This window comes from Monodelphis domestica, chromosome 3 (genome assembly GCF_027887165.1).
Source record: "Monodelphis domestica isolate mMonDom1 chromosome 3, mMonDom1.pri, whole genome shotgun sequence".
In the NCBI taxonomy this organism is placed as follows: Eukaryota; Metazoa; Chordata; class Mammalia; order Didelphimorphia; family Didelphidae; genus Monodelphis; species Monodelphis domestica.
The window spans coordinates 1,933,722-2,000,390 of record NC_077229.1 but is presented as its reverse complement, the minus strand read 5'-3'; the positions used below and the strand labels follow the sequence as shown (position 1 = coordinate 2,000,390).

Genomic DNA, 66,669 nt, shown 5'->3' with positions numbered 1-66,669 from the left:
GACTGGAAAGGAAGGAGGAAAGGCTAGGTTGTGAAGGGCTTTGGATGGCCAATCAAGTGTCTTGCATTTATGCTGGAGACAATAGGGAACCATGGGAGTTAATGGCGTAGGAAGCCTTAGTACCAAATTGGATATGGGGGGTGGGAGTAATAGTAATGGTCCAACATGACTCATTGCTCTAGGGCCTGATGTACATTCCAAAACAAATCTACAACCTTGGCTTATCCCAAAGGTGGCCAGTTAAATCTTGTTTATCTCTGAGGCAGTGAGGAAAGTCAGGCTATTGGCGTATTGGAAAGGCATCAATTGTTAAAGAACATTTAGCATTTCCTCTTCTCTCTTTGGATGGCAGTCCATTCCAATTCTCACTCAAATCAGAGACACGAGGGAGCAGGGCTATGTATGTAATCTGCCCATATGCAGTGAAATCCTCAGGGGATCCCAAATGTCAAAAACATTCATGATCTGTACTTCTGTCATGGCACTGGAAGCCAAGGCTTTATACTATTTAACATGGAAGAAACAGATGCCAAGATTCTTTCAACTTCTGCTTAGGGAGAGATTTCCAAAGGCAAAGGGTCACCTCCTCTTGGGAGTTTCTCCTTGCTTACTAGATAAATTGTCTCCAGCAGGCTTGTGCTTCTTGTTTTCTCCCACACTTCTGGACTCTGGGCACATGATAAAAACCACTTGCTTTGCTCAGCTTGCTCTCTTTCTTCTGGTTTGGTTTCTTAAAGAGAGAATGTCAGGTCTGATGTGAGTCCACGACTCCAGAATGTGTGTTTGTTCACTGGGCACTGGACAAACGTTTCGCTTGTAGACTAGCAATAATTAAAGTTTAGAGATGGTCTGAAAATGGGAGTGCTGTTCAGTCGTACCCTCTGGGCCTTTTTCTGCCGCTCAACCATCATCAATAGAGAACCAGGGTCAGGTGGGGACACCCAGGACTGAGGGCTCCGTTGTATTCTTCCACATTGCATAAATGGCCAAGGCAGAGACTTCATCACCAAAAACAAAGATGGAGGCTCTTGGTGTTTGGCTAGGCTGGTCCTTGGAAAGCAAGCTTAGTCTGTTACTAGGGCCATCCTTAAAGCCTTGCCAGCAAACGTATGAGCATTTCACTCATTTAATTTAATTTTAATGAATTTCTATTTGGTATGTTTTATTATTGTTTTATTAATTAAAATATTGTTGATTTAACAATTATTCAAATATTCCCTTATTGTTTTACTAAATTGCTATTAATACTCTGAAGAGATATTACTTTTTCCTTGTAAAACATCCTTAGCATAGTTTCCAAGTGGTGTAATCACTGAGTCAAAGGATGTGAGCAGTCTGTCCTTTTACCGAAGGCATGTCGCCATATTGCTTTCAAGAAGACGTTAGGCTCACCAGTTGGCAGTGAATTCTCTGGCCATGGCCGCCTGTGCAACAAAGGTGAATCCAAAAATGGCTCTCAGTCTTCCGGCCACCTGGGTGGGAGAATTCAGCGTTCTACCTTACCATCTGTCCCTTTAGCCTTCACTTTAGAGGGCTGGGTTCAGGGAAAGAAGAAAATATAGATGTTACTGTTCATCTTTTTATGTGGAAGGAATGCCCATCATGCCTCTCCTTTCTTCCCTGGGGGGTGAGGAGGGGGGGAAGATCCTAAAAATCCTCCCTGGAGGTAATAAAGCCCCCCCTTTCAGTCCTGCCCATACATTAGCTTCCTGTCTTTGAACTGAGAAGAACTCCAACTTCTGGGTCTTCGGAGACTTCAGCTCTCTTGCAAGGCATCCAGGGAGCATGTCTAGGAGAGAGTCATCCTCTGGGGACAAGGGATGGACTGTACATCCCCACTGATGTGGGAGAAACACACCAAGTGTGTAGCGGGGTCTCATCTCAAGAAGGGGAGACTCAAACTCAATTCAGTCCGAAAGTAAAAAAGGAATTTTATTTGAAGAAGAGATTTATGGTGGTATAATGGTGTAACTGCTGGAATAGTCTGGGGGTTCATCAAGTAGCCATAGGGCTAGTAGAGTAGCCTCTTTGGAGCTGAGAGTAGGAGTAGCAGCTCTGCCATGGAGTAGGGCTGTAGATCTGCGTTGGCCTATTTATTGGGGTCTGGTAGCTTAGCGTCTCCCCTTTCAGACTCCCCACCTGACCCTGGTTCTCTATTGATGATGGTTGAGCAGCAGAAAAGGGCCCAGAGGGTACGACTGAACAGCACTCCCATTTTCAGACCATCTCTAAACTTTAATTATTGCTAGTCTACAAGCGAAACGTTTGTCCAGTGCCCAGTGAACAAACACACATATTCTGGAGTCGTGGTCTCACATCAGACCTGTTTGGAGGTTTGTTGTCCTAGGAAATGAGGCGCATGTGCAAGATTAGGGGGTTCTCCCAGAATGCCAGAGTCCCCAGGGTGCAGGTTCCATGTCCATCCATTGTCCACCTTGTCATCATTTGTCAAGGCAGGAGAAGTCTTGCTGCCCTTCTTGAGGGGGAACATGGAGGGGGAGGGGATGCAGTGCATGGGAGGACCGCTCTGGCCAATTAATAAAGCAGTAAAGGCACAAAGCTGATGCCTAGCATAGAATGTTCCCGAGCTGGTACACAATTTGTGCTTAACTAATGCGGAACCTACAGGTTTTGCTGTTGATGTTTAACCCATGCTAACTGGTGAGAAATACCAGATTTCAGAGGATGAGGGTCCTAGTCCTCCTCCCCTCCTCACGGCCCACTCTCAGCCCACATCACTACCTCACCACATGCCAGGATATCAACTTCCCTTTTCCCTTGACTCTGATTCTCTTAATGGGTCCTTTGGTTGAGCCATCTAGATGAGCAAGGGTTAGTATATCCAGTGATCAGGAAGACCTGAGTTCAAATTTAGCCCTAGATATTTACTAGCTTTGTGACCCTGGGCAGATCATTTAGCCCTGTTTGCCTCAATTTCCTCATCTGTAAATAGAGCTGGAGAAGGAAATGGCAAACCATTCCAGAGGTTCTGCCAAGAAAACCCACTGGGCCACAAAGAGTTGGACGTGACTGAACAACAAAAGATGAACATCGCCTCCCTGCCTGTAGTACCCGAGACCTCTATAGAACCTGGAGTTGAAAGAGGAGGTTGAGAGTCCATGAAGAAGTCCATCTCAAGGTCCATGAAGAACCTCAGTAGCCCTGGGGATGTTTTCATAAAGGAGGAACTGAAGTGGCGACCCCCAAGTGAGGACAAGGCGATTCCTCCTCTTGAAGGGAGGTGGATGAAAGGGATTCGATGGAAAGGCCAAGTAGATTGTGGCTGATGATGGAGAGAAATTCCAGCATCCCTGGTCAGTGGTCCGGCAAGGCTGACCTTGGACTGCCCAGGTGCCTCCCAACAATGCCGTCACAGGCGAGCCGTAGATGTCCCGAGACCCTTCCACAAGCCGAACTGTTGCCTTACAACATTTCTGCTCAATTCAGATTTACCATTTAAACTAGCTGCCCAAACACCTGCCCACATGCTGCATCATTAGAGCCAGTGATGCCCTGAAGTGGTTCATTGAGGCAGAAGCCATCCCGTGTCCCTATACTAGAATGATAATGCAGCCAAGCATTGCCAAAGACCCTTCGCCAAAGGGCTCCAGGAGAAGCAGCTGGCCTCCCCCTCCATGACAGTATTCAAGAAACAGCATGAGAAGGAGGCAGAGATTCCCTCCAACAGCTCCCTCCTCCTTTCACATCTGATCCCAGCAACATGCGAAAGATCCCGCCCTGCTTGGGGGAGGCCACCTCAGAGAAGGGTACCTCCGTCTCCACAGAGGAGGCCAGACCAGGATCAGGGCAGATGCTCGGCTAGAGAAAGCCTCCAGATTTTCACCACAGGGCAGAGGCCATCTCTACCTGCTGAGGATCAGAAAGGCCTATCTTGGGAAGGAGCCTCAAGGCCTCCACCCCATTCCCAGCACAGGAGGGCAGCATATCCTTCCTACCTTAGCCCAGGGAGTCTCCAGAACCTCGCCGCACTGGGCCTGCTGGTCCTTCTGCCCCTGAGCAAGGGGGCACCCGAGCTGGCTTGCCTTGCATTTCTCCATGGCCCCTATGCCTTCAGGGGAAGCAGCCTACAGGGGCCTCTGAAGGACTGGCTGTATCTTCCTAGGTCAGTCTCTTCCCCCAGTCTTCCATGTACAAGGCAGCAGCTGCAGCTACCTTCCAGCTCAGTGCTTCAGCCCCATCTCCATCCCACTCAGCCCTGATCTGGGCAGTACCCCAGGCTGACCCTTAGGGAAACCAGGCTTGCCTCAGACCTTGACATCTGCCTGCCCTCAGCTCTCCCCCTGGCTATTTTGTCTCCCAAACCACCCAGAGGAGACCTCTGCCAGGGAGCCACCAGTGCCCAGGGGACAAGGCAAGACAAGTGCACCTTGGATTGTGCTAATGGCTCCCAGCTGGGCCCCGGGCCTAAGCCTAGCAGGGCGCCGCTGTGTCCCCTCTGGGGGCTTCGGGCTCCCACAGCACTTATCACACATGTGGTCCCTTGGTGGGCCCTCTGGCCAAAGCATCCCTGCTGGGAAGGGAAGGCTGGGAAAGGCGGTCAGCATTCCAGTAGGGGGACAGTTCCATGGCGGAGAAGACCTCAAGGTGGCCACATTTAAGAACAATTCTCCCCTTGGGACAGAAAATGGGGATGGCCATGTTCACCAAGAGGCACTCCCCAACCCTCATAGAAAATAAATGGGACAGAGAGATGACAAGCTGTTTGCTGCTAGAAGAGAGGGAGAGGAGAGCAGGGAAGGAGAGCACCAAGGCCTGCAGACCCTTCTTCCCATCATTTCCTCCGCGGATCTTTCTCTGGTGAGCGACACGTGTCTTGTTTCAGCACATCCTGAACGTGGATCTGCCTTTCCCGATTCTATACGTACGACCTAGAGCAGACGACCTGCCCTCTGGGGCAGAAGCGTAGAACGCAACGTGTCAGAAAAGAGAAATTCAAAACTGTCTGGACGTGTCCTCTACAAAAACAAAATTCTCTTCTGGTAAAAGGAAATGGCAGGAGATGGAGTCTGGGATATGGGGGGCAGCAAGGAGAGCTGGAGTGTAGTCTGAGAGGGAACAATGAACCCAGAAGGAGAGAGAAGCTGGAGCCAGATGGCGAAGCCGTCAGAATCAAGCAGAGAAGTCACAGGGAGCCCCAGAAGCTTTCTGAGCAGAAGAGTGATAGGGCCAGACTGTGGGTTGAGGTGGGACTAGTGAGGGCAGAGATTAAAGCAAGGAGCCCAAGCAGGAGGCTGTAGAAATAGCCCAGGTGAGAGGAACACCAAGTGCGCCCTCTGGGCTGGTGAGTGGGATGACTGGAAAGAGAGGGGCAGAATCCCTCCATGGAGGGTTGGAGAGTTGGCCAGGATGTGTCCTGACTGTGGCCACAATCTTTAATGTGTTCTAAACAGAAGGCCTTGTTTGTCATCACGCCCAGGTAACCACAAACGCATTTATTAAAGTGCCTACTGTGTGCCAGCCCCCACACTCTTCTTTCTGGCTATTGGCTCAAGCCACCATTCTAATGTGGGTCTTCCCTAGTACCCATGTCACTTAACCAAGTGCCACTTTTACAAGTAGGCTTTACGTGGAAGATAATCGCAAGAAGAGAAGCTATAGACATTCTTCAGGTGCCACAACGGCCATGGGGCAGTGTGCTCAGACCCAAGGCCGTTGGCATTGGTCCCACCAGGATCACATCCAGATGATGTGCCATTGCTGGATGAATCTTTGTCTCTGCTAATGCTGGGCTGGGACCCAGAAGCCACTCTGCGACCTCAATGGACTGATGGCAAACATCAGCATGAACTCCATTCTCTTCTTTAAAAAAAACAAACCCGTGCCTTCTGTCTTAGAAGTAATACTGTGGATTGGCTCTAAGGCAGAAGAGTGCTAAGGGCTGGGCCATGGGCGTTAAGTGACTTGCCCAGGGTCACCCAGCTGGGAAGTGTCTGAGGTCACATTTGAACTGTAAAATTTGAAATTAAATCTCAAATAACAAAATATCATATTTTAGGAGGTTTAGTAATGATCATTAGAAATCAAGGAATAAAGAGGATGCAAAATAAAGACCACATGCCCATGGCTGATCAGCCTGTTGAAAATCCCACTCACCACCATCAAGTCAAGAAGCCAAAGAGCATGGGACCCTCCAAGTCCCCACCTAATATCCCCTGTCTACAGGAAGTGTGTAATGACAGGAAGTCAGTGGGCTTCTGGGAAATGTTTAGAGTAAACTTTTTAAAACTTTTTTAGAATAACAGATTTTCAATTAAACAGAACCCAGGACCTCCTGCCTCCGGGTCTAGCTGTCTCCATAGCCTCTACTCTTACAAGTCCCGGTGGGTCACTCTATTTACCTTTTGAGAGACACAAGATCATACAGTCTCCTGAACAGATATAATAGCAAGCCCTGAGATCTGTGTTCACAGGCCATGTGTCCCTTTCAGGCAGGGAGGGCCCCAGGCCTCTTCCCTTTCAGCTTCCTAGCTCTTCTCCAGCCAGAACATTACCAGGCAAGAAGACAGACCCAACTTGGGAAGGCCACCGAGTTCCAGCCATGTGTCCAATCAGTGTTCAGATCCCAACAGAATCGGCACCAAGTAAGTACTGCTCATGCCTCTAAGGGCTGGTCTCACTGGCTTCCCCTCACTATGCCACCAATGCCCTCTCAGCTTTGTGCCAATCCCCCATTGCACTTGCACTTTTCTTCTTAGCCCAGTAGTGCCTCAATGGGACAGTCTGCTCACTGCCATCTCTAGCCAACCGTCATTCACCCTCTGCTTCAGTGTTTCTACATAAGCGAATTAACTCACTCCCTAACAGGGAGGCAGTCTAGTAAGCAGAAATGACCATTGAGGTAAATCTGATAGGCAGATTTGAGGCCTCTGTTACTAATTGGTTGCATGACCATAGATGGGTTACTTAACATTTCGACAAGCCTAAGGAAAAAAAAAGCCAAAAGGAGAAATATTAAATTTAAGAAACGGATAAAGAAATGATCACAGAGCAAGTGGGATTCTGGAATTGGAGGAAGGAAGATCAGAATTAAAAACTGGCCTCAGACACAAGTTAGCTTTGTGACCCTGGGGAAGTCATTTCACTTTTGCCTCAGATTCTTCATCTGTAAAAAAGAGATAACTAGGGAAGTTGTGAGGATTAAATGAGAAAATGTTAATAAAATCCTCTGTAAACTTTTCAGCTACAAACTCATTATCTGATATCATCACATGATGAAGTAGCCTTTACTCTTTCCCAAGGCTAACCCTTCTAGTTGTTCAAGTGGTCCATTCGAGGCTCCCGTTTCTTCCAGCTGATTGCCCCCTCTGACATCTCTAGGCTTTCGTTTGTTTTCAATCTCTCCCTTTCTCCTGGCTCATTCCCTTCTGCCTTCCAACAGGCTCAACTCTCTCTCACCCTGAAAAACCCCCATTTGATTCTTCCATCCCCACTATTGTCCAATCTAGCTTCTGCCCTTTGAAGCTCAACTCCCTGAAAAAGTCACTGCCCACACTTTCTCTCCTCCCATTCTCTTCTTAACCCCTTAAATCTGGCTTCTGATCTCATCACTCCACTAGACCTGCTCTCCCCAGGTACCAATGATTTACTTACCAAAAGTTTATTTACCAAATCCAGTGGCCTTTTCTCAGTCCTCATTCTCCTTGACCATCCTGCAGCCTTTGCCACTCTCTCCTCCCTGATTCTCTTCTAAGTTTTCAGGGCACCCCCTCTTTCCTAGATCTTCTCCTACTTCTTTGACACCTTCTTTGTCTCCTTTGCTGTATCATTCTCCATAGCATACCCAAAAGTGTCCTTCAGGGCTTTCTTATGGGCTCTTTTCTCTTCTCCCTCTGTTGATCATCTCATCGGTTCCCATGGACTTAATTACCATTTTTATGCTGATGATTTCTCAAATCTCCCTTTCCTGCCCCACTCTCTCTGCTGACCTCCAATCTCGCATTTCCAACAGCCTTTCAGACATCTCAAACTCTATGTCCAGTTGAACAACCCTCAGTGTCCAAAATCACTCTTTATAGAAATGGAGTTATTATTTGTCTTATTAACCTGGGAAAGTTGCCCATCATTTTTATTTAAGAAGGAAGCAACTAATCACATAGAGCATTCAACATGGTGTGACAAGGAAATCACTTTTAAAAGACTGATATATATTAATGTAAGGTCGCCAAGGAATTCAGCTATGTAATTCCTAAATGAAAACTCAAGTCAGCCGTCAACCTTTTATAGAGTTTAATTACAGACAGGAGGAAGAAAGGAATTAGAGAGAGAGAGAGAGAGGGAGAGAGAAAGGGGAGAGAAGGGAATAGGGCTTAAATACCCCCTCTGTTTAGGCTGGGCCAAAAGGCCCAAGCCCTTAGATAGCTGGGGCAAAGAAAAGAGATCAGTCCCTATTACTCACGTGACCAAAATGGAGAAACAGTCTCAGAGGCCCCCACCTTCAGCTTCCTTCAGAGCAAGCTTCTCAGAGCACCTCTCCAAACACCCAGAGCCAAAACTCTCCAACCACCCCCCAGTCCTCAGACCCCTCTCTCTTTAAGGAAACCATCCAAGTTCCCTCCCCTCAGTTCTCACATCTACCAATCACTGTCCATCATTTTCCCTGTGCCAATGGTGGCTCTAGCTTAACCCAGGACCGCCCAGAGGTCTGGGCTTTGCACATGTCTGTTGGAGGTCATATTCTCAAATAATTAAATTTTGATCTATGCTGCAGCCCTTCCTAAATCCTGTTAGGACTGAGTGGGGTAGAAATTGTATTTTCCAAGACCTGATTCTGTCATTCCAAGTATCTCTATTGTATCAATTCTAAAATCAATCATGACTCAAAGAAATTCCTGTTCTGTGCTTAAGCATAGGTCAAAGTCCTTTCCATTGTTCAGCAAAAGGTTTCTGTCCTAAAGTAATCTTAAGAAGGGAGAAGGAACCTCCCATGCCAATGGGGTTCACATTCCAATAGACTATCAGTAAGAAATTTTCCAAGTATGAAATTTCCCAATGGTGAAATTTCCAACATTTATAAGTCTAAGAAATTTTAAGGTTTACAATGGAAAATAGGAAATATGTATATTTTTCATTTCTTTTAACTTGGGAGACAAGGCCTGAAAGCAAAAAGCCATCTTTCCATAGAAACTTTTTTCCAGGTGTGAATCTTAAAAACTACTCAGACTGTACCTTGGAAGATTTGGTTTAGCTATTTGGTTTAGCTATTCCCTCATGGTAACAATGGAGATACTTGGTCTAACAAGAATCAGGAATGTCTTGGGAACTTTTAAAATTACTCCACCCTAATTAGACATACTTTAGGGGAAGATAAAAGTTGTAAACTCCTGTTTGAACAATGAAGGTACATAACATACCTTATAGTGAAGCTAGAATGTTAAGCTAGGTCTGTTTTTAGATCTAATACAAAAAGGTGTTAAGTACCTGTAAAAGTTAAATTAATCACAAAGAGGTCAAGTAACTCACAAAAGGCAAGCTTAACAAAGAGGTGTGCAGTCCTGGGAAAAAGCATCTACTGTGATTGGTAGATGTGAAAATTTAGGGGAGGTGACATAAGAGAAAATTCTCTTTAAAAGGAGGCTTAGGAACAGTTCAGGGGGGGAGTTCGGATGGGAGTTAGATTCTGAACTCAGTTCAGGAAATAGTTTTCAGTGGAGGACTGGAACCCAGCTTGGAGACGGTCTCATGGTGAGTTATAAGACTGACTCCCCTTTTCCCTTAGGCTCAGGGAGACCACTTTGGCCTAGGCCTTTAACTACTTCTTGGCTCAGCCTGAGCCAGAGCAGTTTAAATTAATTCTCTCTCTCCCTTTCTCTCTCTCTCTCTCCTTAATTCCTTTTCTTTTTATTAATTAAAATCTCCATAAAGCCTCAGCTGACTTGGGTATTTCCATATTTGGGAATTTCCCATGGTGACCACTTATTTAGATTTTAAGACAAAACACTAAAAATTATCCTTCCAGTTTTGGCATTTAGACAGGACAGACTCATGGGGGATGGCCCTTGTGTCACTAAGGTGGGAAAAGCTTGGAAATATGACTCTAAGTTAGAGAACAGAGAAGAGAAAAGGATCTTTCTAAGTAAGTGAAGACCACCTGTAGGAGAATTCCCCATAAAGCCTGAAGGCCATGAATCCAGTAAATATGGCCACGGCTTCCATCTAGGCCTAATCTATTCTAGCACAGAAAAGTCTTCCTACATGTACTAAACCCAGAAAGAGCATCAGATATGATTCGGTCCTTTGTAAATATAGTCTCATCTGCTCAAAGAAGATCTTTTCAAGTTAGGATGGCTTTCAGTTTTAACTAAAAACAGCATCAGAGAATCAGTGATAGAGAATGTAATGGATGGCTGAAAGTCCTTGGCCCCAACTCACCCTTCCCTCCTGGCCCAGACTCACCCTGAAGATAGGACCCGGGAGTACAATGAACAAGAGGAAGCTTTTTCTTGGAGCCCGTGTCTTATTTGGGATGAGCACATCCATTCCAGAGGGAAATAGCATGAAAGTAATAAATGGAGGAATTACTTTTGTGGGAACTTGTGGCAACATCAAACAAGCCATGCTGAGGAGAAGACGTATCGGGAGTCGTTTTGGGAAAGGATGCACTTATTTGGCATCGGAGACTTCATAATGGGGAGAAACTTCATGAATGTCACAGTTTATACTGTTATGAGGAAAAGTTAAGTTAAGGAGGAAAGTGTGTGTTTGAGGAGGGCAGAGGCATGGGACAGCAGAGTAAGGAATTCTGGAATTCAGCAACGGGAAGTTAAGCTGTTGCGAAGGGACAGTTGGGCCTTGTGCTGGCTCTATCTCTCTGGTTTACCTGAAGGGGACTGGTTGCCTTCCCTTGCTGGCTGTTTTCTATCTGGTCTTCTTCATCCTTCCTGCTTCCCTACTGGCTGGATTTGGTATCTACAGAGCTTTCTGGTGATCCTGAGCCATCTGCAGTGATTGTGAGGCCAAGCCTGAATCCTTTAGGATCCAGGACCTCTTCCTGGGCCCTGTCGTGCCTAACTGCCAAACCCACTACCTCTAATATCACCAAAAGTGGGGTTGGTTTTGGTTAGTGAAGGCCTATTTATATTAGGGTCTGGGTCTTTAGACAGCTAGGTATTTCAGTGTAGTTTGAATCTAAGAGGACTCTTGGTTCCAGGACATTAAGATCTGGAGGGGTTTTAGGTAGTTGTCCTTAGTTTAGATTTATCCAAATCCTCTTTTGACCTTCCCTTGGCTAATAAATCCATCATCTATTCTTATATGGGCTGTGTTTGTTACTTCAGTACAGGTTTTGCCTGGATTGGGCCTGTCAGCCCACAGCTGGCCTTCCCAAAGTTATTCTTTTTTATTTTATTTTTTATTTTTGCAAAGTTATTCCTCTGATACTGGCCTACATTTAAACATCTAATAACATCCCCAAACCACCCTACAATTACAATACCAGATTATAGCAAAATTTTAGGGATGCCATGGACACAGCTAGGCACACCAGAGAGTTCACCCTCTGGGTAAACCTTGTGAACATAACTCATACACACACATGTGGCTACTCTGGTCAAGTCACAAGTTGTGAAGATAGGATTAACTCTCTCCTTGCATACTTTTAAATTGATCAACCAAAACTGAAAACACCCCTACTTAACACTAAGTAAGGGGGTTCACAAGCCACTTAGAGAGCTCCACACTTTTAACTCAATCAGTCAGGAACTTGTGAATTCTTTGATAAGAATTTACACTCTCATAGGATGGGAGACACAGACACTGGACCACAGACACTGCCCAGAGGGCAGTGCTAAGCAAACTAAAAGATTGCAATTGGTTCCTATAAAGTGGAGGAAGGGACAGAAAGTGACATGGAAAAAGAACTATAAAAAAAGGCCTGAACTTCCTGTCCAGGGTGTTCAGCCGGAATCAGGGGCTTAGAGGATCTCTGGTTTGGACTGCGGCTTGGAGCTATGACTTGGGACTCTGGCTATTGAACTGCTTCTGGTAAGACTGCTCCTGGATCTTCTTCTTTGGAGCCCAATTTGGGTGAGTGAGTGGCTGACTCCCTTTCCTGGCTTCTGGAGAGATTAGTTCCAGAGAGGCCTTCCCTTCTTGGAGGAGGATGTGTGGGTTGAACCCTTGTTTAATTCACCCCTGAGTCCTCTGGCTGAGGGATTAATGAGTCCTGCCTGGATTGAGCTGGGGATCAGAGCAACATTTAAGGTAATAGGTTAGACATTTTCTCTACCCTCTTTTACATTTCTCTACTTTCACTCTTTCTACCTTTTTATATATAAAAGCTACTAAAAGTCATTTTGATTTGAGCTATAATATTTTTTAAGTCAGCAACCACAGTATTATCTTAGAATTCTCATATATTTAGTCAAACCATAAATTTAATTTCTTACAAAATGCCAAGGAGGGTCATTTAGAACCTGGTTAATGAGAGAAGGATTTCCACACCAGTTCAGGAAACACATAAAACATCATGTTAATGTCAAACATCTGAGAGGAATTTGATGTTTTCCATGAATACAACTCACTCAATAACAGGAAATCCATCCTGAAGAGCAACCATAGAAATGTAAGGATTTGGAAGGATCTCCTGACAGGGAAGGGGAAGGGAATATGCAATTATATGATGATTACTATGTGCCAGGCAGTATGTTCAGCACTTTTACAAATATTAGCTCATCTGATCCTTACAACAACCCTGCAAGGTAGGTGCTATTATTCTGTTCGTTTTATAGTTGAGAAAACTGAGACAAATAAAAGTGAAATCACTTGACCAGGGTGACCCTACTAATTAGCATCTGAGGCCAAACTTGAACACAGCCTTCCTAACTCCAGGACCAGTTCTCTTTCTACTGTGCCCCTAGCAGCCTCTGAGAGAAGAGAGATACAGAGGGTGTTTGGTTTTTAAAATTTGCTTCTTGTATACTTTACCACCACCATCACCAAAAAACATTTAATTAAACAAAATGCATAAAAGTTATATCCAAAGCTACAACCTCCTCATTATTTACTATAATAATTAAAAATGTGGTTGTGGTCACTATTTATAAAATTAACTGTTAGGTCACGAGGATGTTAGTACCTTTATTACAGCAGGGTAGAGATGGTAAAGAGGGAAATGTAGGAAGGAGGTAGAAAATATTGCCTAATTAAATTAACTAAGTCCAGATCCAAGTGCCTCACCAAAGAGAGCATCCCATCAAAGACAGAAAAAGAGCCAAAAGGCCAGTGTCTCCACCTAGGGTCTCCCCAACCCAAGCAAGTTACTGAAGCCAAACTCCTCTAGCCACCAATGCAGAAGAGCCATGCAGAAGAATCCCTCTTTCAGCAAGAGCCACCAAGGAAGCAGAATGAATTAGAATGTCCTCAACTGACTTTTTTAATAAGCAGTTTTCTCCATGTCACTTCCTGTCTCTCTGGTTTCTCTTTCCTTTCACTGTGGGCTGGTTTGTCACATCTCGGGAACCAATCAAAGTTTCTTAATTTGCCTGGCACTGCCCAGGACTTGTTTAAGTTAAAATTTTTAAAATTCCCTTTCATAATCCCCCCCTGTGATTCTATTGGGAAAGGAGCATGTCGAAATCTCCCAGATTTACATGCCTGTCTCCCCAATGAATCATTTCACATAGCCAGCTTATACCTCTAAAGATTCTCTAGCTAGAGGTGGATACAATATTGCACCTTCTAAGGGAAAATTACAATAGTAGGAGATAAGAGGGAAATAAAAGAGAAAGGAAAAACAATAGTACATTGACAAAAAGCCAGTTGGGTTCAGTCCCCTTTGGCATAAGAGTTTACATTCAAAATAAATGTTTTCAAACCCCTTCAGTTTGATTCACTGCATCCGAAAGTTCATTCTGGATCTTTTGATGCAATGTATGGTTGCTGCAGGCTTCTTTATGGTGCCTTTTTTAAAAGAGTTCACTTTCTTGATTCGGGGAGCTAGCAAGCTTCTTTTCCTGTAATTTCTCTCAAAAATTGTTTTAAATCTTAGATTTTATGAAAATTATACATTACCAATTGTTTAGGAATATGTAAATTCTTTATGTGTGCTGACATAGACATGCTCTGCTTTAGAGTTTCCTTTAAAGGATTTGTTTTACTTGAATATTTTTCTCTTGTTTCGTGACTGGTATTTTTCTTTTAATAACAAAATTTTCACATTAATTTTCCAAAGTTATATGATTCATGTTGTCTCCTTCCTTTCTTCCCTCCCCTTCCTGAAGTTAACAAGCAATTCAGTCTGGGATGTACATGTAGGTATTATCATCTCAAACATTTCCATATTATTCATTTTTGTAAGTGAACAATCTCATAAGACCAAAACCCCAAATCACATGCCCAGATAAACAAGTGATAAAATCATATGTATTCATCTGGATGTCTACTCCCACAGTTCTTTGTCTGGTGGTGGAAGAGTTTTCTTTCTCATAAGTTCCTCAGAATGATTCTGGAGCATTGTATTGCTGTTAGTAGTCTAGGCTATTACATTTGATCATTCCACAATATTGCAATTACTGTGTCCAGTGTTCTCCTGGTTCTGCTGATTTCACTTTGCATCAGTTCACATGGCTCTTCCAAGCTCTTTCTGAAATCATCCTGTTCACCATTCCTTAGAATACCATAGAATTCCATCACCATCATGCCTGGTATTTTTTTTTTTTGAGAAAAAATTTAATTAATTAATTTAGAATATTTTTCCATGGCTACATGATTCATGTTCTTTCCCTCCCCTCCTCCCACCCCACTCCCATAGCCAATGAGCAATTCCACTGAGTTTTACATGTGTCATTGATCAAGACCTATTTCCATATTATTAATATTTGCTCTAGTGTGATCGTTTAGAGTCTACATCTCTAATCATACCCCCATTGATCCATGTAATCAAGAAGTTGTTTTTCTTCTGTGTTTCCACTCCTACAGTTCTTTCACTGGATGTGAATAGCATTCTTTCTCATAAGTCCCTCAGAATTGTCCTGGATCATTGCATTGCTACTAGTAGAGAAGTCCATTACATTTGATTGTGCCACAGTGTATCAGTTTCTGTGTACAATGTTCTCCTGGTTCTGCTCCCTTCACTCTGCATCACTTCATGGAGGTCATTCCAGTTCACATGGAATCCCTCCAGTTCATCATTCCTTTCAGCACCACTCCATCACCAACAGATACTATGTGTTCAGCCATTCCCCAATTGAAGGGCATCCCATCATTTTCCAATTTTTTTGCCACTACAAAGAGCGTGGCTATAAATATTTTTGTGCAAGACTTTTTCCTTATTATCTCTTTGGGGCTGGGTCAAAGGGCAAACAGTCTTTTAGTGCCCTTTAGGCATAGTTTCAAACTGCCCTCTAGAATGGTTGGATCAGTTCACAACTCCACCAGCAATGCATTAATGTCCCAATTTTGCCACATCCCCTCCAACAATTATTACTTTCCTTTGCTTAGCCAATCTGCTAGGTGTGAGGTGATACCTCAGAGTTTCCTTATTTTCTTTATATTCCAATATTTTGTTATTTTAATAACATCATACAACCCCTTACATTCCAGTATCATATTTTATTTGGCCATTTCTTCCATTCCTTGCATTTGTGTTCTTTCTAATTATTTTGTCATAACAAAGCTTCCATGAATGTCTTCCTACACATACTCAATACCATGCCCTTCTGGCCTAATCCTAAACAAGGAATCTCTAGGCCAATGAGCATGAACAGTGTCTGTTTAAAACTCTCCCAAAATCTCTATTCAAATTTGTAGCTATTATTGTATTTCTTTGTTGTTTTGAAGTAGAAGTTTTTACTTCACTGAATTTGAGCCAAGTTCCTTTCTGGCCCCGTAATAGCAATCATCAATAGTTGGGTTCGTTCTCCTTTGCTTACTTATTTTTATTTATTCTTTAAACAAATTAGTGGCCAGGCCAATAATTTAATTATTGGCTTTTTGTTGGATTCTAAGGTTTCCTCTTATTAACTGAGCATATGTTACCTGAGCTTTCAGAATTTTTTGTGTGTTTGTTTTTACCTGGTCCTATTTAGTTCTTTAAGTCTTTATAGGCCAGGGTCTAATGTAATGTCAGGTCTTGCACTCAATCCCCAATTCTTGACTGACCTCAGATGTTCTGACAAGAGCCAATGGGTAGTTCTGCCACTGACTCTGCAAGCAGCCAGTCTGCCTTCTCCTGTGTCTGCAACCAGGGACTCCATTCTCCTGGTAGTGACCATAGCTGATGGACTCCAGTCCCTTAGCAGCCACACTCAGTAGTATGTATTCCCTCCTCACACCTCTCCCACTACCACAGCCTGGGACAGAGCATCAGTCCAGAGAATCCTGGATTGAACAAGGTTTGGAATAAGTATAGTTGGCATTGGTGATTCCCCAAATAGAGGTTCAGGGAAAAACTCACTAATTATAAGGATTTGAAAGAAATGAAAGCATGGCTATCATGAAGAAATCCCACAGGGTAGGAGGTCCAGAATGAGTCAGAGAGTCATGGGCTCAATTAGGTTTGGTTTGCTTGTTGATATGGTCAATTATGTGGATGGTTTTCCTAATATTGAACCATCCTTGCATTCCTGGTATAAATCCCACCTGATCATAATGAATAACCCTCATGATGACTTGCTGGAGGCTTTTTGCAAGTGTCCTATATAAGATTTTTGCATCTATGTTCATTAAGGAGATTGGTCTGTAGTTTTCTTTCTCTGTTTTTGACCTGGCTGACTTTGGGATCAGTACCATATTTGTGTCATAAAAGGAACTTGGTAGAACTCCCTCTTTGCTTATTATGTCAAATACTTTGTAGAGTATTGGGATTAGCTGTTCTTTGAATGTTTGATAGAATTCATTTGTGAATCCATCAGGCCCTGGGGATTTTTTCTTAGGGAGTTCTTTGATGGCTTGTTCAATTTCTTTCTCTGATATGGGATTATTTAAGAATACTATTTCTTCTTCTGTTAATCTAGGCAATTTATATTTTTGTAAATATTCATCCATATCACCTAGATTGGCATATTTTTGTCATATAACTGGGCAAAATAGTTTTTAGTGATTGCCTTAATTTCTTCTTCATTGAAGGTGAGGTCTCCCTTTTATGTGTGATACTATTAATTTGGTTTTTTTCTTTCCTTTTTTTATTAGATTGATCAGTACTTTGTCTATTTTGTTTGTTTTTTCAAAATACCAGCTTCTAGTCTTATTTATTATTTAATTTATTAAATAATTTATTGTTAATAGTTCTTTCACTTTAGATTTTATTAATTTCTCCCTTAATTTTTAGAATCTCTAATTTAGTTTTCTTCTAGGGATTTTTAATTTGTTCTCTTTCAAGTTTTTTGATTTGTATGTCCAATTCATTGACCTCTGCCCTCCCTAATTTGTTAATATATGAACTCAAGGATATACATTTCCCCGAGTACTGTTTTGACTACGTCCCATAGATTTTGAAAGGATGTCTCATCATTGTCATTTTCTTTGATGAAATTATCAATTTTTTTTATGATTTGTTCTCTAACTAACCAATTTTGGAGAATCATATTTAATTTCCAATTAGTTTTTGGCTTGGCTCTCCATGTATCCTTACTGATTATTATTTTTATTGCATTATGATCTGAAAAGGTTGCATTCATTATTTCTGCTTTTTTGCATTTGTTTGCCATGTTTTTATGACCTAGTACATGGTCAATCTTTGTGAATATACCATGTGCTGCTGAAAAGAAGGTGTATTCCTTTTTGTCCCTATTTATTTTTCTCCATATATCTAACTCTAATTTTTCCAAGATTTCATTCACATCTTTTACCTCTTTCTTATTTATTTTTTCATTTGATTTATCTAAATTTGATAGTGGTAGGTTTAGGTCTCCCACTAGTATAGTTTTACAATCTGTTTCCTCTGACTCTTCCACTAGTTTCTACTTTAGAAATTTGGATGCTATACCATTTGGTGCATACATGTTGATTACTGATATTTCCTCATTATCTATATTCCCTTTTAACAGGATGTATTTACCTTCCCTATCCCTTTTTAATCAGATATATTTGTACTTTGGCTTTGTCAGATATCATGATTGCAACTCCTGCCTTCTTTCTATCAGTTGAGGCCCAATAGGTTTTGCTCCAACCTTTAATTCTAACTTTGTGAGTATATACTCACCTCAGGTGTGTTTCTTGTAGACAACATATGGTAGGATTTTGTATTCTAATCCATTCTTCTATTCATTTTTGTTTTGTGGGTGAGTTCATCCCATTCATTTTCAAATTTATGGTTTTCACTTGTGTATTCCCTAGCATTTTGATATCCTCTCCTAGTTCTGTCCTTTCTTCTTTTGCTATATCCTTTTAAACCAGTGGTTTACTTTTAATCAATCCCCCTAATCCCCTCCCTTAATATGCTTCCCTTTCTGGCCTCTCCCTTTTTGTTCCCTTCTTGTTTTTTTTTAGGTTCTGTTAAATTCTCTCCCCCTTCTCTTTCCCTCCCTTTTTTACTCCCTCCCTCCTACTCCCCTTAGTTTTCCCTTCTCACTTACCCTGTAGGATAAGATAGAATTCAAGACTCTAATAGATCTGGATGCTCTTCCCTCTCAGAATTGATTTCACTGAGAGTAAGGTTTAAGTATTGCCTATTAGCACTCTCTTCCTCTCCTTCTTATAAGAGCATTCTTCCCCTCCCCTTCCTACGTGTGCCTTTGTGTGATAAAGATTATCCTATTTGTTTTATTTCTTCACGTATCTCTTGGTGCCATCTTCGATTCCCCCCTCCCTTTTTCTTTCTTTTTTTCTTTTGCATATCATCTTATAGCCCTTAATTCCCCAATCTCTTCCTGTGAATGATTCTTCTAATTACTATAACAATGAATACAATTTTTGAGAGTTCCAGATAACATTTTCCCCATGTATTCATATATATATATATATATATATATATATATATATATATATATAATTTTATCTAATTGTAGCCCTTAAAGAAGAGAGTTTGAATAAAAAAAAAATTTCCTCCATTCCCTCTCTTTCTTATTTACCTTCTCATGTTTCTCTTGATCTTTGTGTTTGGATATCAAACTTTCCACTTAGTTCTGGTCTTTTCTTTACAAATACTTGGAAGTCTTCTATTTTGTTGAATGCCCATTCTTTCCCCTGAAAGTATATAGTCAGTTTTGATGGATAGGTGATTTTTGGTTGAAGACCCAATTCTCTTGCCTTTCTGAATATCATGTTCCAGGCCTTGAGGTCCTTTAGTGTGGAAGCTGCCAGGTCTTTGTGATCCTGATTGCTGCTCCTTGGTATATGAATCTTTTTGGCTTCTTGTAGAATTTTATCCTTGCCTTGAAAGCTCTGGGATTTGGCAATTACATTCCTGGGAGTTGTCTTTTGGGGATTTAGTGTAGAGGGTGTTCTATGAACTCTTTCAATGTTTATTTTGCCCCCTTTTTCAAAAACATCAGGGAAGTTTCTTGGATGATTTCTTTTAGTATGATGTCAATATTTTTGTTTATTTCTGGCTTTTCAGGTAGACCAATGATTCTCAAATTGTCTCATTGTGATCTGTTTTCCTGATCTGTCATCTTATCGGTGAGATATTTTATGTTTTCTTCTATTTTGTCAGTCTTTTGACTTTGCTTTATTAATTCTTGCTGTTTTGCAAGATCATTGGTTTCCAGTTGCCCAAATCTGGTCCGTAAGGCCTGGTTTTCTATTTTAATCTTTTGGTTTTCTGATTTAATCTTTTGATTTTCTGCTATAATCTTTTGAATTTCCTTTTTGGTTTGGTCTATCCTGCTTTTTGTGGCTTCTAGCTGTTTCTCCAATTGGGAGTTCTTGTCCTATAAACTGTTATTTTCTCTTTGAACTATTTCCCACTTTTCTTGCCAGAAGGCTTCCATCTTTTTGATAAGCTCCAATTTAAATTCTTCAAGAGCTTGTGGACAATTTCCATTTTTTGGAAGCTTTTGACTTTGTTTGAATTTCCTCCTCTATTTCCTCTGTAGCCAGGGTTTTTCCTCTATAAAAATTTTCCAGAGTCAATGCCTTTTTTTTTTTTGGTGGAGGGAGGTTGTAGCTCCTGGGCACAATTTGCCATCACTGTTGAGGTTTTTCCTTCCCTTTTTAGTCAGAAATCTGAGTGAAATGGGCAGGCTCTCTATGTATGGAGTCAAGGAGCAAAGATTTTGCCTGAGGCAATCTCTTGAATCTCCACAGCTTCTGCTGTTTGCTGCCCTTCTCCATGCTTCCTTCCCAAAAGTGTCCACAGTCTGCACTCCCCAGCCCACCAGGTTTTCAGGTGTAGCTGCTCTCAGCAGTAGGTCTTTGGTGGTCTTAGTCAGTTCCCAAGGACCTAGAGGTGCCCCTCGCTCACTTGCTGATTCTGGCATGTGCTGTCTCTGACTCTGGCTCCATAGGTGGGGAGGGGGAGGGTAGATCAGCTCACATTTGGGTGGGAGCTTTTTCACCCCCTTATGGTGTGGAAATGCCCAAATCCCACATACCTTCAATGCTGTGCCCTACTGTAGAGTCCCTTCCTTCTTATGAATTTAGTTTTTTTTGGTCTTTTGAGGTAGTCTATATCGGTGGGTGCTGAGGAGAGGAAGAGTACCGTGTCTAGACTGCCTCCATGCTTACCCAGAAGTCCGACTCAATTAGCTTTGGAGAAAAACATCACAATTCTCCAGAGAGTCCATACTGAGGAGGAACCATGGGAATGTCCTAAATACAGAAGACTTTTATCCAAAATCCAAGTCTTAGCCAAATTCAGATACTCCTCAAAGAGTGAAGTCAGAGGAATCTAGGGAATGTGGGAAAGCTTTCTACCAGAGAGCATGTTTTACCTGGTATCTGAGAATTCCCACCAAAGGAGATCATATGGCAGGAGGAACAGAGAAAGACCCAGGAGAAGAAAGCACTTACCAACCATTAGAGCATTCATCATTGTACAGAAACCCTATGACTGGTCATAAACCCGGAGCAAGATTTGAAACTGGGAGGCATACGCTTGCTAAGCATTCAGTCCTGAGGGATAAGATTCAGCTCAATCTGTATTCTGTGTCAAGTCATCATGCATAGATTAAGCCCTGATGGTTTTCCTGGCACTGGATAACCTCTCGTATCAAAATCTTATATGTGGGGACATTCTACAGATTCCTCTATTGGTGGAGGACACTGTACTGGGTTGCACCAAGTCCCAGAATATTGTGGAGTTTCCTGGAAAGACTACATAACCTTTCCAAAGAGGACTCCCCAGCTATTGACAGGGGAAAGGTCAATGGAATCAATAACAGTCTGTCATTGTCCAGATCAGCTCATTTGAAGCTCTCTCTCGAGCTAATCCATTGGTTTGTACATCTTGGACATGTGGTCACATGGTCACAAATTCATCCCTGAATTGAACAGGAGGTAAAGAGGGTGTTGGGACACATCAGGGAAATGGCAAAGTTCTTTCCATGACATCAAACTTCTCCCAGACCCAAACTTAGTGTCAGTATTCTGCAAGTGTTGTGTGGTTGTGAGATACATCACGCAACAGTCCCAGAAGAATGGAAAATTAATATTCTACCATTGGTTGGAAGGGTGAGCTGCATCCCAGCTGAGGTAGCAGGACCAAAAATGGAGCCATAACATGCCAGATGGAGTGGTCCCACCGAGAGGGAACATAAGCTGGAAATGGAGTCACCAGAGCACCTTCTGATAGAAAGCAGGATGAGCCCAATGCTTTTGGTTTGGGCAATGGAGGAATTTATCTGGCTTGATGATGAATGTTTCTTATGGGGGGGGGTAGAGAATAAAAAGGAAAGAAAATAAATGCTTGTCAATTGAAAATAATCCACTCACACAAGTAAAACTACAGCAAACAAGCCCTCCAAATGGGGTAGCAACTTCCAAGCCTGTAGCATCCCAAGCATATTCACATCTATGAAAGATAAATGACTGTGTGGCGACTGTGTCTCCAAGCATAAGGTTATACCAATGAGGCTTGTGAAGGTAACCTTGAACTGGCCATGCGGCCCTTGGCTAAGACAAACTCATTAGCATGCTCGGACTCAATTCCCCGGGAAAGCACCACGGTTTGCAATCTACACGCCCAAAGGTGTTCCCTCTACCTTGCCACCCAATCTTAATTGTCTGTACTTTGTGATGTGGTTACTACGTGCTTGGGAGTACGGCCCAAGCAGGACAGGAATAAATTCGGAGGCAATCCCATGAACTTCCTCTTGGCTCTTGGCCTTTCTCCCTTTCATGGAGCTCCACTGGGCTCCTCAATGAGTATCTCTCTCTCCTCTTGACCTTCTCCTTCCCCGAGGCGGTAACCATCTCGGCCTGCATTTCCTACCTTAATCTCCTCCTCCACCTCCTGTTCCTTTGTACTCATACTCTCCTATCAAAGGGAGTATCATAGGGGTTGCCTGCCCTATCCAATCACTGACTTGTCCCTGTCTTTCATTCTCCACCCTGGTTCTCGGTTCCTACCTCTCCTCGGGTCCCATCACAAAGGTGAGCCGCTTCCCTTGTGGGACCCTGCTGGCCAGGGAAGTCCATTAAGGAAAACCCCACGCCCCTATCTATTTACCAAGGACAAATATTAAGTAAAGTGACCATGTACTAGCAGTGAGATTTTATAGAGAGGTTTGCTTCAGAGTCTATATAGGCAGCAAGTGCAAGTGCACAAAGTCTTCCCCCATTACCTCAGGGGCACACTCACCTCTGTTCCTATGTTATGGCCCAAGTTCACAGCTCAATGAGGCCTTATTCTACCAGAAGACTCCTTGAGTTGTCTCCCGCTGGCCTGGACCTGCTATTGGGGGAGGGGTCCAGCCTGGCCAGCCATTCCCCTCCTGGCTCTCCTGGTGGCTTTGCCACCATCTTTGCCTCAGCTGCGACCTGAGACCCAAACTTGCTTCAGCACCTGGAGCCTCCTCATCCTAGAACTTCATAATGCCAACCCACTTCTCCATGGATTCCTTCATTCCCTTTCTGGCTCTTCGTCTTCTATTCTTCTATTCCACATCCCTCATTGCTCCCCCATTTCTCCCTTTTGTGGTGTGTTCCCCCATTAAAATGTATTGTCCGTGCTTAGCACCCTGCCTGGCAATTGTTCTTTAGCCATTTTCAGTTTTGTCTCACTCTTTGTGATGCCCCCTTTGAAGTTTTCTTGGCAGACATACTGGAGGGGTTTGCTATTTCCTTCTCCAGCTCATTTTATAGATGCAGAAACTGAGGCAGGCAAAGTTAAGTGACTTGCCCAGAATCACACAGTTAGTGCCTGAGGCAGGATTTGAACTCATGTCTTCCTGACTCAAGACTTGCCCCTGAGTAAATGCTTAAAAAATATATCTTGCCTGACTCAAAAGTCACTTTGAACAGTCACTATTTCTTCCTGCCTCCCTGATGACCATCACCATGGGCACTGGGAAAGGTTGAAAGCTTTGATGGACCACCTCCTGATTTGCTATTTACCAATTTGAGATGTTTTTGGAGGTTCAAGGGAGGGACTCAATAACGAGCTTTCAAAACTGTTTGGGAAGGACCCATTGACCTATCAATCTATTGGTTATTTGCTGGCCTAATCAATAAATTGATATTCTTACCCAATAGCCAGTCTCTCCAAATAATTTTAATCATAACGAGGGGAAGGGCAGAAGACCAGAAGCCTTCTTTTCCCAAGCTCTTGTCATCTAGCCAATTAAGGCAGGCAAGGAAACTGAAGACTCAGTCTCAGTCACTGAGAAATCTTGTGCCAGTGAGCTTTGAGCCACACATCATTATGAACCTCCTGGAGGCATCTCCCACCTTCTCCACCAGAGGGAAGCTATGAGAGCACCCCCCTCCACCTATGTTTAAAGGTTGTATACAAGGAACACAGCAGATTGGCTCAGAGGGAGCACCAGGAAGTTGCGGAAAGAGAAACATGCCAATGTTTGAAAAAGCCAAGAAGTGGAAGTGGGGGGTAGGAGGCCATTCCAGACAGTCTTGCTGGGGGGCACTGAGAGATGGGAGTATCCCAGGCAAGACAGAATGAGGGTTAGACTGCATGGCTCAGAGTGCATGGAGGACCCTGGAGAGGTTGGAGGGGACAAGGCTTGGAGGTGAGAGGGAGTCTGTGGCATGGGCATTTTGCCCCCAAAACTATAAAACTGTTTCAGGCAAACTGTAAGCGAGGCAACTCCTTTGCTCACTTCTATCCTTGTGACTCCTAACCCAAAACATCTGATAACTCCTATATAAGACCCTGAAAGGATTATCCTCCTTGAATTGTGCTTTACATTTCAGATGGACAGAGCAATGCACCTTCAGGCTGTGCCTTGATACCATTGGGCTGTGTCTCAGACATCCATCTGTCCCCTAAACTATGAGGGTCACCCCCTATGTCTCTAGGCAGACCCCCCCCCCCACTGCATGCCTCAGTGTTTGCCACTCTAGTCACTGTATTTTATTGTTTCAAACGTTTTCATTTTATATTTTGAATTTTTGTAATTGTATGTTTTGCACTTGCCTTTGTGCAAGTATGTTTTCATTGAAATTTCTTTCCTTTGATTTATATCCCAAGTGCAGGTTAGCATACATAAGGTGTAGCAATAAGAATAGAATAGTAAGATTAATACTATTTTTTTTGAAATATAATAATAATGTTAGGTATAGCTTTAGAATTACATAGAATAGCGAGCATAGGGGATGGATTTTTTATCTCTCCATATGCTCAATGGGGGGAAATTATAAGGATGATATTAGAAACTGAGTCTTGTTACATTAGTTTAGAGATAAGATAAGAAGTATAGAAGCTGGCTTGAAAAAGAATTGGAGTTTCAAACAGAGCTAAGTGTCACCTTCAAGTCTAACGGTTTTTCTGTGTGGCAGTTGGTCTCTGGTAGTTGGCAGTCACTCACAGAGACTTTCTCTCTGAGGGCTTAGAGGAGGGAACATCTTTGCTTCTCTCTCACCGTCTGAGGTAGAAGGAAAGGAGGGAAAGTCCTGAAGGAGCTTTGTGTTTTCTTTTTTCAACTTGGGAAACCCTATTGACTATTTCTGTCTTCATAAATTGGTTTCTATCTGAGAGGACCAAAGGAAAACCTGGTCTTTGGTTTGGACTCCGAGTCTGTTAGAGCTCACAGTCCTAACTTGGTTCTTGCTGAGGCTCAGCCAGCAGCTTTTGTTATTTTTATAACTTGGAGACAAAGTTAAGAATTAAATACTTTGTATAAGGATAATAGTGTTAAGTTTATTGTAGAACAGTGAAAAATTGGGTTAGTCAGATCAGGAAGGATCAGTGTAGCCTGTGGAAACAGGAGAAATGTCCTTTGTGGAACCAGGGAGTTTATTTTGGGTGAAGCCAGACTCCCTTAGGGTTAGAAGTCCTTTTCATCCTTATGAGTATTTCATTTTTCATAACAAAAGTCTCCTTAAGTGTCCTTGCACCAGCCCTGAAGGGAAGTTCACTTGTGAGCCTCACTTCCCTGATATAAGCTGAGGTCAGCTTGTAATTACAACAGCCCCCCACACCGCCCCCTCCCGTCCCCAGAACTGCCGTTCAGTGGGGGCGCCTTTCCATCCAGGCTCTTCCGCCTCCCGCCTCGCCTCGCTGGTCTCCTGGCCACATTCAACATGACTTTCTCAGTGAAGAAGTTCTCCTCTTTCTTCTGAAGCTCAGCTTTGGAATCCTGCGTCCATACCGAAGGTACCCTCCGGAACTTCAGCTCGGAGGGTCCCACAACAATGGGGAGGCGGCAGGCGCCCCTAGCAGCGTGGGCCGAAGTCCAAGGGAGGAGCCCTGAGGATTTCGCACAGGCCCTGCGTTCATTTGGTTCTGTCGGCTTTGATGCTGGACCCCATGGCTGATGAGGGCCGCTCCCTCGGCGCGCCGCCACCCCAGTGTTGGATTGGCCTTTCTTCACGGGCAGGTGACACGCCTGTGGGCTTTTTTACTTTGGGAGTCTGCAAGGAAGTCGCTTCCCTACACCTGGGGACCTCCCAACAGGGCGGGGGGGCTGGAGTCCGTCTCAGGGAGCACCCAGGCCAAGCAGGGGCCTCCTTGGATCAGCACGAAATCGCAGGCAGGCATTTTATAGGTGAGGAAACTGAGGCCAGCGCCGCTCCGAGCCTGGGTCTTCTGAACCCCGGCTAGAGGCCGCTTAGTGCTGGGGGGCTGGAGGGGGCCCCAACGTCCAGAAGTCCCTCTGCAGCCTCCAAGAGCCATCCGTGTCCGGCCCGGACCAGATTCTTGCGGCACAGAGCCCCGAAGTGACCCAAGGCCGGCCTGGGACCCCGGCAGTGATCTAGAGAAAGAGAGGCTCCCCGCCATCCTCCAGGGAGGGAACCGAGGCAAAGCCAGACCGCTGCAGGGGGCCGAGACCGAGCCCACGTGGGAGCCGCTCTGACCGCAGCATCAGGGGAGAAGCGCGCTCCGCCCAGCCTCACCTCCTATCCACCTCTCTCGCCTGGCGGAGGGTCTGAGCACGCGCAACAGGCCGCTCCCGTCTCCGGACTACGTTTCCCAGGAGGCTCTTGGCGAATTCTGGGCCGAGTTCCGGCGCAGTTACCATGGAAACATTTCCGCTCCCTCCCGGATTCTCGTCATCCCCTGCATCGTCTGCGGCCTCGGCTCAACTCCGCCCTCAGCCGCCGCTGTCGTCGCAGCCCGAGCCCCAGTCTGGGGCCAGGGTGAGTGGGGTTACGAGGCCGGGCTGGGCCACTAGGTCCCTGACACCTGTTTCCGTAACCTTGGGGACTGGGAATGGGTGCGGGGAGGCGGCAGGACAGGCTGGTGGCGGCGCGCGTGCGCAGTTCTCGCCCTGCCCTCTCGGCGAGTCACGCCCCCATTGGCCCCCATTGGCCCCCCGTGGCCTCCAAGCCAATCAGCAGCGCCCTTTCTTGGGGCCTCGGTGAAGTGGCCCGTGCTGCCCCTTGGCTGTCTAATTAAGACCCGGGGATTGGCCCCCTTCCCCTTCGCTGGATCGGAGTGACTTCCCTCCCGTGGCCTCCGCCCCCCCCTTCACCCTTCTGGTGGGGAGACTTGGCTTAAAGAACGACCGTCCCCCCGTCCGCAGCTGGGCCCCGCCGGAGGAGAAGGCGACGAAGAGGAGGCGATGGCCCCCGTGCTGCTGACAGCCCCGGGCCCCCGCCAGGTGAGCCGAGGGGGTTCCGGATCGAGCGGGGCCGGGCAGGAGAAGCAGAGCCCCGCCCCTTCCCAGCCAGGGTGGGTGGGCGGGGGCGGCCCAGAGCCTGCTGGGAAGAGGCCCGAGACCCCCCCCCGCAAGTGCCCTCGGACGTCCAGCTCTGGCCCCCTCTCCGTTCTCCTGAGAGTGACGGTGTCCGGAGAGATGGAAGGAGGGGCTCTTGTTCTCCCCGTTTTCCAGATGAGGAAACTGAGGCACGGGGAAGTTCAGTCAGTCATCTTGGAGTCAGCACGGGGCTTGGCCACAGCTAGGAAGGGAGTTCGGATCCGAACTCGCCGCTGGCCCCCACCCAGGAGCCAAGGGGGGATGACGGGGGCTGGCTGTCCTGGGTTCTTCCTCGGGGCTCCATTCAGCTTGTGGGGGGGAAGGGCTGCTGGGGGTGCTCCCTGAGGCCCCTCCGGCAGGCAGGCGATCCATGGGCTTTCTCTGTCAAGAAATGACCACCCAGAGGGGCTGCTGCTGTTACTCTCGGCCTGGCCGGGGCTTCAGGGGGCAGCCCTGGACCTCGGGCGGGCCGGAGAAGGCGCCTGCAGGGAGGAGGGGGACCGGCTGTCCCGAAGGAGCTCTGCGCCGTGTGGAGTCCAGCGGGAGGGCTCTGGGCAAGCACAGTCTGCCTTTGCAGGCCTCGCTGACGTTCCGGGACGTGGCCGTGGACTTCACCCCGGAAGAGTGGGGGCGCCTGGACCCCTCGCAGAAGGCTCTGTACCGGGACGTGATCCTGGAGAACTACAGGAACCTCGTGTGCCTGGGTGAGGAGGGGCGGGGCTCCGGGTAGCTTGAGGCCCCTCCCCCGGAAGTCTCTACCAATGGGGGGCGGGGCGGGGCGGGATCTCTACAGGCACGCAGGCACTCGTCCTCGTCCTCAGCGGAGGGACACATTTCCTGCCCTTCATAGCCTCGGTCTCCTGGGCTCCTCCCGCGGGTCCCTCCTCGCCCCCCACCCTTTCCTGCAAGGGAGGGGCCGGGCTCCAGCTGTTCCCCATTTTCCCGGGCAGGACTCGCAGCTTCCAAACCAGAAGTGATTGAGCAGCTGGAACGAGGGGAAGCTCCTTGGACGCCCGAGAGCGCCTGCCCAGGTGAGTGCGCGCAGCCCGGGCTTCCACTGAGGCCGTCTGAAACTTGGAGGCCCAAATGGTGGCCCTGGGGGGGAGGAGCGAGAAGCTGGAGGGAGAAGGGGGGCGGGGGGGACAGGGAGAGACAGAGAGACAGAGAGACGGAGAGAGAGACACAGAGAGAGAGGGAGAGAGAGAGACACAGAGACAGAGAGAGAGAGACAGGGAGAGAGAGAGGGAGACAGAGAGAGAGAGAGACAGACAGAGAGAGACAGACAGAGAGAGAAAGAGACAGAGAGGGAGACAGAGAGAGAGAGACAAGAGAGAGAGAGAGACAGAGAGAAAGAGAAAGAGAGAGACAGAGAGGGAGAGAGAGAGAGAGACAGAGAGAGGGGGGGGAGGGAGACAGAGAGAGAGACAGAGAGAGAGAGAGACAGAGGGAGAGAGAGAGAGAGAGAGAGAGACAGAGAGAGAGACAGAGAGAGAGAGAGACAGAGAGAGAGAGGGAGAGAGAGAGAGAGACAGAGAGAGAGAGAGAGAGAGAGGGAGAGAGAGAGAGAGACTGGGGGAGGGCGCGGCTCTGAGCCTCCTGGCGCCAAGCCCATTGGCTCGCTGCTGCCTAGGAAATCTGGGCAGCAGCACTGCCCACCGCTGCGCTCTTCAGTACTTGGTGGAGGCTGGACAGGAGCGGAGCATCAGGCTAGTGTGGAGGTCCAGAGAGGAGGAGAGCGGCATCGCCCCAGGTGGTTGGAGGGGGAGATGCGGAGGGAGGCGGCGCCGGGACCGCCTGGATGAAGGGCTTGTTGGGTGCTCCGTGCGGAGGATACAGAGAAGGAAGAGACACCCGTCGCCCCGGGAGCTCACGTTGGGGGGGGAAGAACACATAATGGGGAGTCTTGAGAGGAGCCGGAGAGGGAAGAAGGGGGGGCGCCGAGCCCCTGAAGGCCGTCATGGAGTCCTGCTCTGGGGAAGCTTTAGGAGTGTCGCTATGGGCGGCCGCTGTGCGCAGGCCCTGAGGACGGAGGTCAGGCAGCGGGTGAGCCACCAGTGCTAACCTGAAGGAGCCAGCGGGCCCGGGCGGTGGGCCCTCCTCGGTGCCGTCTCCTGGTGCTCTTGTATCCGCTGCTGTTTCAGTAGAGTGAAAACCCGCCTCGGAGGTGCCCCCTGAAATGGCCCCAGCATGCACCGGACTCCTGGGAACAGCGTGGTTTCTCGCTGGGGTCACTTCCGGGGGTGCAAGTCCACGAGTGGGGCCCAGCGAGGCTCAGTCGTTCCAAGATGGATGTGAGGCTCTTCGTGCCCTCCTGGCAGCCTGGAACGTGCCCCCTGGATGATCTCTGCTAACGCCATTTCCGGATTCGCCGGGCTGACGGTCTGCCTGTGGGCGAGGGAGGACCTCCCCGGAAGGCTGTCCAGAGTGTTGTCCAGCCTCGCCCAGAGGGCTCTTCCTTCGTGGCAGCTGGTGGCCGATTCCCCGCCCCAGCCAAGAGCGCAGGGAGGAGCTTTCTGGTCTGCCCCGTTTCCTTCATGGGAAGCAGCAGACAGCAGCCCCACACACGCCCTGTCCTGGAGCTCCTGGGAAGGGGTTGACCTCGCCGTGGATGACGCCCAGATTCCTGTCGGGAGTGGCCGAGGCTCCCGGGGACAGCGACCCCCGCCCATGGGGTCCTTGGCTCTGGGGCGCCCTCTGTCCCTCCGTGCCCTTGTAGTCAGCCTCCTCCCGCTCCTGCGCTCTCTGGCATTCTCGGGGCTCACACCGCGCAGCTCTTCCTGAGAGTCAGAGACTGCTCGTGTTGGTCCTCAGTCCCTCCCTCCTCTGCGGCTTCTGGAGCAATCACGGCACTCCTCGGAGGCTCCGTCGTGGCCCAGAACAAGCGCCTCTTGGTGCACACCTGGAGGAGGTCCCTGAAGACAGTCGGAGTCCAGGGCTTGTGGGTGCCCAGGGCGGCCCCCGTGATGGGATGGATGAATCTGTGCAGAGCGGTAGAGCTGTTGGACTGCAAAGCCTGCGGCCCTCAGACCCCAGGGAGCCTGGCCAGGCCCTCCTCTCTGTCCACTTCCGGGCTGGACCATCGCCATCGCCGGGCACTCACGGGCTGCCTCCGCCGCCTCTCCCTGGAGTCCAGATCGCTCAGGGGCACCAGAACCACCTCCGACAGCACGTACAGGAACGCGGGCTGGCCAGCCACAGAGAGGAGAGCCGGGGTCCCTTTTAGGGGAGCCCCCCCTTTGGTCCGGGCCTCTCTCCTGAGGAGCTGCTCCGCATCCAAGTCTTGGCGTCCCCACAAGGGACCGTTTTATACAGACACGAAGCACGTCCCAAAGAGAGTCGTTATTCCCATTCGGAAAAGGAAATGCTGAGTGCAAGCATTCATCGTAGAAAGCTTAGAACAGAACTCAGCAGCCCCTTTGGGACGCCCACAGTCACCCCTGTGGGCAGAGCCCCTTCCCCTTGCCCCTCTGCATTTCCTCCCAGGCTTTCCCCCTTGCCATCTCCTCCCTGGATATGTAGGCAGTGCTCACCATGCAGGCTTCCTCCCGATACTCGGGGAGGCTCCTGCTGCGGCCCATTAGGTGCGAGGCCTTGTGCTGAGCACTTTATAAATAGTCTCTCCCTTGGTCCTGACAGTCATTCTGGGATGCTGTGGTGATCCCCATTTTCCAGTTGAGAAAACTGAGGCAGGCCATGGGAGTGGCCCAGGGTCAGACAGCTGGTGTCTCAGTTCAATTTCAACTCCGGTTTTCCTGACTCCAGACTCGGTGTCCTCTCCACTGGCACACTGGTTGTCCCTTAGGTACAGAACCCCCCATCAAAGGAAAGGATCCCAGGAATGAGGTGGCCTTCTCCCAAGCACAGGCTTGTCTAGTGTCATGTGTTTCTGGTCACGTGCATGTGGAGTATTTGACCCTCTAGACAGCTCACAGTCCTCATATTTCGTTATACAATTTCTTTCCTAGTTTGTTGTTTCCCTTCTGATTTTGGTTGCATTGGTTTTGTTTGTACAAAACCTTTTTAATTTAATACAATCAAAATTATTCATTATACATCTTGTCATGTTTTTTATCTCTTGCTTGGTCTTAAATTCCTTCCTTTCCCAGAGATCTGACAGGTATACTGTTCTACGTAAACCTAATTTAGTTACCGTTTCCCTCTTTACATTTAACTCATTTATCCATTTTGAACTTACCTTAGTATAGGGCGTGAGATGTTGATCTAAATCTAATTTTTCCCGTTCTGTTTTCCGTTTTCCCAGCAATTTTTGTCAGATAGTGAGTTCTTATCCTTAAGGCTGGGATCTTTGGGTTTATCAAACACCAGCTTGCTGAGGGCCTTTACTCTCTTCTAATTCCATTGATCCACCCTTCTGTCTCTTAGCCAGTACCAGGTCATTTGGATGATCACTGCTTTATAGTACAGCTTAATCTGGTGTTGCTATTGCTGGGCCCCCATCCTTCATGACGTTGTGTTTTTCATGAGTTCCCTTGATATTCTTGATCCTTTGTTCTTCCAAATGAATTTTGCTATTATTTTTCTTAGTCTATAAAATAGATTTTTGTTAGTTTAATAGTACAGCACTGAATAAGTAAATTAATTTGGGGGATTGTTATTTTTATTTTATTATCTCATCCTACCCATGAACAATTCATGTTTTTCCAATTGTTTAGATCTAGTTTAATTTGTATGAAAAGTAATTTGTAGTTGTATTTATATAATTCCTGAATTTGTCTTGGCAGGTAGATTCCAAAATATTTTATATTGTCTAGCATGATTTTAAATGGAGTTTCTCTTTCAAATTCTTGCTGCTGAGTTTTGTTAGAAACCTATAGAAACGCTTATTATTTAAGTGGGTTTATTTTGTATCTGCAACGTTCCTAAAGTTATTCTTTCCACTAGCTTTTTAGTTGATTTTCTCAGATTCTCTAAGTATGCCATCATCTCATCTGCAGAGTGATAATTTACTTTCCTCCTTGCCTACTTTAATCCCTTCAATTTCTTTCTCTTTTCTAATGCTAAAGCTAGTATTTTTAATACAATATTAAATAATAGAGGTGATCATGGGCCTCTTACTTCACTCCAGATCTTATTGGGAAGGCTTCTAATTGTCCCCATTGCTGATGATACTTGTTGATGGTTCTATTTTCATTATTTTTTATCTTATTTAATTAATTAATTTAGAATATTTTCCCATGGCTATAAGATTCATATTCTTTCCCAGCCCTTCCCCAATCCCCCTCCCATAGCCAATGCACAATTCCACTGGGTTTTACATGTGTCACTGATCAAGACCCATTTCCATACCATTGATATTTGCACTAGGGTGATCGTTTAGAGTCTAAATCCCCAGCCATATCCCCATCAACCATTGTGATCGAGCAGTTGTTTTTCTTCTGCATTTCCGCTCCCACAGTTCTTTCTCTGAATGTGGAGAGTTTCTTTCTCATGAGTCCCTCAGAATTGTCCGGGATCATTGCGTTGCTGCTAGTAGAGAAGTCCATTACATTCGATTGTAGCACAGTGTATCTTGCTGATGGTTTTAAATAAATACTACTTACTATTTTAAGGAAAGGCCCTTCTATTCCTATTCTTTCAAGTGTTTTCAATAGGAATGAGAGTTGTATTTTATCAAAGGCTTTTTCTGCATCTATTGAGATAATCATGTGGTTCTTGCTGGTTTGCTTGTTGATGTGGTCAATTATGTGGATGGTTTTCCTAATATTGAACCAGCCCTGCATTCCTGGTATAAATCCCACCTGGTCATGGTGAATAATCCTTGTGATATATGGTTGTAGTCCAAGAGAGAGAATTTAGAGACAGAAGAGTGCCCAAGACAGACACCTGAGGCACCTGTGCTAAGAGGGCAGGAAACTGAGAAAGCAGTCAGACACAAGAAGAGAGAACTGAGAGAGCAGAGGGAAGCTAGGCAGCTCAGCAGGGAGAGATCTCCCAGGACAACAGCAGAATCCATAGTAGATGCTAAGGCTGGGTGAAGAAGAGAGATGGTGGCAGACACACGTCAATCGAGGAAGAGCCATAGCATTGTAGGACAGCTGTGAGGGCCAGCTTCAGAGATAGGTATGTGTGGTGGTTCTGGGTCCAATCATACTGCGACTACTATGGCTGACTAGTGGGTGCACAGCTGGGACAAGAGGTCCAGAGACTGTGGCATGGTCAGGCCGTGATGAAATCACCAAGAGCGACAGTGTCGGGAGGAAAGGGTCTCTAGGGCTAAGCCTTGGGGGCTGCCATCATTGGGGGGCACAGTCCATTGAACAGAAGAGAGTGAGAAGTAACAGTCCAGCAAGCAAAGCACGAGTGAGAGAGAAACGCTACCAAAACCCACGGAGGAGAGAAAGAGGAATAGCATTTGAACAATAAGCTGGAAGTCAGATTACAAACGGCTAAGAAATGAGAGGCCCTAAATGGTGGCCATCCAGTCCCTGTTTAAATCTTGATTGAAAAGCAGACCATTCATGTACAAGTTAGGAGATCTCTGTTCAAGTCCTGGCTCTGGGACTAGTTAATTGTCTGGCCCTGGCCAAGTCTCATCCCGCCCCAGAGGTCTCTCGTACCCCTCCATTGTAGGATTCTGTGAGTGAGATGACCTGATTTGGGGCAAATCTGATTATTGGAGCATAGAACATCACATTATTACTATTTATTATTGCTCTAAAATAACAATTATTATTTTTTTCTTTAAACCTTTCCCTTCTGTCTTAGAATCAATCCTGGGTATTGGTTCCAAGGCAGAGGAGCAATAAGGGCTAGGCAGTGCAGGTTAAGTGACTTGCCCAAGGTCATACAATGTGGAACTCTTTGAAGTCAGATTTGAACCCAGCACCTCCCATCTCTACGTTTGGCTCCATCGATTGAGCCCCCTAGAGCTGCCCCCAACAACGATTTCTATCGCACTCCTCTGATCCTTTCAACAGCCCTGGGAGGTGGGCACTGTTTTTAAGCACCATTTTACAGCTGAGAGGAAGTTCAGTTACTTGCCCTTGAATACACACAGATCATTCATAGCTGAGGAAGAATTTGAATGCAAGCCTTCTTGACTCCAAGTCTAACATTTTCTCCATCATAACACATTACCAGTGGTGACCTTAAGCAAGTCATTAAGCCTCAGTTTCCTCCTTTGTAAAATATTATAACTGAGTTGTGAGGGTGAGTTTGAAGGCTCTTTGAATATCCCATAAATGACTACAGACATTAGATATCATCGTTATTTGTTCTACGTTTGAGTCTGACAGTCATTTTTCCTGAGAGATGGCAAAAACTAAGTGTACACCAGGGGAAGGGAGGATGTTGACCCTTTTTCTTTTTTTCAGATTCAGAAACTGGATCAGAAACCAAGGAGTCCGCTCCAAAGTTGGGCCGTGCCTTGGAAGACTCATCCTGGGAGCGACTCCCAAGGGATGGTCCCTATGTGTCCCTGCTAGGAGAAGCCTGGGAATGGAAGGCTGGGTTAGGTATGGATCAGATGAAGGACAAACCTTCGAGGAGGGGGAGAGACCCCCAGAGGAAGCCCCCTCATGAAGTGCGAGGCGAGGCACATCGGAGCGCTGGTGACAGCTGCAGCCCCGAGTCTGGCCTGTTTCCCCAACAACAAGTCTCTGTAGTCGAGACTCTCTACAAATGTGACATCCACAGAAGAAGCCTCAGTCTGGCTTCGGAGCTCAGTCAGTGTGGCGGAATCTGCTCCAAGAAGATGTTCTCCAAGCAGAAGGAATGTTACAGCTCGGGTCTTCCTGAGCATCCCCAGATGCATCCTGAAGAGAAGCCTTGTGGATGTGATGAGTTAGGGAAGGCCTTTGACCAGAGCGTCCATACAGGAGGGACATTCCCAGGTCAGACGACTCGTCGCGAAGAGAGACCCTATGAATGTCATGAGTGTGGGAGGGCCTTCAACCACGTGTCCTCCCTCAACTCCCATCAGAGGACGCACACTGGGGAGAGACCCTATGAATGTAATGAGTGTGGGAAGGCCTTCTGCCGGAGCACCCACCTCATCGAACACCAGACCATTCACACCGGGGAGAAACCCTACGAGTGCAGCGAATGTGGGAGGGCCTTCCGCCAGAGCGCACAGCTGACGCGCCATCAGAGGATCCACACTGGAGAGAAGCCCTACAAATGTCACGAATGCGGCAAGGCCTTCAACCACAGCTCTTCCCTCACTTCCCATCACAGGATTCATACTGGAGAAAGACCCTACGAATGTAATGAATGCGGCAAGGCCTTCAACCACTTTTCTTCCCTCACTTCCCATTACAGAATTCACACTGGAGAGAAACCTTATGAGTGTAGCATCTGCGGCAAGGCCTTCTACCACAGCTCGTCGCTTACATTCCATTCCAGAATTCACACGGGCGAGAGGCCATATGAGTGCAATGACTGTGGGAAAACCTTTAATCACATTTCCTCCCTCATTTCCCACCATCGCATTCACACCGGAGAGAAGCCCTACGAGTGCCACCATTGCGGGCGGGCCTTCCGCCGGAGCACCCATCTCAGCCGACATCAGGTCGTGCACACTGGAAGCAAGCCCAGTGAGTGACGGAGGCGTGGGAGGCCTCTTGCTTAAGAAGGTCAGAAAGGCAAAGCCTTGTGAATGTAATCAGTGTCCACAAGATCTCACGGAGCACGCTTTACTGACAGTTCGTTGTCAACCAAAACGCAGTCCATTGATGCAGCACGCACCCATCTAGTTTCAGCATTGGCTCTTCCAAATCTTCTCTCGGGTTCCTTGCCATCTCTGTCCTATGTCGAAAAGAACTGGTGATCTGAGAGGCATCCCTTCAACCTCACTTCTCCAGAATTCTCAGAATCCTCAAGTATTCTCTCTTCTCTCTAAGGGGCTTGCTAGGATCTTCCCCTAACAGTACTTCTCTCTGCCTCTCTATCTCTCTGTCTCTGTCTCTCCTTCTCTGTCTTTCTCTGTCTCTGTCTCTCTCTCTTTCTCTCTCTCTTTCTCTTTCTGTCTCTCTCCCTCTCCCTCTCTCCTTCTCTCTCTGTCTCTCTCTTTCTGTCTCCCTTCCTCTCTCTCCCTCTCTCTCTCCCTCTCTCTCTTCCTTCCTCTCTCCCTCTTTCCCTCTCTCTTTCCCTCTCTCTCCCTCCCTCTCTCTTCCTCTCTCTTTCCATCTCTCCCCCTCTCTCTCCCCCTCTCTCCCTCTCTCTCTTCTTCCCTCTGCCTCCCTCTCCCTCTCTCTCTCCCTCTCTCTCTCCCCCTCCCTCCCTCCCTCTCTTCCTCCCTCTCCCTCACTCTCCCTCTCCCTCTCCCTCTCCTTCTCCTTCTCTCTCTCTCTCTCCCTCTCTCTCCCTCTCTTTCCCTCTCTCTCTTCCTCCCTCTCCCTTACTCTTCCTCTCCCTCTCTCTCTCCCTCTCTTTCCCTCCCTCTCTCTCCCTTTCTCTCTCTCCCCCCTCTCTTTTCCATCTTCTCCCTCATTCCCCCCCTCATCTTTAGTCTACTTTAAAAATAAATGAATGAAAGCATACACTCTCCCCACAGCCCTTTCACCTACCATTCTATATCCTTTGTCTCTCATTGCCAAGCTACTTGTAAACGTTTCTGATAGCTGTTGCCCCTAGTTACTTGCTCTGGGAGTTCTGCCCCCTTTGAAATCTGTTTTTCCTCTCAAGCCCCGCTGAATAATTGCAAGTAGCTTCTTCATTGTACCTCCCAAGGCCTGTTGGCCTGGCCCTCATCTTTCATCTCCTATAGCCCCAAGTAGTCTGTGCTCTTTTCTTTCTAGATTCTCTCTCCTTCCAGCATCTTTAGCTTCTTCTTTTGTCTCCTTTGCTGATCCCTCCTTTCACCAACCCCTTACGATGGCTGTTTTCCAAGGTTTGGGCCCTTGGGCTCTTTGGGAATTACAGTCGGTCCCAAGGCTTCTGAGTCATCCTTCAGAAGTGAGTGACCCATTCTGTCCAGCTCTCACTTTAGTGTGTGGTACATCACGGTCATGAATTGCTTTGATTTGCTTTCCTTTCTGTCTCTGGTGTCACAATTCATGCCTTCCCATGTTTGAAAGTTTGATTGTTTTTATTTTACAATTTTTTAATTAATAATTGCTGTTACAACTCCTTTACTTCCAAATGTATCCCTCTCCTACCTTCCTGCTCTGGAGAGCCTTCCCCGGTAGCAAAACCAGGCCACCTGTGAGCAGAGTCTGACAGTGTGTGCAGGGTTTGTTCCCACAGCCCTCTACTCCGACAGAAACGGGAGACCTCTCTTCTCTTCTCTTCTCCCTTTGTGGCAGCCATGCTTGGTCATGTAGTCACGCAGAATTCAGTGGTGGTTTCTGGGTGTTTTTCCTCCTGTTCACATTGTTGTCATCACTGTGCGTTTTGTTGTTGTTGTTCTGCTCACTTTGCATCAGTTATTTCATCTGTCTCATACTTCTCTGAATTCTTCATCTTTAGAATTGTGCTGTACTAATACTCGTTGTTTTCACCATCTCCTCAGTTACTGGGGGAATCATTTCCAATTTTTGCTACCACAGAAAGTTTTTTAATTAGTCTTTTGACCTATTTGGGACCTTTTTATCTATCTTTGATGTCCTTAAGCAGTGGGATCTCTGAGTCAAAGGGGACCCGGACATTCCAGCATTTTCATAGCATAATTCCAAATTCCTTTCTGGAATGGTTGGACAAGCTAGTAGCGACACCAACTGTGCATTAGTTTACTTGTCTTTCTCGAGCTTCTCCAACACTGCTTCCAGGTATTAGCACTTTTGTCATCTTTGTCAGCTTTCTTTAGAGTTGGTTTGATTTGCATTGGGGTCTTTTCGTAGTTTGAAATTGTTCTTTTGAAAATGGTTCATAGTGTTTCATCAATTGAGAAGTGGCTCGTCATTTTATGTATGTTAGTTCCCGTGTACTTTGGATTCATCTTGTTTGTTGTTAAGCCATTTCACAACCGATTCTTCTTGGCCCCATTTGGGGTTGTCTTGGCAAAGAGCCTGAAGTGGAGTGGCGTGAATTTTGAAATCAGACCCGTACCAGAGATGATTAATGCAAGATGTTTTGCCCAGTTGACAGCTTCCTTTTTTATTGTCGTTGCTTTGGTTTTATCTGTGCACAATTTAAAAAATATTCTATTGAATCTTTTTATAATAGCTTCAGTCCCTTGTTTGCTCAGAGATCTCCTCCTTTGCCATAGCTCTGAAAGGTACCTGATCTGACCCTGTTCTCATTTTTCATATTCTGGTTCGAGAGCCACTTGGGGTTTATTTTTGTGTTTGGTATAAGAAGTTGTTCTAAAGTCCATTTCTGCCAAGTGCTTTCCCAGCACTTCTATTTTCCCCCGAGTAATTGGCTGTCATTCATTGCTATTCCAGTTCTCAGGAATCATTTGTGCCTGACTGTTCCTTGTCTAATCTTTTCAGGGTGTCCTCTTGAATTCCTCTTTGTTCATTGCCTCTAGTATCTAAATGGTGACCAAGGCCTATTGATTTTCCCTCCCAGACTATTCTGTTTCTCCCTTCCTCTCTTTTCCTATTGTTACTACCCTTTTATTCTTCACATCACCTGCCTATAGCCAGGTCTTTCCTTGTCTACTTTCTTCCCCCTCTAATCCCCCTTCCATTCACTCACAAGCATTTATCAGCAGTTTTCTGTATTCCAGGCAAGGGGCTAAGCTGGAGGGATATAGAGACCAAAATAAAACATTTCCAGCTCTTCGGGAGGTTCCGTTCTAGTGAGGGGAAACAACACAAATGCTGATAAGGAAGTATAAAATAAAATCCTATAGAGTCAAGCATGGGTGGGGAGACCCCAGCCCATAGCCCCAGTTAGGGGGTAGAATTTTAACTGGGCTTCGAAGGGACTGATATAGAATAATAAACTGAGGGAAACTATTGCTGATTGAAATAGATAGGTAAACTGAGGGGAGACTGTTTCTCTTTGCAATGACTGCTATTCTCTGGCTTGTGACTAGAGAGTGTTGCTATAGGAACCTGAGGCTGCTTATTGATAATGGAGGTAGGAATGAGAAATGCTGAGGGATGCTGATATACAGAGAAGCCTTTACATAAGGGAATTGCTCTAGATAGATACTGGGGGATACTCTGGGGTTTGCCTACTGATCCCTCTTGATGGCTGATGGATCAATCTATTTCCTAACCTCCTCCCCCCTTCACTCCCTCCCTTTTCCAACCCTCTCCACCCAGTTCTTCTTGAAGCCTTTGGCTCCTTTCCTCCCCACTTGAGTAAACTATAAAGATACTCCTTTCTTTCCTTTTCAAGTCAGGGGGTTTATTGGGATAACAGTATGGGAAACTGAGGTAAGAAGGATGAGGATTTCCCTAAACTACAAGGATAATTTTAGGGGGGTTTGAGGAAGTATTCCAGTCACAAACTGTAACTAAGACAATTAGAGAGATGGAGGACAACAGCTTTTAAATCTTCTTCCTTCTTCACCAAGAAAAGTCTCTTCTTCAGCCTGGCTTTCCTCCAATTCTTAGTCAGTAAAATCTCAAAGAGAGCAAAGCTCCAAAAGCCAAACGAAGCCCCCCAAGGGTCCTTCAGCCAGCTTCCACTTTTAGAGAGAAAATCCGATCTTCCTCCTAGCCAGCTCAACTCTCAAAGAGAGACTAAAGTCCCAAAGTTTCTCCCTTGATCAGCTTCCACTACTCAGAGCCAGAGACAAAGTCCAAAAGCCAAGTCTCTTCTCAGTGTGGCCAGCAAACCCCCAACTGCCACTCCTGGGAACATTCCGTTGGAACCTTCTTTCAATTGACAGCTAGGTTTCCAGCCTTGGGCCTTGCATCTTGGCCCACAAGTCCGGCAAAACCTCTCTTTCTTCATGGCTCTATCACAGGACCTGGGCCATTTCTAGTATAGGGAAGGACACAGGTGTGGGAGACGAGTACTGTGGAAGGAACCAGGAGACCAGCTTGAGTGCATGATGGGGAGTCAGGACAGGCTGGCTGCAGTGAGACCTTGAAGGACCTTGACTGCCAGGCAGTCGTTTATATTTTACTCTAGAAGCATTTGACCACTGCAGTCTCTTGAACAAGGGGCAACATCGTCAGCATTTGGGGTGAGGAAGGTGCGATCTCTTTGGCAGCTGTGAGAGGGAATGTTGGAGAGGGCAGAGAGACAGGCGGTCCAGAAGAGAGGTAATGAGGCCCACATCTAGCATAGTGACCCCACGAGCAGTGAGACGGGGTTGGAGCAGAGGCAGAATCAACAAGACATAGTAGCTGATGGGATGGCAGGGGTTCAGGACAGGGAAGAGATGAGAGTGAGTGCAATGGGGAACCTGGGTGACTGGAAGGAGGGCGGTAGTGGGGGCCAACATTTCTTGGAGTAAAACTACAGGGGAAGAGGGGCTCAAGAGTCCATTTGATGCAGAATAAAGTGGCATTTGTTTGAGAGACCAGTCAGAGAGGTAGCGGCCAGCTTAGGTTTGAAAACGAAATGTCCAGAAGAAGCCCGACAGGGAACAAAGTCAATGTCATTTTAAAGGCATGTCCAGGAGCTGCGCCAAGCCCTGGGGAGACCAGCGTCAAGAAGGAGCTGCCACCCTCAAACACAGAGACAGGCTGTAGGGAATAAACACAAGAGTAGCCAATTGCAGGCTAATCTGGGAGAAGGCAAAGGAGACATGAGGCATAGCCGGTGCACGGAGACAGAGACTGAGTTGCCAAAGGGTAAGGGGGGAGGAGGACCATCCAACAAGCCCAGAAACATAGCTTGTGAAGGACTTGAAAAGCCCACTAAAAAGGCTTGGGGAGCCTCCAGGCCATGGGACGCTGCCAGAGTATACTGAGTAGGGGGTGATGGGATCTCTTAAGGCAAATCCCCTTGGCCCCAACGATGATGACCTGGAGGAGGGAGAGGAGGGGTCAGTGTGAGTAGAGGGAAGGGACACAGATGGCCGGAATTGAGGGTGTCATTCTGAGAATGTGCACTTGGAACACTGCACGAAAGAGGGGGAAAGCTTGGAAAAGAGGCCTTTGGGCAGGACTAAGGAGTTCTGCTTTGGGCGGGTTGAGTTCAAGGATGCAGGACAGTAACCGAGAAGGGAGGGTGTGCCTGCAGGCATAGAGACATAGCCCAGAGACCTGTCCGGACATAATGTTTATACAGGCAGTGCTTCCCTGTTCAAGGGCCGCCTGCATCATTTGCCACAACCCAGAGAAGCAGGTCCTGAGGCACTGAGGAGGTAATGGGCTCATCTGAGGCAGGATTCAAATTCCAGTCTTCCTGCCTGGAGGACCAGCACCGTCCTACCACAAGCTGGGCCTGGAGTAGTTGTGGGACCTGACACGGGAGTTCTGCAGTGCCAGGCCCGGAGTGGGCCTCCCCTGGCGTGGAGGTGAGTATGGTATGCCCCTGTGAGAATGAGGGCTAAACTGAGTGAGCTGAGGCCAGAAGAGGAAGGGAGGGAGGGACCACAGAAAGGCTTTCTGGTTTGTTTTCCTCTCTGTGGAGAGGAGGGGGAGGATGGGAGGCCATCTGGGGTGGGGGTGGCAAGGGTGAGACCCGGCATCAGAGCAGGCAGAGCTGCCCAGTTCTCTGGAGGGAAGCACCTTTCCCCTGACAATGGCAAGGAAAATGCAGGACTTGTTGACCAGCGCAAGCGAGGCTGGAGTACGAGTACCTCATTGCCTTTGAACTTCAATCCCTGGTCCAGCCTCTGTTCCTGAAAGAACCATGTAATGGCTGAGTCCCAGAAGCCTTTCCTGCCCCCCTTTCTGCCGAGCATCTCCTGTCTGTCCTGTAGGGAGCTGCTCGGTGTTGTCTCCCACACCAATTAGACAGGGAGCTCCTTGAGGGACACGAGAGGCTCTTCTCAATGTCCCCCTACTGCCAGAGATCACATTGTCTCCTTGGGCAAAGGAGTTTGTAGTCTCTGCTGGTTCCCATGACAGTAGGTGATGATCAGCGATGTTTCTGTTGTAGCCCAGCGAGGTGGGGAGGTCGTGGTGGCCAGGAGCCAAGTGTAGAGCTTCTGAGGAACTTGCTCAGGTTTGTAGTGAGTGTCTGAGTCTGAAGCCACTGGGTGGCCCTGGTTTCAGATTCTCTCCACCTATTGCTCCCAGGCTCCCCTTTTCCAGCCTTGTCCTGGGTTCCTTTCCTTCACGTTTCAGGGTGTTCCCTCTGTTTGGGGCACCCTTTCTCCTGGTCCCTACCTGCTGCATTCCTGCAACTGCTCTATGGCTGTACTCAAATTTTTCACCTCTGTAAATCTGCCTTGATTCCCTTGGTCATTAATGACCTTTTCCCCACTCAGACCTGACAGAGCATTTAGTATTTTTGTATTAAAGTCATGCATAGTTTACCTAAGTGGTTAGAAGATGTGGACAAACATTTCTCCAAAGAGTTGCAGATTACTAATGACTACATGAAAGACTTCCCCAAATCACTAATGAGAGAAATGCAAACCAAATGAATCGGATGCTTAGCTCACACCCAGCAGTTTGACAAAGATGGTAAAAGATGGGGATGATTGGTTCTGCAGAGTCAGTGGAAAGACGGGCACACTGGTGCATTGTTGGTGAAGTGGTGAATTGGTACTACTGTTTTGGAAAGTAGTCTGGAATTCTGCAGTGACTAAAGTAACCATATGCTTTGACTGAGATTTCACTGCAAACCTATAACCCAAGTCACTCAGTGACAAAAAGAAAGACTCCATATACACAAAAATACTCCTAGCAGGACTTTTCATGGTAGCAGAGAACTGAAAACAAAATAGATGCCCATTCATCAGAGCAGGAGCTGTGACACATGAATATAATGCAATCTTACCAAGCTGGAAGAAATGACACATTGGAAGAACGCAGAGAAGCCTAGAAACTCCACGGAGCCAAGAAAACAAGGGACACGTTGACTCCCATGTGGAATGGAAATGGAGAGAGAACAACTGGAAATCAGTCCCAGGGAAGTGTTGGGAGTTTACTGTAAGGACCATCCGTGAGCCCAGAGAGCAGGGATGAGAAGACCTTTCCCCCTACACACCTGCAGAAGCCCAGAGATGTGACTGAAATATTGTGTGGGACCTGAGACTTTGATGTGGTTGAGCTGAGTTTTTCTTTCTTCCTTTTATGAGTCGGGAGGAATAGAGTGGGAAATGCAGAGAATATAAAAGCTATATCAATAAAATTTATTTTTTAAAAACTATATCTACCTATGGTATCATAAGGTTTATAAAAGCAGGAATTGTGCCTTAACTAAAAATTCTCCCCCTGGCACTGGACACAGTGCATTCTACCCAGTCAGAGACAGGGACTGGACTCGGAGATTTCACAGGTGTCAGGAACTCCCAGGTGAGGAAACTCCCTCTTTGCTTGCAGGGCAGTCTTCTCTGCAGCTGAGTCTTAGCAGGTTTTCCCAAAGTACTTGACTGGGTTCCTCTAGACTGAGTGTGTCAGCGGTGAGACTCAAGCTCAAGTTGGCCTGGCTTCCATTCCAGCATGATGCCCTTGGGAAAGCTGCTGTTTAATGAGTGTTCTGATTTTTGTTATTTATCAAATTTCCTACTGTGGAAAAGAGAGTTACTGAAAGAAATACAAGGACTGCATTTGCAGTGTTATCTCATGCAAAAAGGAGATAGAACTCTGGCTGCCAACAGAGGATGGGAATGGAATCTCCAGCTAAGAAAAGGAGCTGAGCAGTTGGAGATTCAGTCCTTGTATTTCCTTCAGTATTTCTCTTCCACACTGCCTAAAAAAGGTTTCACCTATACCTGATATGTGCACTTACTAAATGGCTGGTTTTCCAGGGCAGAGTCTCCCTAGATTTGTGGATAAACAACCTGGCCAACAGCTCTCTGTAATACCTCAACCCTGATGAACTCAATGGAAAGTTGCCCCCTGCCACCAGTCTCCTTTTACCTTCTGCCTAACCTGCACAGAAAACACCTTGATCTTTGCCGATTTTAAGGTATTTTCCTTAAATCTGTTGGCCTAAATCAGTGATGGCAAACCTTTTAAAGACCAAGTACCGTGACACCCCACCCCCACCCTATCCCAGATGGAGGAAAATGCTCCCTCTGAGCTGCTGGGCAGAGGGGCCAGTGGAGTGAAAAAAATGTCCTCGGGGTTAAGGTTAGAGTTAGGGAAGGAAGTGGCCCAAGCATACCCTTCCCTACAGCTTTGCCGCCTGTGACCAGCCCACTTTATCCCAGACAGGAGGAGCAAGTGCTCCCATTGGGCTACTGGGCGGAGGGGTGGGTCAAGTGAGAAAATGTCCTTAAACTTGCAGAGGTGGGGAAGGAAGAAGCTCAACTGGAATCCTTCTGCCTTTCTAGTAATGAACTCTGGGGCAGGGATGGCACTCCACAGAGAGGGCTCTCCATGCCTTTTCTGGCACGTGTGCCATAGGTTCACCATCTTGGGTCTAAAAGAAGGACCACATCCTTTCAGAAAAAAATTTATAATGGTTAAGTGGTCAGTATCATCCTCGAAATCTGTGGGGACTGCTAGGTGGCTCAGAGCATAAAAAGCCAGGGCTGGGGCGAGAAGATGCTGTGTTCGAATGTAGCCTCACTTCTAGATAGAAGTCACTTGGTTAGCCCTTGTTGCTTTTATAGCCTAGAACTGATAGGGAAACGGAAGGTAAAGGTTTTAAAACAGAACTTTTAGAGAGAAATCTGTGGCCGCAGGTGACTGGGGGAGGGGGATCGTGGATGCCTGGGGGGCTTCCGGAAGAGTGGCTGTTTGGGGAAAGAAGCAGAGGGGCGCCCCCTTGTGGGACCAGGCACTTCTGGGAGGCCTTCAAGCCCCTGGGTGGCTTGGGGAGACCAGGAGGAGCGCCAGGGAGGGGCACGGCGGTCCTCTGGTCCAGGCCCTTTCCTGCACCCCAGCCTTGGGAGGACGGCCGCGGGTAGGCCCCGGCCCAGGACTGAAGTGAGAAGGGAGAGCCGTATTGGGGAGCTGCCGCGCCTCCCGGGCAGAGATAGCGGAGGGCGCGTGAAGATCCCCCCCTCCATTCTGGGCCAGGAAGTGCCCAACAAGCCCGGCAGCCTCTCGCCTCAGCCTCTGCGGAGTTTAGTCAGTGCTTGCCCTGGGCAGGGGATCCTTGGCGCTCCAAGGCTGCAGGCAGAGCTCCCCAGGGAGCAGGGCCTCTTGGGGCGGAGTTGGGACCCTCTGCTCGCTGGACTTCATTTCCCATGAGGGGTTGCTCTGTAAAGTCCGGAAACGGGTCTGGGCGGGGTTAGAGGGAGGCGGGGCCGAAGGGCGCCGCCTTTTGCGTCATTTCCGGTCGCTGTTCGGGCTCCCCGGGCCTGCTACGGAACTCCTCTTAGGAGGGTCCTCCGGGTGAGTGTCGGCCCGGACCCTCGGGGCCCCCGCGCCCCTGACCTCCGCCTCGCCGGGCGCCTCTCCTTAACCCTCTCCCAGACCCTACTGTCATCTCGCACCCGGACCCTCAGCCTCGGGAGCTCCTCCTCTCCCGCTGCCCCCCACACCCTGCTCCTGAGAGTCTCCAGGCCGCCCCGTCCGCCCTCCCAGCGTCCTCCTGTTCTAGCCGAGACCCGCCCCCGAACCGAACGAGGGCCCAGCGGTCCACCCGGCGGCGCTCCCGCCACTGTTGGGGCACCCCTCCGTCCTGTCCTCCCTGCTCGGTAAACCCCGGGGCTCCCGGAGTTCCCGGCCCCTCTTCCCTCCAGCCCCTCCCCCCTTCTGGATGGACCTTTTTGTCGGCCCACCCAGCTCTCACTCTTCAGTAGATTGTTCTGGGCTGCCGGGGGGAAGGCCTGGTGACCCTGGCCAAGTCACCTAACCCCCATTGGGCAGAAAGTGCCGGCGGGTGTGTTTGGTGCTCAGTGGGGCCAGGGCACTCCCCCCCCCCCCCATGAAGGGTCTGAAGCCGCATTGGAACCCAGGACCTCCCGGCTCCATCCTGGAGCCGCAGCTGCCCCTTCCCTGCCTCCACCATCCTCCTGCTCAGCTCTTCTGTGCTCTCACAATCCCGGGCCGGCTCCTCCTGGCTAAGCTCCCTCCTTTATCTGACCCTCGGTCTCGCCTTCTCCTTGACCTTATGGGCCTGCCCTGCCCTGCCTCCCCTCCTTCCCCGCAGCTGCAGCCCCAGCCAGCCTCACCCCCTCCTTCCCTGCCCTCCCCGCCCCATCGCCTGGGTCCGAGGGCTTTCCGACATCTTCAACTGGCCCCGTCCAAAGAGGAGTTCATGCTCCTCCCCCATCCTGGGCTTCCGTCACTCCAGTGCACCCCAGCATCAAACACTGCCCCCCCCCCTCCCGGCCAGCCCAGATCTGCGGCCTCCCTCCCCAGCCTCTGGTACCGGGCTCTGACTTGTGCCGCCATTTTGGTCATTGGGACTGTGTGTGTGTGAGAGTGACTGTGTGGTTGTGTGTGTGATTGTGTGTCAGTGACTGTGTCTTTGTGATTGTGATTGTGTCAGTGGCTGTCTGTGTGGTTGTGTGTCAGTGACTGTATGGTTGTGTGTCAGTGACTGTGTGTGTGTCAGTGACTGTGTGACTGTGTGTGTGATTGTGTGTCAGTGGCTGTCTGTGTGTGGTGGTGTGTCAGTGACTGTGTGTCAGTGACTGTCTTTGTGATTTGTGTGATTGTGTCAGTGACTTGTGATTGTGTCAGTGACTTGTGTGTGATTGTGTGTGATTGTCAGTGACTTGTGATTGTGTGTCAGTGACTGTGTGTGTGTCAGTGACTGTGTCTGTGTGGTTGTGTGTGATTGTGTCAGTGACTGTGTCTGTGTGATTGTGTGATTGTGTCAGTGACTGTCTGTGTGATTGTGTGATTGTGTCAGTGACTGTGTCTTTGTGATTGTGTGTGATTGTGTCAGTGACTGTGTCTTTGTGATTGTGTGTGATTGTGTCAGTGACTTCTGATTGTGACTGTGTGACTGTGTGTGTGATTGTCAGTGACTGTCTTTGTGGTTGTGTGTGATTGTGTCAGTGACTGTGTCTTTGTGATTGTGTGATTGTGTCAGTGACTGTGTCTTTGTGATTGTGTGATTGTGTCAGTGACTGTGTCTGTGTGGTTGTGTGATTGTGTCAGTGACTGTGTCTGTGTGGTTGTGTGTCGGTGACTGTATGGTTGTGTGTCAGTGACTGTGTGGTTGTATGTCAGTGACGGTGTGTGTGTCAGTGACTGTGTGTCGGTGGCTGTCTGTGTGTGGTGGTGTGTCAGTGACTATCTTTGTGGTTGTGTGTCAGTGGCTGTGTGTGTGTCAGTGACTGTGTGTCAGTGTCTGTGTCTGTGATTGTGTGTCAGTGTCTGTGTCTTTGTGATTGTGTGTGATTGTGTAAGTGACTTGTGATTGTGTCAGTGACTGTGTGTCAGTGTGTGTCAGTGACTTGTGATTGTGTGTCAGTGACTGTGTGTGTGTCAGTGACTGTGTCAGTGTCTGTGTCTTTGTGATTGTGTCAGTGACTGTGTGTGTGTCAGTAACTGTCAGTGACTGTGTCTTTGTGATTGTTTGTGATTGTGTCAGTAACTTGTGATTGTGTGTCAGTGACTGTGTGGTTGTATGTCAGTGGCTGTGTGTGTGTCAGTGACTATGTGACTGTGTGTGTGACTGTCGGTGGCTGTGTGTGGTGGTGTGTCAGTGACTGTGTCTTTGTGATTGTGTATCAGTGACTGTGTGTCAGTGACTGTGTCAGTGACTGTGTCTTTGTGATTGTGTGTCAGTGACTGTGTGTCAGTGACTGTCTTTGTGATTGTGTGTGATTGTGTAAGTGACTGTGTGTGTCAGTGACTGTGTCTTTGTGATTGTGTGTGATTGTGTCAGTGACTGTCTTTGTGGTTGTGTGTGATTGTGTCAGTGACTGTGTGGTTGTGTGTCAGTGACTGTATGGTTGTGTGTCAGTGACTGTGTGTGTGTCAGTGACTGTGTGACTGTGTGTGTGATTGTGTGTCAGTGGCTGTCTGTGTGTGGTGGTGTGTCAGTGACTGTGTCAGTGACTGTCTTTGTGATTTGTGTGATTGTGTCAGTGACTTGTGATTGTGTCAGTGACTTGTGTGTGATTGTGTGTGATTGTCAGTGACTTGTGATTGTGTGTCAGTGACTGTGTGTGTGTCAGTGACTGTGTCTGTGTGGTTGTGTGTGATTGTGTCAGTGACTGTGTCTGTGTGATTGTGTGATTGTGTCAGTGACTGTGTCTTTGTGATTGTGTGTGATTGTGTCAGTGACTGTGTCTTTGTGATTGTGTGTGATTGTGTCAGTGACTTCTGATTGTGACTGTGTGACTGTGTGTGTGATTGTCAGTGACTGTCTTTGTGATTGTGTGTGATTGTGTCAGTGACTGTGTCTTTGTGATTGTGTGATTGTGTCAGTGACTGTGTCTTTGTGATTGTGTGATTGTGTCAGTGACTGTGTCTGTGTGGTTGTGTGATTGTGTCAGTGACTGTGTCTGTGTGGTTGTGTGTCGGTGACTGTATGGTTGTGTGTCGGTGACTGTATGGTTGTGTGTCAGTGACTGTGTGGTTGTATGTCAGTGACGGTGTGTGTGTCAGTGACTGTGTGTCGGTGGCTGTCTGTGTGTGGTGGTGTGTCAGTGACTATCTTTGTGGTTGTGTGTCAGTGGCTGTGTGTGTGTGTCAGTGACTGTGTGTCAGTGTCTGTGTCTTTGTGATTGTGTGTCAGTGTCTGTGTCTTTGTGATTGTGTGTGATTGTGTAAGTGACTTGTGATTGTGTCAGTGACTGTGTGTCAGTGTGTGTCAGTGACTTGTGATTGTGTGTCAGTGACTGTGTGTGTGTCAGTGACTGTGTCAGTGTCTGTGTCTTTGTGATTGTGTCAGTGACTGTGTGTGTGTCAGTAACTGTGTCAGTGACTGTGTCTTTGTGATTGTTTGTGATTGTGTCAGTAACTTGTGATTGTGTGTCAGTGACTGTGTCTTTGTGATTGTGTGTCAGTGACTGTGTGTCAGTGACTGTGTGTCAGTGACTGTGTCTTTGTGATTGTGTGTCAGTGACTGTGTGTCAGTGACTGTCTTTGTGATTGTGTGTGATTGTGTAAGTGACTGTGTGTGTGTCAGTGACTGTGTCTTTGTGATTGTGTGTGATTGTGTCAGTGACTTGTGATTGTGTGTCAGTGACTGTGTGTGTGTCAGTGACTGTGTCTTTGTGATTGTGTGTGATTGTGTCAGTGACTTGTGATTGTGTCAGTGACTGTGTCAGTGACTGTGTGTCAGTAACTGTGTCTTTGTGATTGTGTGTGATTGTATCAGTGACTTGTGATTGTGTGTCAGTGACTGTGTGTGTGTCAGTGACTGTGTCTTTGTGATTGTGTGTGATTGTGTCAGTGACTTGTGATTGTGTGTCAGTGACTGTCTGTGTACATCTCTGTGTGTCCCTGGTTTCCCCCATTAGTCCTGAGCTGCCATTTCTATCCTGGTGGTGGGCACTTTCTGGGCATTCACTGAGCATGTCGGGGCCTCAGCAGAGAGACCAACCACTCCTTGATCTGCTCTTTCCCTCCTCAGCCCTGCCTGTCCCCCGGGTGAAGGAGGCTCCTGGCAAGGCCGGGAATGGCCCTCCTGTTCCTGGCAGCCACAACCCCCCAGGTAAGTGACTCTTTCCTTCTGCCTGACACGGCGTTGGGTCCTTGGAGGGCAAACACTTGGCTGCCTCCCCAGCAGTGACGTGGCATCATGGCCTTCCGGGCAGAGCTGGAAAGGCCCAAGAGAGCATTTGGCAAAAGAAGAAAGCTGTCTGGGGAGGCACAAGGCCCTTGATTTCAATCTGGGGGGCCGACTTGTATGGGCCCTCTGGGCCTGCCCTCATTTCAGAGGAGGAGACTGAGGACCAGAGGCAGCATTTGAATCCGGGCCCACAAGTTCTCCCCCTCTTCAGCACCCTGCCTAGGTAGGCAGTGGGCTCGCCCATGGTGTTCTCTCCTCTGTTCAGTCTCCCTGCACACGGGCCGAGCTTCAAGCTGTGAGGGATGCACAGAGATCTTAGAACGGCGCAGCATCCGGGGCAGGCAGTTTGCAGCTCACACGCCGGTCCCGAGTTCAGGGTGTTCGGTGGGCCTTTATCTACTCGCAGCTGCTCTGTCTGCACTTACTAACCAGCCAGAAGGCACGACTTGGACCGAAAGCTTTGCCGAGGGAGCGCGTCCGTGAAGCATTTCTCCACAAACCGCGGCCCCTCGCTCTTCCCCAAACATCTTTTCTATGTGACCTGTAAAAACAACGTAGAGCCCTGACTTCTTGGACTTGTGCCGTCCAGATTGTCCCCCTCGGGGAGAAGACAAGCGCTTGGCGTAGCTTTGACATATGTGCGCAGGAAGGCCGAAGCACGTCAGAACGGCTCTCGGCAAGCCCACGACCGTGCAGGTCGCTGCAAAGCCTGCTTTGTGGTGCCGGCACTGCCCAGCTGCCTGTCGCTGAGGTGTTCTCTGGGGGTCGCCGGGCTCCCTCAGCCTCGTCTTCAGGGACGGCTGCATCTTCACCACACGTCTTGGGTTTGGCACCGACTCTCCGTACGTGCAGAGACTTCGGGCCTCCCCCGAATTCTTAGCCATTTCCTCTAGCCGGGAAGCGCCCATGAAAACTACAAATCAACAGCCTAAAAGGCACGTAAAGTGAAAAAGAGCGAAGAAACAGCTTCACAGCTTCCTTGGTCAGGATTTGAGATCCGTCTCTGTGAGGCTCCGCTCGAGAGGAGAGCCGAGAGCTCGCCTCACGGAAGGGAGCTGCTGCCCCCGTAGGCGCACTCGGGTTGAAAACGCGCTGGTCACTTTGAGGGGGAAACACCTAAAGAGACAGGAAGGAAGACCCTTCGGGAAGGCAGCGATTGCTGCTGAAGTGGAATGGGCGTCGCTGCGGCCTGGTGGCATGCACGCTCTGCTGCCGGCTGGCTCCCTTACCAAAACGTATAGATGAGGTCCTTGAGTGCCTTTTTTCCCATTGATGGGTTCAGTAAGCATCAGGCAGTGACGTATACAGATATATAAATATCCCATTTAGAGTACTTTGTGCAGAAACAACTTGGCTTAAGCATGTGCAGGTTTGAGCACCACTGGGATGCCAGTCCCTGCCAGGACGGAAAGTCACTTTATGACTCTGGACAATCAGGCCTGTCCCTTCTGGGAAGCCGACTTAGGGAGTGGGTGGTCGTGGGCACCTTCTCCGGGAAGCCTTTCCCCGTCCTCTGAACTCTAGAGCCTTCCTCTTTTCCTGATTTCCTTTCTGTCCTCCATGGGGCTTTCTTGTCTCTTTAGATTGTAAACTGGAGGGCAAGGACTGTTGTCTCTTTCTATCAACAGGGTTTAGTAGGACTCCTATCACTGAGTAGGCATTTAGCAAAGGTTCATTGATTGACTGGAGAAAGAAAACCAGAGAGCAATATCAAACGCCAGGGCTTGGTAGAGAACCTGGCAAATAGTAGCTGAATAAACGTTAGTCATCATTTGATCAATAAGCATTTATCAAATGTCTACTATGTACCAGGCACTGGGACTACAAAGAGAATGGCCCCTGCCCTCAAAGAGCTTACATTCTATCAGGGGAAACATACACACAGTCAATATAAAACAAATGGGATGGGGGTGAGAGGAGAAAGATTCTGGGAGAATCCGTACAGGCCTCATGTACGGGGTGGCACTGAAATGAAATGAAGGATTACGAGGGAAAGGCGGAGAGAGAGAATGCCGTCCAGCAATGAAGAAGCAAAGCCAGGGGAATGAGATGCTTTGTCCTAGCTGAAGAGCAGCCAGGCTAGACTGGATAGAGGTGAATGATGTACTATAGACGGAAACGTAGGCTGGAGCTGGACTTAGAAGAACCAGGATTTTCATTTTATCGTAGAGTATGAAATAGGGAATGAAGGGAACTGTAGGAGCAGGATCAGACTTGTGCTTCAGGAATATCACTGGCAAGTTGTGTAGAGGACAGATGACGGTAAGGATTTTGACGACGGGAGATTAATTACGACTAACCAATTTTGATGCAAAAATTGTAAAGGAAATGTTAGCAAGGAGACGGCAGCCGCATATCAGAAAGCCACACTGTGACTGTGTTGGCTTTATTCCAGGAACTCAGTGCTGGATCCGTGTTAGGAAAGCTAGAATTGGAACTGATTATGTGAACAAGAACAACCAAAATCACCCATTTAAATCAGTGGAGGCAGAAAAAGCTTTTCTATGTACATATGGTTCCCATGGTAGAATGGAGGCTTCCTGAGGGCAGGGACTGTGCCTCCTTTGTCATTGTGTTCCTAGCCCAAGCACACGACTTGGAATGTGTGACACCAAGACAGCCATTGGGCAGAGAGGCAGGATTCCACCATATCCAGTGAGTAACATCCCACCTCCTTCAGGAAGATGTCCAGGGAAAGAGAACCTACGACGTCCTAAGGTCACCGGCTCAACTTTGGGTCAGCTTCAATTGTCAGGAAGTTTTCCTTGACATCAAGCCCAAATTGTCCTCTTTGCACATTCAGATTTGGAACTGTCCCAAAGGGCAATGGAAATACAATGACTGGTGTAAGTAGGCTACAGCCCATTTTCAGTGATGGCCTATGTACCTCTCTGAGTATTTGAAGAGTTCATGCACTGAAACGGTATTGTATTTGCTTTGCTTTGCTTTGGTTTTAGCCTTCTTCTAGGGGAATTTCTCTTCGTAATCTTTCTTGTTGTTCAGTACTTTCAATCATGTCTGACTCTTCATGTGCCCATTTGGAGTTTTCTCAGCAGAGATACTGGAGTGATTTGCCATTTCCTTCTCCAGCATATTTTATAAATGAGGAAATTGAGGCAAATAGGGTAAAGTGAGATGCCTGGGGTCACACAGCCAGGAAGTGTCTAAGGACAGATTTGAACTCAGGAAGGTATATCTTCTTGACTTTAGGCTCTGCATTCTCTCCACTATGCCACCTCAATGCTAACTAGAACTATCAAAAAAACAGGGAGTCCCACTGGCCAATAGGAAATTGCTAAGGTTGGACGACTAATTTTCAGGGATGTTATAAGAGAGGAATTCTAAGTTGAGGACAGCTTAAACTAAAAGCTCTTCTGCCTCCAACATTCTATCACATCCTATAGAATAAGTGGGCTTCTCTATTCATTGCCATTTTAATATTTTTTAAACATTTGTTTATAATTGCTCTTTGCCCATTGGCAGGCCTTTTTTGAGTTCCTATGTAGAATCGAGAAATAGGTATATTCTTTTTTTTTTTTTTAAACCCTTCCCTTCCATCTTGGAATCAATACTGTGTATTGGTTCCAAGGCAGAAGAGTAGTCAGGACTAGGCAATGGGGGTCAAGTGACTTGCACAGGGTCACATAGCTAGGAAGTGTCTGAGGCTAGATGTGAACCCAGGACCTCTCATTTCTAGGCCTAGTTCTCCATCCACTGAGCCACCCAGCTGCCCCCTGTATATTCTTTAATGTTCCCATTAAGAAGAAACCATGAGTTTTCTCTGAGAATGTGAACATTAAAATTTCTTACATTTGTGTTACTGGAGGTTTTTTGCAATTTTGCAAAGTTTTGTTTTATGAAGTCGGGGAAAGGATGAAACATTTATTAAGCACCTACAGTTGTTAAGATTAAAGTTTGCCAAACTGTTGCCGGTAAAAATGAGTTTCTCTGCTAGAATTATTATATTTTATGAGCTTTATTAAAGGTTAAGAATTAAAGAAAATACAGAATAAGAAAGCATGTGTCTAGGCCCAGAGAACCTATTCACAACCACTCACATCTTGCCTGCTAGGTAGAGAGCCACGTGTGCTCCAAAACGGAAGTAGAAAGAAATCCCAGTAGGTGGAGAGCTCCTTTAAATAATAATTTGTTCTCGGCCCAGGTGGGAATTCAGGTGAGGTTACAAAGCATCTTGGGAACTAGAGTAAGGACTTCTGTGGATTGAAGTCTGGGGTTCAAATCTCCATTTTTACATTTCCACATCTGATCCTTGTTGTGAAAAAAAAAATTTTCCCCAAAAGGATCATGAAAACATAATCAACTTAAGGATTACAATAATTTGAGGATAAGAGAAAAAAAAACCCCAATAATTCCTAGACGCATTGACAAAAAACCAGTTAGGAGGCAGTCCCCTTTGACATGAAAGTATACATACAAATAAATGTTCAATCAACCACACCCAAGTTCATTCTCGATCTTCTTGTGCAGCTTGTGGTCTGGAGGTTTCTTCATGGTGTCTTCTCCAACAGTTCAATTCCTGGATTCGGAGAGGTAGCATCTTTCTTTACCTAAAATTCTTCTTAAAAGGAATTTAAACTTTGCAATTTAAAATAATAATATTTTTTACATTTCCCTGTCTTGAGGGTGATTGAAAAAATACAGGATCACTTAGGAATGCATGGCTGAGTTATGAGGTATATGAATCTATTGGCAAGAGGAATTAAAAAGACATCAGAAAAATCCAATTTAAAAAATTACTGGATGAAAATAGACTATCAAAGTCTTATGTGTAAAAATTCTAAGTAAAGGAAAAATAAATCTATAACAGGTCCTCAAATCAGGGCCCAATAAAATGATCTAAGCAATGATGCATTTACCCAATCAGGAGCCAGGACTACAGAAAGTTACCACACTATGAAAGATAGAAAAAGGGACCAAATTATAGGAGCCAGGTAGGAGCCAAGGTTTGGGATACTCATCTGTAAGTATTTTCATGAAGAGTGTGGATACACAAGGAAGGCCTATGTCATAACAAGTATTAAACATAGCAACCTCAAGTCTTCACACTAGGTTCAAGACCTTTGTATTGACTTGGAAGTGCATCAATCCGTCCTGAATTGGTTTATCTTTGTCCCTATGCAATGGCTCTTTTGTGTATATCTTGTCCTGGAATCAGACAGAATTATTAAGTAGAGTCCCATAAATTTTTTAAACAATTAATGGCATCATTTTTATAGTCTCTAGCTTTTGGGGCATGCATTCACATTATAGCAAATGTATTTTAAACTTATATTACTGCTAAATCAAAAAATTAAAGAAAATCTTAATAGTGGTGACATGTGCTTCAAATATAAAAAAGAAGAGAAAATAAAAAACTGAAATAGTATATTGCACATGCAAGAAAAATATAATAAAAGAGTTTTTAAAATAAAAATGTAGCTTATAATCATTGACACTCTGTGTCAGCTAAAAAAATATAGAATGCAAGGCTTTCTCACCAAAAATGAGATCCATTTCCTCTTCATATCTGGCCATGATCCTGTGAGTGCAAGCAAATGAATGTTACAAGGGTTGTTTTTTTTTTTTTTAATAAAGAACAGAATTACAAATATGTAGATATCAATATCCCCCAAATTCTCAATAGCCCAGTTAATTACAATAGCAAACAAACACACTATCATATTTCACATAAATTGCTATATGGCATTTTTTAAAAACCGATGGTTTTTTGTCTTTTTTTTTTTAAGCCCATAACCAATGGTTATTTGTCACAATTTTTACAAACGTAGCAAATCTTTCGATCTTTTCAACCTTGGAATTTAAACAGAGTAAAACTTATTTTGGGTTAAGAACATCATCAAGAAATCTAGATATCATTCTGGTGGAAGTAAAGTAGTGAGCTGAAGAGTATAAATGTGTGATGCTCCTTTTTTGGAGGCTTTTTAGGGGTACAAATGCCCTGAGATTAACTGCCCAACTTCCATTCACATATTTAGAAATGCAGGAAGGTTGGGGTTATAATTGTATTTCACTTCAGCTACTAGAATGGGCCTTATACCTCATGTTAGGGGCAGGCAAAAATGACTAGAGATTGTTAAGAAAATTCTAAAAATCATGTCTAAAAAACCCTTAAACTCAATTGAGATATTTAGCACAGTAAATTTTTCCAAAGGTTGTTATAGCAATTTTTCTGATGGAGTCCATCTATCCTCTATGTGACAATTTACAAAGTCAAAATAGAAAAGCTGTTTTTAAATATGGGCTTACTCAATAATGTTTGTTCAGTATAGTTATAGGGGGAAAGCAACAGTACAGAATATAACAATAGTTAAAACTCAGTACATTAAAATGATTCAGTGTAACAGAATAGCATTGAATGCAGTAACATATGAACTTAAAATCACAAAGTTAAACCATAAACAAAACAAACAGTAAAATGCAATAGAATACAGAGATTTTTATAAAACATTGGAGACTGAAATGCCTTAAAAATATAACCTCCAGTCTCTTTAAAGTTCCTTGGGTTTTTATCCATTTAGATGCCTATTTTCAGAAGGCAGATTGATAATGGTTAAGCAATGGGGTTTAAGCGACCCATCCAGGGCTACACAGCTGGGAAGTATCTGAGGCCAGATTTCAACTGAGGACCTCCCATCTCTAGGCCTGGCTCTCAGTCCACTGAGCCATCCAGCTGCCTCCCCAAAGTCAGCTAAAGAGTTGCAGGAAGCTGAATTTTTTCCCTGGCATGCAGGTGAAACCAATGAAATTACCAGAGCAGTCAAAAGATATTCTTTTAAATAGCCCATTGCTTGTAAGTTCCTGTTTGGAAAAGTCTTTCTTCTCTCCCTTTCTTTCTCCCCTTCTATGACCCCCCTCCCCCAGTCCACATGGAGGCTAATCTTAGCCTAAGGGGAAATTACCTCCCCATCTTTACCAACTAGGAGAAATGAGACCTGGGCCTGAGGTGATGAGTGGTCTGCAGAGGCTAGAGTTTGCTGAGCCAGGGGGAGGTGGGTTACCAAGTGATCCAGATCTGGGTCAAAACAGGTCAGGATGCTGGGAACAGGAGCTGAGCCGAGCTGGCCAGGAAGGACGGGCAGGTGTCTGGGTCAAACAGCAAACAGGTCTGGAGCAGAGGCAGGAACACAGGCAGGCAAGCAGAAGCAGCCGAGCCAAGCTATCTAATGGCTAGAACAAGCTGGAGCAGCAACAGCTTTGCGAGGGTAAAAAACCTTGGCCAGAGAAACGTGGCTTAAAAAAAATTTCTAGGCAGTAGCTATTAAAGGCTGAACTAAAGATCAGTAAAGAAAAGAATCAGAAGATTAAGAGTATTTCGTTTTTCCGACGTGGTAGGCCAAAACTGTAGCAGTTAAAATTAGTTTCTCTGCTAGAAGTATTATATTTTATGAGGTTTATTAAAAGTTAAGAATTAAAGAAAATACAGAATAAGAAAACATGTGTCTAGGACCAGAGAGCCCATTCACAACCACTCACATCTTGCCTGCTAGGTAGAGAGCTGAGTGTGCTCTGAAATGGAAGTAGGAAGAGAGCCCAGTAGGTGGAGAGTTCCTTTAAATAATAATTTGTTTTCGACCCAGGTGGGAATTCAGTGAGGTTACAAAGCATCTTGGGAACTAGAGCAAGGACTTCTGGGGATTGAAGTCCGGGGTTCAAATCTCCATTTGTACACTGTGTGACACGCACTATGCTCAGCCCTTGACAAATGCTGTCTCCTTTGATCCTCACAATAGTTGTGAGGTGGGTACTGTCAGGACTCCTATTTTACAGATATGGAAGGTAAAGGGGAGCCACAGAACTAGGAAGTGCCTGAATTCAGATCTTCCCAGCTCCAGTCCCAGGTCCCTGTACATGACCACCTGAAAAACCTTTAGTAACAGCCTTCTAAACTAGGAGTCCAGGATCAGCTTTAAAAAATCAGCTTGAAAATTAGGTGGTGTGGGGTTCTTTTCTCCATGCTGAAAAATGGCTATGGCAGGCTAGAAAAACACGTGGAGTGTGGAAAGGGATTGGGGTAGAAAGATTTTTATGCATCACCCTGTGTGGAAAAAAATGGCTGGGATAGGCAGGCTCTTGTGGCAGGTCTTGCTCCAAGCTGGGTGGAGAGTGGTAATGAATGCTGGCCAAGCAGATGGGCAGGAGAAACAACAGACAGAGGCAGGAGCTCAGGCACACCCTGCCACCAGACCCTCGTGGTTGGCAGTGACCAGGCAAACTTATTATCTTTACTGTAAGGCTATCTGCTCAAAATTTTTTTGAGAATTTCTAATCACTTTGTGGTAAGCCAAAAATGTGGGTTTTTAAATTAATAATCAATAACTAAGTATTATATTTTATAATAATTAAAACAAAAGAACTGCCTGACTTCAGCCGGTCGCAGGTCCAAGAGAGGAAGAGGGAGGAATTACTGCCACTTAAATACAATCATACAAAATGTGGGGCTGCAGGAAAATGGAATTTTGGGGATTGTGGGAAACGTAGTCTCTAGGGTTCAAGTTTCTAAATCAATACACTGACATACTGTTGGTGCATGGACCATTAGAGGTGACACTGGTTCCTTCATTCCTGTTTATCTCTGGGTGTTGTGAGGTTTTGCTTTCCTTTTCCTGACATTAGGATGCAGCCCCAGTTCTTCTGGATTTCCCTGATGTGTAAACACTTTATTTCGGCCTTATCGTCAATCCACACATGCCTTTACATTTTAGAGTTATTTCTTGTGACCACAAGTTGTAGCTTCTGTTCCCTCCTAGCTGTAGAGCCTCCTTGAGACTGCAGCATAGAGGGGAATTACATAGTCCCTGCCCAAAGGCCCCCCAGTCTACCTAGGGTCCATGTTAGATCCTACTGTCCCTAGTCTGTCCTCTGTCAGCTGACTCACATCAGCCCCGGGCTGTGTGTTGGGGAAGGGAGCTCAGCGAGTGGCCCTGAGTCAGCCTCGTGTCATCCCAGATTCCCTCCAGTAGCACTAAGCGTGTTGCTTGGACCACTGAAGCGTGAATGTCATTGGTAGCCCCTGGCGTGCAGTACCATCGCATCTTAGGTCTGGAGATGGAAACGGCCACTTCTGGGCTTGCCTAGTGCCTAGTGCCTAGCTTACAGAGGGACCTGGGCCCGAGAGGAGAAGGGCTTGTCCTCCTACATCCCCCAGACCTTGGGATGCAAGTGGCAGAGACAGGTTTGGAAGCCGCGCGGCCTTCATGCTGCCCGTGTCTTCTTCAGCACGCGTATCTGGTGTTTCAGGGCTCAGTGACATTCCGAGACGTGGCTGTGAACTTTTCCCAGGACGAGTGGGGGCGCCTGGACCCTTCCCAGAAGGAGCTGTACCGGGAAGTGATGCTAGAGAACTACCATAACCTGGTTTGCTTGGGTAAGAACCACAGACTAGGGAGGTTTTTCGACCATTTAAGAAATATTGAATTATCCCTCATTAAGTACAAGGAATTTTGCTGGACACCAGATACAAAAAGGCCGACAATCCATGCTTTCAGAGAATGTAAGCCGGGGGCCAGGGGCTTGATCATGTGGCCCCTGAGATTGTCCCTTCCCCAGTGATAGTTCCCTGAGGCCCAGATTTGCCTCTTGAATTCTCAGGGTGCCCAAACATGCAATCTTGGCACCTTCTTAAGGAGTGATGCTAATGAACTTAGGCCATGCTGTGGCCCCTTTCCTCCCACCTGCCAGGCCCACCAGACCAAACATTCTTCAGAAGGCAGAGATCACTCTCCCTTGTGGCCCTTCCTAGGACCTTTCCCTGACAGTGCAGAGAACAGGAATAGATTCCGGGTCAACTCTGTCAACAGCTTTTTTCATTTCCAATGAACAGGCTTGGCAGCTTCAAAGCCAGATGTGATTGACCAGCTGGAGCGAGGAGAAGCCCCTTGGATGCCAGGGATTGGCTGTCCGGGTAAGTGAGTCCTGACACCCCACAGCCCAGCCTTTTTGTACATTCAAGTCCTCCTGCCCTGGAACGGGCTGCCCCTGCCTCCGTGGAGCTCTTCCAGCCCACCCTGCATGGCCACTTGGGGGCTTTATTACAGCCAGGATTCTTTTTCAGGTTTGTACTAAAGTTGACGACTGCCGAGTATTGTCCCAGGGTCCCTGACGTAGGGGGTTTTGTCAGATAACACTGTTTTTCTTCCTCACCAGGGTGGTCCCAGCCAGTTTGAAATTCTCTGATTCTGGGGTGATAGGATTAGATATCAAGAGCTGAGAAGGCGTCTTATAGTCCTCCTTCATGAGGAAGTGAAGCCTCTGGGAGATCATTGTGTGACTTGCCCAGGGGCTCACGTGAGATAAGAAACCTGAGAGTTGGGTTAAAACCCAGGCATTCAGACCCCAAAGGCCCTAACTCTTTCCTTCCCCTAAGACATTTACAATGAAATTAATAGTAACTTGTTTTCCTTAAAACATTGTCTGCAGTTTGGTCCTTTTTTAAAAATCAAATACTAGATTCTCAATAGTGTATATAACATAAGTCTGGACCTTGTAAGAAGAAATGGAAGGGGCAGGTAGCTGGCTCAGTGGATAGAGATGGGAGGTCCTGAGTTCAAATCTAGCCTCAGATACTTCCTAGTTGGGTGACCCCAGGCAAGTTATTTAACCCCAGTTGCCTAGCCCTCACTGCTCTTCTGACTTGGAATTGACAGTATTAATTCTAAGACAGCAAGTATGAGTTTTTGGTGTTAGTTCTTTTCTAAAGAATATATGAAAGAGAAAACTTCAGAGGAGAACCTGAGGGAAAAGAGGCAGGATTAATAAGCTCTGTTCTTCTTTTGTTGGCCTCCTAGACTCAAGAATATATGTAGTAGGGATAAGGAGTATTAAGAATCATAGAATTTTAGTTTTGCTAGGAAACTGAGGGCAGAAGACTTGGGCAGACCATGTCTCCCAAGTCCATTCAAGAATCTTCTTCACATTGTCTATAATTGCTGATTCTTCAGCCTTGTTTCAATATTTTTCAATAGTCAGTTTAGTTCCTTGGGTGGATCTGTTGGTTATGGCAATGGAGATTTGAGTTCCAGTTCTGTTTCTGCCAATCATTAGTTGTTTGACCCTAGACAAGTCTCCAAGTCATAGTGAGCTTCAGTTTCTTCATTTGTAAATTGGAATAACTGACCTCATCTCACAAGGTGATTGTGAATGATTACATAAATTATAAATGTCTATAGCAAATATAAGAGGGTATTTGTTATTGGTTTTCCCTGTTGAGGTTCAACTAGAGGAGATACAAGAAATATCTAAAGATAAGGCAATGAATATATAGGGATGTTTACACTTTTCTTTCTTTCAGATCAGAAGATTAGGTCTGATACCCAGGAATCAGCTCCAAAGCTGAACATTTCTCTGGAACCATCGTCTCAGAAAAGATTCACGAGATGGAATAGTTCCTTGATCTATAACTTCAGAGTGTCCTGGGGATGTGATGCTGAGTTACAAAGGCAGCAGAGCAAGGAGGAGAGAAATTCTCAGCCAGAAGAAATCATCCTGAGGAAAACTCCCAGTAAAGCACAAGGCCAGGAGCATAATCCCTATGACAGAAGCTTCAGTCTTGGACCAGTCATTGTTCCACAGCAGAGAGTGGGTAAAGGACAGAGTCTCCAAGGTCGTCCTACAGGCAGAGAGAATGTCAGTCTATATTCAGACATAAATTCATATAATAGAATCTGCTCTAAGAAAATATTTTCTAAGTATAATGAGGGTAGGAAATCCTTTGGTTCTAAATTAGACTTTATTGAATATCATAGACTATATCCCACAGAGCAAACATATGAATATAACTGTGGGGAAGCCTTCAGTGATAGCCCCTCCAGTAATCCCCATCAATTAACTCGTATTGGAGAGAAACCCTATATTTGTAATGAATGTGGGAAAGCTTTCTTTCTGGGTATACACCTTATTGAACACAAGAGAATTCATACTGGGGAGAAACCTTATGAGTGTAATGAATGTGGGAAGGTTTTCCGCCTTAACACACAACTTACTCGACATCAGACAATTCATACTGGGGAGAAACCTTATGAATGCAATGAATGTGGGAAAGTCTTCCGCCAGAGTGCCCACCTTATTCGTCATCAGACAATTCACACTGGGGAGAAACCATATGAATGTAATGAATGTGGCAAGGTTTTCCGCTTGAGTGCACATCTTACTTGCCATCAGACAATTCATACTGGAGAAAAACCTTATGAATGCAATGAATGTGGAAAGTCTTTCCGTGAGAAGAAAGGTCTGATTTATCATCAGAGAGTCCATACTGGAGAGAAACCATATGTCTGTCCTGAATGTGGGAAGGCTTTTCGCCAGAGAACAGGACTAAGTTATCATCGTAAAGTTCACACTGGAGAAAAACCGTATGAATGTCATGAGTGTGGGAAAGCCTTTCGTCAGAGAACAGGACTAAGTTATCATCAGAGAGTTCACACTGGGGAGAAACATTATGAATGTCATGAGTGTGGGAAAGCCTTCTGGCAGAGCTCACAACTTACCCAACATCGAAGAATTCACACTGGAGAAAAACCTTTCGAATGTTCTGAATGTGGGAAGGCCTTCCGTCTGATTGCACAGCTTAACCAACACCAGAGAGTTCACACTGGAGAAAAACCTTATGAATGTCATGAATGTGGCAAAGCTTTCTGGCAAAATGCAGAACTCATTTATCATCAGAGAATTCATACTGGAGAAAAACCTTATAAATGTAATGAATGTGGGAAGACCTTCCGCCTAAGTGAACAGCTTTCTCGACACCAGAGAATTCATACTGGGGAGAAGCCTTATGAATGTAATGAATGTGGCAAAGCATTTCGTGTGAGTGGAAAGCTTACCCAACATCAGAGAATACATAATGGAGAGAAACCTTATAAATGTCGTGAGTGTGGGAAGGCTTTCTGCCAGAGCTCAGAACTTACTCGACATCAGAAAATACACACAGGAGAGAAACCTTATGAATGTCTTGATTGTGGAAAAACCTTCCGACAGAGTGCAGAGCTCACACTACATCAAAGAAATCACACTGGTGAAAAGCCATATGAATGTCATGAGTGTGGGAAGGCTTTTACCACCAGTTCAGCCCTTACTTACCATCAAAGAATTCATACTGGAGAGAAACCATATGAATGTCACGAGTGTGGGAAAGCATTTTCCCGACGGGCAACACTTAGTCAACATTTGCGAATTCATACTGGTGACAAACCTTATGAATGTCACGAATGTGGAAAGGCCTTCCCCCAGAGGGTAGAACTTATTCGACACCATAGAAGTCATGCTGGAGAGAAACCTTATGAGTGTAATGAATGTGGGAAGGCCTTCTGGGAAAGTGCCGAATTAATGTATCATCAGAGAATTCACACTGGAGAGAAGCCTTATGCATGTACTGAATGTGGGAAGGCCTTTCGGGTGAGAACACAGCTTACTCGACACCATAGAATTCATACTGGAGCCAAACCTTATAAATGTACTGAATGTGGGAAGGCCTTTCGGGTGAGAACACAACTTACTCGACATTTGAGAATTCATACTGGAGCCAAACCTTATAAATGTATTGAATGTGGGAAGGCCTATAGGCAGAAAGCAGATCTTACTAGGCACCAGAAAACTCACACTGAAGAGAAACCTTCTGAATGTAATGAGTGATGGTAAACTTCCTCTCTAGGGGGAATACTTTATTCAACATCTGTATAGTTTATACTAGAGTGAAAAACCCTCTCACTAAAATCAATATGCAAAGTCCTTCAATCAGAAAACAAAATTAAATAAACTTGAGTTTATTTGTATTGGACAGAAAAAGCCTTATGAAGGTGGACAGGTATCCAGTTAGAACACAGAGTAATGACATCAGAGAAGGCATCCTGAAGAGTATGATTATAACAAATATGGAAGGTTTTCACCTTCAGATATCTCTTACATTCTGTCACACAATATCAAAGGAAAACCTCATGAGTATAATTAACGTGAGAGGGCCTTTGGCTAAAGCAGAAGCCTATATCAGAGATTTAGTATCAAAGAGAAATCCTTTAATTTTTTTCTTCTTTGTTGTGACTTCATGCTATTTATTTTCTATTTTGTTAATTTAATTTTCCTTTCACCTGGTGATGTAAAAAGTTATCAATGTATTAGTCTTTTTAAATGACCAGTTATTAGTTTTGTTATTCTACGGTAATTTTATTATATATTCAGTTTACTAAACATCTTTTTCTCTGTTTTTAATGTATGTTGTCAGGGATATAATTTTTCCTCTGAGAACTACTTTAACTGCCTCCCAGAAATTTTGGTATTTTGTCATATCATTATTCTCTCTCATATTATTATTACTGTGATTCATCCTTTGACCCACTTGTTATTTGAGATATGTTATTGTTAAATGTCTATTCAGGTCTGTTTCTTTAATTTGTACTTTGTATTGGTTACTTTTTTAATATGTTATGGTCCATAATGTAGCATGTAGTATTTGTTTTTGATATTTTTCATTTCTCTGTGCCCTGGCTCATGGTATGGTTTTATAAAGATTACCTTATGATTATGAGAAATGTGTGTATTCTTTAGTGTTACCATTCAGAAAACTTCGTCTTTAAGCTCTAATTTCTCCAACATTTTAGCTCTATATTTTCCCTTTTGTCTATGTTTCTGTTAGATTTATCTAGCCTTTGGTACACAGTGCTTGGCACAGGAAATGCTTAAATGCTTTTTTCATTTATATAGATGAAGTGGATGGAGAATGAGAATTTTGTTATCCAAGAGTACTAACGGCCATGCAGACCAGAGTTTCTTAACATTTTTTGTGCCATAGTTTCCTTTGATAGTCTGGCAAACTCTGGTACCTTTTTCAGAATAATATGGTTTTTTTAATATATAAAATACATAGAATTTCAAAGGAAACAAATACAGGCAACAAAATAATTTCTTTTTTAAAAGGAATTAATCCAGATTAAGAACAATTCTGATTTGGATAACAAAAAAGCCAACTGTTACGCATACCAGAGCATGTGATGGATGGAGGAAGAAGAAACACTGAATTCTGCAGTAGAGTACCTGGACGCAAGGAGAAAGAAGACAAATTCAGGAAATTCATTTTAAGCTTTCCACACAGACAAGATTTTACTAGCGCTAAGGCACATGTTTGGGGGCTTCCTTTTATGATAACTTCTTGTCCTTTGCCCTCTTCCCAGGGCCAGTCATAGTTTCCAAAATTGTCTAGCACTTCCCAGGGGGCAGTGTCTGTTGGATTGACTTCTCACCTTCTACCTTCTGAAGGTTAATTTCTCATCAAAAAGGTCCTCAGTTTCCTAATTGATTGAATATCTGAGGGTGTGAATTCTCTAAGTGCCTTGCTAGCTTCTTACTTAGTACTAAGTAGGGTGTTCAATCCTTTGTTGATTCAATTCAAAAGTACACAGAGGAGAGTTAATCCTGTCTTCAGTCTAGTGAGGTACTAAGTCAAAGTACTTAAGTTAGTGTTAGCTCAAGATAGACAATAGAATAAAGAATTCTTTTTCATAGGGAGAAGGTACTTCCTCCTAAATTTTGCTCCTAGTGTTAGATTATGGATTGAGAGCTGGAAGGACCTTGGAGGCCATTTCTCCAACACTAGTTTTCACATATAAGGAAAGTAGTCAAGGGAAAGATTAGCCCAAAGTCACACAAATAAGACCATCAGAGTCAGTATGAGAGGAGAAAGCGAGGGATTCTCAGATTCAACCCCTAGGTTAAGAGTAAGAATAGGGTTTATCCCCTGACCTAAAATTCTACCGGAGAAGTCAATCTAGGAGGGAATTGGGAATCTCAAGAATGAAATTTTGAGAACACAAATGGGCAACAATTATAATAAAAGTGGTTGTTATTAGAAGAAACCAGTATACTTAGGACTTAGTTCCTTATATTTTTAAAAAGATAAGTGCAATGGATAGAGCACCAGGCTTGGAATATCTGAATTCAAATCCAACTTCGAACAGTGGCCATGTGACCCTAGTCAGGTCACTTGACTTCTCTGCCTCAATTCCTCATCAGTGAAATTGGGAGCACACTGGAGAAGGAAATAGCAAACTTTCAGTATCTTTACCCAGAAAACCCCATGAGCAAGCCCATGGGGTCATGAATGTTGTGGGAGGAATTCCAGCTCAGTCCAGGAGGGCTTTCTCACCCCAAGAGTGAGAGGCTCACAGCAAATCTTAGAGAAAAAATTTTAGGAGAACAAATTAAGTGGCCAGGAAGCAGAATGAAAGTGGGAAACTGCCTTTCCAAAAAGAGAAGAAAGGAGAGCTTATATAGTTTATAGACAAAGGGTTCTGACGTGACAAGTGGAATTCTGAGGTTTGACTGATGGTCTGTCAGTTACCCCTCTGTGTGTGGCACCTTGATGTCTGGGATGCAAGCAAAGGTCGCTGTTGTCAGTAATATATTTGTGAGAAGTCTTGATAGTTTGAGAGGTGGTCAAAAAGGTATATATCGGGGAAGAGGTAAGTTATTACATGTCACAGTGAGGAGTCACCACATCTGGGGTGTAAGCAAAAGGTATCCATCAATGAGTTCAGATCATAAATGTGTGTGAAATGACTTCAGTGTTTATGCATCTGCCTCTGATCGCCCCTGGTCTGCTTTCTTAGGCTACTTGTGTTCCTGGTGTCAAGAGACTGAGGTATTCCTCAAGTGCTCTCTATGGCCTGGGGCTCTAAGGGACCCCACCCCCAACTATAGGACAAGTCAGGTACATCAGTAAAACAGAGGCCATACACTTTGCTAAGAAGTGGAGACAAAGAGACCAAACAAGTCCATGTACTTGAGAAGCTCACAGTCCAACAGTAGGCAACTTTCAGAGGACAGGGTACCGACAAGCCCTAAGTCAACTGAGTTGGAGATAGTGTCAGAGGGAAGG

The 66,669-nt window shown here is 46.0% G+C and overlaps 2 protein-coding genes across 5 annotated transcripts; both read left to right on the top strand.

The window, feature by feature from the left end:
* Nucleotides 1–25,025: 25,025 nt before the first annotated feature.
* LOC107652074 (zinc finger protein 501-like) lies at nucleotides 25,026–43,343 on the top strand. 2 transcript variants are annotated; one of them, XM_056821232.1, is made up of 5 exons: nucleotides 25,027–26,649; nucleotides 27,036–27,113; nucleotides 27,787–27,913; nucleotides 28,160–28,240; nucleotides 34,544–43,343. In XM_056821232.1, exons 1-5 carry the CDS (start codon nucleotides 26,530–26,532, stop codon nucleotides 35,770–35,772), a joined length of 1,635 nt encoding a protein of 544 aa, XP_056677210.1. In that variant the 5' UTR covers nucleotides 25,027–26,529; the 3' UTR covers nucleotides 35,773–43,343. The 2 variants fall into 2 exon arrangements, with proteins under 2 accessions (XP_056677211.1, XP_056677210.1); XM_056821233.1 differs by lacking the exon at nucleotides 27,036–27,113 and having other exon boundaries at nucleotides 25,026–26,649.
* A 2,046-nt stretch (nucleotides 43,344–45,389) lies between these two features.
* Nucleotides 45,390–64,327, top strand: LOC100014897 (zinc finger protein 420-like). 3 transcript variants are annotated; one of them, XM_056821212.1, is made up of 6 exons: nucleotides 45,390–45,481; nucleotides 49,629–49,709; nucleotides 54,276–54,338; nucleotides 59,046–59,172; nucleotides 59,629–59,709; nucleotides 61,096–64,327. In XM_056821212.1, the coding sequence occupies exons 2-6, from the start codon at nucleotides 49,674–49,676 to the stop codon at nucleotides 63,432–63,434; spliced, it is 2,646 nt and encodes an 881-aa protein (XP_056677190.1). In that variant the 5' UTR covers nucleotides 45,390–45,481; nucleotides 49,629–49,673; the 3' UTR covers nucleotides 63,435–64,327. The 3 variants fall into 3 exon arrangements, with proteins under 3 accessions (XP_056677190.1, XP_007490185.1, XP_056677191.1); XM_056821213.1 differs by lacking the exon at nucleotides 45,390–45,481 and adding an exon at nucleotides 45,492–45,786; XM_007490123.3 differs by lacking the exon at nucleotides 54,276–54,338.
* Nucleotides 64,328–66,669: the final 2,342 nt, after the last annotated feature.

Excerpts from the sequence above, each read along its gene's own strand:
- LOC107652074 (XM_056821232.1), top strand. The coding sequence starts at position 26,530 with ATGGAAACATTTCCGCTCCCTCCCGGATTCTCGTCATCCCCTGCATCG. Across the intron at positions 26,650-27,035 it reads AGCCCCAGTCTGGGGCCAGG|CTGGGCCCCGCCGGAGGAGA; the intron begins GTGAGTGGGGTT and ends CCCCGTCCGCAG. Across the intron at positions 28,241-34,543 it reads GCCCGAGAGCGCCTGCCCAG|ATTCAGAAACTGGATCAGAA; the intron begins GTGAGTGCGCGC and ends TCTTTTTTTCAG.
- LOC100014897 (XM_056821212.1), top strand. The coding sequence starts at position 49,674 with ATGGCCCTCCTGTTCCTGGCAGCCACAACCCCCCAG. Across the intron at positions 49,710-54,275 it reads TGGCAGCCACAACCCCCCAG|CTTGTGGTCTGGAGGTTTCT; the intron begins GTAAGTGACTCT and ends CTTCTTGTGCAG. Across the intron at positions 59,173-59,628 it reads CCATAACCTGGTTTGCTTGG|GCTTGGCAGCTTCAAAGCCA; the intron begins GTAAGAACCACA and ends TCCAATGAACAG.